The sequence below is a fragment of the Myotis daubentonii genome, chromosome 2, assembly GCF_963259705.1.
Source record: "Myotis daubentonii chromosome 2, mMyoDau2.1, whole genome shotgun sequence".
NCBI lineage: Eukaryota > Metazoa > Chordata > Mammalia > Chiroptera > Vespertilionidae > Myotis > Myotis daubentonii.
This window is the reverse complement of record NC_081841.1, coordinates 55041375-55113463: the sequence shown is the minus strand read 5'-3', so window position 1 is coordinate 55113463 and position 72089 is coordinate 55041375. Positions and strand designations below refer to the sequence as shown.

General features: G+C 40.5%; 1 protein-coding gene across 1 annotated transcript; it reads right to left on the bottom strand.

The window, feature by feature from the left end:
* Positions 1 to 50286: 50286 nt before the first annotated feature.
* Positions 50287 to 60950, bottom strand: NEUROD4 (neuronal differentiation 4). Its single transcript, XM_059683156.1, has 2 exons — positions 60633 to 60950; positions 50287 to 54360 (listed from the first exon to the last, which is right to left on the bottom strand). The coding sequence occupies exon 2, from the start codon at positions 54349 to 54351 to the stop codon at positions 53356 to 53358; it is 996 nt and encodes a 331-aa protein (XP_059539139.1). The 5' UTR covers positions 54352 to 54360; positions 60633 to 60950; the 3' UTR covers positions 50287 to 53355.
* Positions 60951 to 72089: the final 11139 nt, after the last annotated feature.

The following is a 72089-nucleotide window of genomic DNA, read 5'->3' as shown; positions in this document are numbered from 1 at the left end:
GCCCCCCAACTGCCCCCCTGCCAGCCTGGTCACCTCCAACTGAGCCCCCACCAGCCTGGTCACCCCGAACAGTCCCCCCTGCGGGCCTGGTCGCCCCACACAGCCTGTTGTTCAGTCTTATGGTCATCTCTCACTAATCCCCCCTGATCGCCCCAGGCAGCCTACTGTTCAGTCATTACTGTTACTGTGATGGCGTCTCAGACAATTTGCATATTCCTCTATTATTAGTATAGATAATAATAATAATTAATTGATCTCTGTATCCATTGCAGCCATTGTGTGACCATATGGTATTGCTGACCTGCTGGGGATGATGGAGCAGAAGGCAGAGAGGAACCTGTGTCCTTGATGAGGTCCTTGTGCCACTGAACTCACCCTGGAATCACGGTATCTCCAGCAGTCTTGCTATGTGAATTAATAGCCGCTTAAGGTTTAAGCAATGTTCAGTGAGTCTTTAGTTACTTGCTGCTGAATGCTTCTTGTTTGATTCAACACATAAGACTGGAAAGAAAGATGGGAACGAATGATTTGAGCATATAACCTAGTGAAAGTGAGACTGCTTGGAAATAACTGAAGTGCTAACAAAGTCAAAATTGGGATCAATCAGTAAGGTTGGCAAATGAGTATACTCTATTCTTAATAAATGAGAGTATCATTAAACTGGGGGAATTCATATAAGACCTGAAATACAAATATACATACACACACACACACACACACACATTTTAAGGCTCAAGCCTACTCAAAATGCTATCCTGTTTTCCTTTTGAAAAGTTGTAAAGAAGAATTTTAGCAGGAGTGCGATAGGCAGTTCTCAGCTGATGGACATGGAGTGTTGATTCTAGATGAGACAGGCTGCCTGTTTTACAGCCTCATCAGAGCAAGCCTGCAGCTGCCTCCTTTCTCTTCCCAACTGGCTGAGCCACAGCCAAAGTATTCTTAGTTAAAAAAAAAAAAAAGACACGGAGAGATCTACATGCTAAGAGGATCTTTTTAAAGCCCAGCCAGAAAGAAAGGCGAATTTGATTATTAGTTTAGAAATCTCCAGCCAGGAATTCCTTTACTTAGCAAAATGGGCTTTCAAAATCAGGATAAGGTTCCTATCCTTAAAGCAATAATGGGTTCATAAATTTGACTATACTTAAATTTTTAAAAATCTATATGATAAAATAGACCATACACAATATTTTTTAAATCCCACAAGCTGGGAGAAAACACGTGCAGTGCCAACAACCTGCAAAGGATTACTATCCAGAATCCATAATTATTTCAGATAAATGTATATGAAAAAAGGAACAACAAAACAGATAAGTGGGCTAACTAAAAAAAAAATTATTGAATTTATTGGGGTGACATTGGTTCACAAAACCATACAGGTTGCAAGTGTATTACTCAATAAGACATTATCTGCACTCTGCGTCATGCATCCATTGGCCCAAGCAAAGTCTCCTTCAACTCCCACTCATCCCCCTGTGCCCACCTCCTCCCACCCCACTCCTTTTTCTCTCTAGCTATCACTACACTGTTCTCTGTGTCTATGTGATATATATGTATCTATATTGCTTAAACCTGTCACCTTTTTACATCCAGTCCCTCAACCACCTCCCCACTGAGCTGTCAGTCTGTTCCATGTATCCATGCCTCTGTCATACAAAAACTTTTCATTGCAATCAATACCACTAATAACAAGATATTTAAATTCTTACTTTTTCACACCCATCAAGCTGGCAAATAAGGAAAAAGAAAAATGGATGTTCTTATACTCACAGTGTAACCTATTTGGTGAGCCATTTATAAATACCTAAGAATGTAGAAGATACATGTATTGCATGGCCCAGCAATTTTATTCTTAGGCACACACCCCAAATTAGCTCCTAGGTGTGTGCACAACAGACATAAACACATTTCCATTTTTTAATTTAAAAAACTGAAAAATATTTCTAATCAATATGATATTGTATATGGGATTTATTGATCTATATGTTATAGATTTTTAAATGAATAAACAGCATATATACATATAGTTTTATATATATATATACTAGAGGCCCAGTGCACAAAAATTTGTGCACTCGGGGGGGGGGGGGAGGGGGGTCCCTCAGCCCGGCCTGTGCCCTCTCGCAGTCTGGGACCCCTCAGGGGGTTGACCACCTGCTGGCTTAGGCCCGCTCCCAGGGGATTGGGCCTAAGATGGCAATCAGACATCTCTCTGGTAGCCTGGCAGCCCTCGGGGGATGTCCACTTGCCAGCGGGGAGCAGGCCTAAACTGCAGTCAGACATCCTTAGCGCTGCTGAGGAGGCGGGAGAGGCTCCCACCACCACCGCTGTACTGGAAACCATCAGCCTTGCTTGTGGCTGAGCAGAGCTCCTCCCATGTGAGAGCGCCCTGACCACCAGAGGGCAGCTCCTGCATTGAGCGTCTGTCCCCTGGTGGTCAGCATGTGTCATAGTGACCAGTCATTCCCAGTCCTTCTGCTGTTAGGGTCAGTTTGCATATTACCCTTTTACTATATAGGATAGAGGCCTGGCGCATGGGTGGGTGCCAGCTGGTTTGCCCTGAAGAGTGTCCCGGATCAGGGTGGGGGTCCCGCTTGGGTGCCTGGCCAGCCTGGGTGAGGGTATGATGGCTGTTTGCAGCTGGTCACACACCCTTCAGGGTGGGGGTCCCCACTGGGGTGCCTGGCCAGTCTGGGTGAGGGGCTGAGGGCCGTTTTCAGGCTGGGGGGTGACTGAAGTTCCCAACCTCTCCTTTTTTTCTTTTTTCTTTTTTTTATTCTGAGATTTATTTACCTTCTATGGCTGTCACTGGAGCTGAGAGCCGGCTTTAGCTCTGAGGCTCGGCTCCAGCTCTGAGGCCTCGGCTGCTGAAAGCAGGTATCTGGGCTTTGTTTAGCTTCTATAATTGAAACACTGTTGCAACTCCAGCTCTAAGGCCCGGCTGGCTGAAAGCAGGTTCCTGGGGATTGTTTAGCTTCTATAATTGCAACATAGTTGCTTAGAGTGCAGCTCAGAGCTGGGCGGCAGCAGGCGGGGAACCTTGGCTTCCTCCATCACTGGAGCAAGCAAGCCACCTGCTCGCTTCTGCTGCCTGGCTGCCGGCTGCCATCTTGTTTGGCAGTTAATTTGCATATCGCCCTGATTAGCCAATGGGAAGCGTGTCAGAGGTATGGTTAATTACCATGTTTGTCTATTATTAGATAGGATTAGAATGTCTACATCTTGCAATGATGAAAAGAAGGATATAATTATAAACTGTTAATCATACTAAATATATTATGTATTATCTATGGACCTAAATTTAAATAGTAGAAGTAAAATTTATTCATGAAAGAGAGGGTGAAATGGCAGAGATATAAGATTTTAGTGAAGTAAGTATCATTTTACTGTCAAAATTTTAAAACAGAGAGCTCTGAAGCTAATATGAAAAATGTTAAATCTGCTAAATTGAGGTAGTTCATAGATAGCTATATATGTTATACTAGCTTTAGTACTTTCCATAATGTTGAAGTATTTTAGTTGTTTTAAGAATTAAAATAGAGATAATGAGCGGTTGTCTTAGCAACAACTAGTGAGCATGGGCTTAACTTTGTCTTGACTTGATGGTCCATGAAATCTCCACTTTTTCCTACCACACTAGCTCCTCCTCCACATGGGATTCCAGTCAGGAAAAAAATGACATCAGTCAATCCCAAATTTTAGCTGCTGACCTAATCCCACACTCTAGATTCCCCTTTTCTTTTTGGCTATAGTTTGGAGGAGTAATTTCACCACATTTGGTTGAACAGTTAAGTGGCCAGCAGCCCTTCCAAACTCAAAACCTCCCCACACAAGTCAATAAATTGCTACTAACTGAAAGCAGCCAAATTTGCTCAGGATAGAGGGCTTTTTAAGACACAGTGACTTTATACAGAGCAAAACATCTGAAGTATTTTTTTCTCTAAATGGGGCCACTAGGCTCCAAGGACCAAGACCTACATTTGAAAGGGCAGCTACACTGCTCTGTCATCTCCAGAGCCCCACTTCAACTTTATTAGACTTTGAAGAAGAGAGAGATGAGATAAAATTGATATGAGTAAATATATTCCAAATAGATTTCTAAAGTGATTTGATCTATATGTTAGTACCTATATTTCTACAGCAATATTTGCTTTGTACCTGGGTAAGAGCCTAGCACATAAAGGACAGTCAGTACATGTGAACCCTGTTTTTATTGTTATACAGTAAGTACTGGTTAAGTGCTCACTCACAGCAAGGCGTTTTGCCAGGGAATCTCTCCACATAATGGAATGTATGTGAATGGTAGTGAACAATGTAGTTTCTAAAAAGTAGTCAGGAAAAAAAATTGGCTTATGGATGTGATATAGTTTGTAGCCAATATTTAAGAAATAACTAACTTTAAATTTATGAAGTAGGTTAAACTTTAATATTATTATTAAAGTTTTCTATAGAGAGATATGGTGTATGATCACATACAGAGTCACTCAGTAGAAACAAGCACAAGTATAGAGTATTATAGTCTAAAGTTCCCAAATGTTAATCAAGCATCTGTATTCCTTTAGGAGAGTATTAGGCTAAGCAAAATAAGCCAGTCAGAGAAAGACAGGTGTCATATGATCTCATTCACCTGTGGAATCTAAAGAACAAAATTAACTGATGAACAAAATAGATGCAGAGACATAGAAGCATGGAACAGATTCTGGAATCTCAGAGTGAAGGTGAGGGTGAGTGGGTGAGTGGGAAGAGATCAACCAAAGAACTTGAATGCATATATGCATACCCCATGGACACAGACAATAGGGTGGTGAAGGCCTAGAGTGGGGGGTGGGGGGTGGGGAGAGTTAGAAGTGGTCAATAGGGAACATGTGTAATACTCTCAACAATAAGCTTAACAAAAATAATTAATTAGTTAATAATTAAAATAAAGATATCGCAGAAACATGTTAAAAATTTTAATTTAAAAATATATATAGTATTAAAATAAATCAGAAAGTTTCAAACTAGTGTGTGCAGACCACCCAAAACACCACTAGGTGGCAGCACATCCTCATGATAGCACTGCCTATACTTGGGGTTTGTCAGTGGTCAGGAAGAAAACATGAGGGAGATGTTCTCATTAAATCGTCACTTTTAGATTTAGAAAGAACTTCGGGACCAATTTAGCCCATCTTTCCCTTTATCTCCCCAAAAGGAAGCCGGATTTATGAAAAATTAGGTCATTTACCCAAAGTCAACCAAGCAGTTAGTGACAGAACTGGGATCAGAACCTTGTCTTCTATTTCTCAGGGTACACCCCCTAACAGTATAAAAAAACTTCAGGGCATCCTTTCTCTGCCCCATGCCTCTAGAGTATAGATAATTATTATCTCTAGGAGGAAACAATATAGAAATCAACTATGTAAACTAAGTGGCAAACAAAGATTTTCAGGGGAGGACCTTCTCCTCTTTCTCAAATCCCAGCCCTCTCTGACCTGCCCTTCAGCAACTTCCCATTTTCTAACCTCCTCACAGCAAAAGGGGCAGAGATTCTTATATCAGTAGGCTTATTCAGTGTTTGGCTGAGCCTCGTTTATTTACTTTAACTATAAAGTGAATAGATGTCATTCATGTTAAAATAATATTAAGCTATAGAAATAGATAAACCTTCAAGTTGACTTCACAATCAGAGTCTCCTTCAGGCTGGGCTCAGGCAGGTGACAAAGGCCTGGTTGTCCTGGTCCTGAGGGCAGGCTTCCCAGAACGCAGGACTTGTAGTTCTAACCAGGGAGAGCCCTGCCCTGAGAAACCAGTGAGGCTATGAACCCTAACTCCTTCATGTGGCCCTGGAGGCTGTGGTGTGGTGAGCGAGGTGATGAGCTGGAAGGAACCCAGTGCACCTGGCCAACCCCTTTTGTCTCTCCTGCCATCTCTCACTTAGTTCGGCACACACACATAAGAACCACCTTGAATGAGGTAGCAAATATACGCACAAACAAGAATCCTGAATAACGTTTCTACTGTATCTGCTTTAGGGAAGCTCCCACACCAACCTGGTTTATTTTGTAACTCCAGTAAATCAGACATATATGCACCATATAAAAAAATATATATATAATAGCAAACTTTTGCCAAGTGCTTTTTAGAATCCTGCTATTTGACTCTTACAATAACACCTTGAGGGAAAATTTTTTATTGAACTCATTCTTCACACCAGCGGATTGAAGCTTAAAGAAGAGAAGTAACTTACTCAAGATCATAGGGTCAATAGTAAGAAGGGTAGGTTTCAAGCCCAAATTTGTTGACTCTTGGAGCCTGTTGTCCTCACCCAAGTTACTGCGCCATTTCTCATATAGAGAGGACCTGGATCTGTCCGGAACTGTCTGCATTGAGGGAAATGTTCTACATCTACTCTGTCCAGTACCGTAGCCACTGGCTGCATGCAACTCTTGAACATTTGAAATATGGCTTATGTGACTGAGGAATTAAATGTTTACTTTTATCTCATTTTAATTAATTTAAATTTAAGTATCTGCATGTGGCTAGTGGCTACTGTACTGGACAGCAAAGGTCTAGGTGTTTATTAGATTATGTGGACCCAGCAGAGTATATCAGCACAGCACAGTGAAAAGAGAAAGGGCATCAGAGTCAGGCTGTCTGTCTTCACATCCCTGCCTCTGCCCCTGAACCAGCTGTGTGAACGGAAGTAGCATTTTTGGCTTTAAATCTCTCTATAATTTAGTTGACTCATACAAAATGAGGATAATTATAATTATGCCAGACAGTCGTTATGAGTTTTAATTAGATATATAAAATATTTGGCACTAATAAGCACTAAACATGTTTCATTTGCCCCTTAAGGACCTAAAATGCTTGGGAAAGAAATTGCATAAGCTCCACTCAGCACTTCTTCCAATATTTGACAATTCATGTCAGAAAATTCCCCTGTGTCTCTCCCATTATATCATAATTCAGTTTCTTTCATTACATTCTGTCTTAGAATTGTTGTTGGGTTTTAAATTTTAGTGACAAATGTAAAGTCCCCCACAATTATCTCAGCGACCAGAACACCTTAATGTGCAATAATGTTTCTTTTCCCCCCTCATCCCCCTTGGGATTTAGAATGGTTTGTCTTTTAAAACTTACAAAACACCCTTGATGGAGGGGGTGGGTAGGGGTGGGGGATGACCTATCTCTACTTTTCTGAGGTCAAAAGATGATGGAATTCTCATTTTGGGCTCAGGCACATTCAAGAAATAAGTGTTCACCTATCTATAGATATAAAAGCATAATATGCAAATCAACCAATGGCAGAATGACCGGTTGCTATGATGTGCACTCACCACCAGGGGGCAGACGCTCAATGCAGGAGCTGCCCCCAGCCTGCAGGTATCGCCAGATTGGGGGCCTGACAGCCAACCTCTCGGTCCCTCCCCCTGGCTGGCAGGCTCTGATCACTCTATAGGGAACAGGGAATTGGGGGTGGGTGGCGGCAGACATGGGTGGCACCAGGCCAAGGCCTCCGCCTCCTTGGTCACCCCACACACAGAGGGCAACTGGTGGCAGGGGACAGGGCCGGCAAGCAGGTGGGAACAGCCAACCTCTCGGTCCCTCCCCCTGTCCCACAGGCTCCCATCACCCATGGGGAACAGGGAACTGGGATGGATGGCGACGGGTGTGGGGGGGGGAGGGGCAACAGGGCCAGCTGCCAGCAGCCGGGGAAGATGGCCCTGATCACAGGCCAGGCCTAGGGACCATACCCACACACGAATTTCATGCTCGGGGCCTCTAGTCATTTGATAAATGAGTACATATTAGGATGATTAAAAAAGAGTGTTTTCTGGTGGAAGGTTCCTGGAGGTTAAAGGGAAGAAGCCAGAGTCTAATTTCATTTGACCCTGACTTGCTCTGTGTCATTTCTCACTCTATGCCTCAGACTTCCCAGCTAAGAAGTTGCTAGAACCAACTTAAATCCCCCTCAGAATTATGTTAGGATTAAGTTTTTTAATTATATGAATCTTCCTATTCGTATAATTTACATTTTCATATTAATAATCTCTCCTGACCATCTACCATAGCAATATACATGATGTAAGTTGTAACTTTTGTAAAACACATTCATAAACTGGAAAGCACTCCACACTGATTATACTCATTATGTACAGCAGAAACATCATCTTCATCTTCCCAAGCTGAAAATGGCTACTCAACAAATGCAGTGACTTGCCTAAGCCACACTCAAGTCCAGTTTCCTGACCATACAATCAGGGACTTACCACTTTCTCTCAGAGGAAGATGCTAAAACCAATCCCTAGTGTGCTGAATAAAATGAATAGGTTTAGTTTTTTACAGAAGTGATATGCTTGGTGCCTCAGAAGAACTTGCCTACATGAAAAGTGATATAAAATGTTGGACTGGGTCTGGTGAGGGCGAGATGGACGACTGGCCTCTTGGTGCCACTCCCTGTGTCTCTGCCAACATCTGGAAGAGGAGGCGATTGAGGAACACAGCCCTTCCAAGCTGCTGGTCGCTCGCAGCCACTGGGTGGGCAGCCAGTCTAATCCTGCAGTAGCTGGTATAACAGGCTTGGAAGGTTGAGGATTTCCAGAGCTAATGGCCCCACAGGGAGGGCCCAGCCCCCGGCTGCACGTGAGTGAACAGACTCAACAGCATGGGATTAAGCCTGAGATTTAATCACTTGCCCAGAGGTAGACTTGGAAACAAAAAAATATCAGATCCCTTTCCCTTGCCACTTCAGGGCCTTGGACTCTCAGGCGTTCAAATCTCAGTGGCCCCTTAGCATCCTTCCCACCCTGGAAGTCAGCATTCTAGAACTCGTCTCAGAGCTCAGGTGTCAGGTTAGGGCCTTGGGCCTGGGCCTGAGAAGCGCGTTGACCCCTTCCCAGACCAGCCAGATCGGGAAAGAACCCTGCCTGGAGTTACAAAAGGAGGCTGATAAGAGGAGGCAGCGGTGCTTTTTATTTTGCGCTTGTTGCCTTAGCACAAATCCAAGAAAGCCTGCCTACAGAACAAACCCTGGTATTTATATCTCCCTAGGGTCTCCCCTTCTGCCCCTGAGGAAGGCCTGACACACGCCCTTCTCAGGTTCCCCTCGGTGACTCCTTCCTCAAACTGTTGCTGCTGCTGAGCCATCTGTCACCTCCCGCATCTGCAGGCCTCTCTGGAAAGTGAGCTCCCACAAGCTGTGACCAGGCCCAGGGACGGTGCTGCAGGCACAGCCAGCACTCTGTAGAGGGATAAAGAGGCTTGATTTGAACTTCGCCAAGTGAAGAACACTCTACACATTTGTTTATAATTCAAACAAACAAATGTTTATGGGACAGATTCTGAGTGAGACTTTTGAAAGGCTAGTCCCTGTCCTGCAGCAACCATGAATGTGCCCTTAGTGAAGGAGTTAGAATCTGTAACACTTTACCAACCAATCAATCAATACATGTTAAAGATCATTGACTCAAAACCCTTTAACTTTACATGTGACAAGAGATCCAAGGTTGGAAGATGAAAGGTATTGCAATTCACACTATAGTTACACTACATGTATATATTACATTAAAAATACATAGAAAATATATTACCTCTCCTCCAATTAGTATGAGTGATGGAGAGATGATGTTTTTCAGGTATAGAGATCTAAGGGGTGGGGGTGAGAGTGAGAATAAGGCGAGACCACCCATTGCTCTAATGAGGGTCTGGACTACAGTTGGAAAATTGAGAAAAGTGCTGGGGTCCAACCCCAGCAGGTCCAGGGGTCCCCAAAGGTGCGGACGGAGTCGGCGATGAAGGAAGGACACGGAGACAGTGTTCAGTTGATCAGCAGCCTAGCCAGGATCTCCAACCAAGTTCTGGTCTGGATCTCCAGAGAGGTTCTGCTTCGGATCTCCAGCGAGGTTCTGTAGCCATGTTCCCTCGCTAGGTTCTTCAGCCAGGTTCTGTCCAGGTTCTCCAGCCAGGTTCAGTCACCAGGTTCTAGTCAGGTTCTCTTGCCAATTTCTGTAGTCAGGTTCAGTCCAGGATCTTTTGCCATGTTCTCTCCAGCGAAGTTCTTCTGTCTGTAGGTTCTGTGTAGGTTCTGTCTGTAGGTTCTCTCTTCTAAGTTCTGTGTCTTGCTGTCTTGTTACATCTATATTTATACCAGTTGATTCAATCCTATCAATCTCTATTACAAAGGTTAGGGCGTTTCTTATCTCCATTCCAGGGAGTAAAGATTATGTAGCTTAAGCATGATTGTTCCTAGTTAAAGTGATTAATTACCCGCCTGGCACTTAGTTAAAGGGTTTTATTCCCTCCCTAACTTCAGGGGAAAATCCCTACCTGGGGAAACAACCTTTCTCAGAGAGGAGACCTTGGTTAAAACACATAGTGCCAAGAAGGTGAGCAAACATATTAAGAACAGTATGCCATATATGCCAGGTCCTTTGAAACAGCAAGGATGGACCGGCTCCCGGCATAAAAGTGCTTTTTAAAAAGTTAATATAAAAACCTGCAAGTGACACCAATTGAGGTAAGTCTGTCATGAAGACTTACAGGATGGAGCCAAATCCCATCTGGCTGATTTCAGGAAATAAGGCATGCCAGCACATGGTTAACTCATTGATGATAACCATTCTGGCAGGTGTGAGGTGATATTTCATTGTGGTTTTAATTTGCATTTCTCTAATGATTAGTGACATTCAGCACATTTTCATACGGCTATTGGCCATCTGTATGTCCTCTTTGGAAAAGTGTCTATTCAGGTTCTTTGCCCATTTTTTTAAATTGGATTGTTTGGTTTTTTGTGTGTTTTTTTGGTGTTGAGTTGTATAAGTTCCTTATAAACTTTGAATATTAACCTTTTATCAGATGTATCATTGGCAAGTATTTTCTCCCATTCAGTGGGTTGCCTTTTCATTTTGCTGATGTCTTCCTTTGCTATGCAAAAACTTCTTAGTTGGATGTAATCCCATTTGTTTATTTTTTTCTTTTGTTTCCCTTGCTGGAGGCAATATATCAGAAAAAAAAAATAAATGCCCATCAACAGATGAGTGGATTAGAAAACCATGGTACATCTACACAATGGAATAGTATGCTGCTATAAAAAAGAAGGAATTCTTACCATTTGCAGCAGCATGGATGGAACTGGAGAGCATTATGCTAAGTGAAATAAGCCAGGAAGTGAAAGAAAAACACCACATGATCTCACTCATTTATGGATAATAAAGAACATTATAACCTGATGAACAAAAAGATAGATACAGAGGCAGAGAAGCATGGAACAGACTGTCAAATTACAGTGGGAAGGCTGGGGAGTGTGAGGGGGTGCGGGCAGAGGTAAGAGATCAACCAAAGGACTTGTATTCATGCATATAAGCATAACCAGTGGACACAAGGCACATTGGGGGGTGGGGTGAGGGTATGTGCTGGGGGGTAGGAGAGGCCGGGGGAAGGTCAATGGGGGGGGGGAGGAGACATATGTACTACTATCTGTAATACTTTAAACAATAAAATAATATTTAAAAAAGTAATTTTTTAAAAAGAATAAAAAGAAATGCAATTTTAACAACAACAAAAAAATATTGCTATGAGAAATGTCTGAGATTTTACAGCTTATATTTTCTTCTAGGATTTTTACGGTTTCAAGTCTAAAGATAAAGTCTCTAATCCATTTTCAGTTTATTGTGTAGTTTCAATTTTTTTTTTTTTTGGCATGTATCAGTTCAATTTTCTCAACACCATTTATTGAATAAACTATCCTTACTCTAGTGTATGTTTTTATCTCACTTGTCAAATATTAATTGACCATAAAGGCATGGTTTTTTTCTGAGCTCTCTATTCTGTTCCATTGCTCTAAGTCTCTGTTTTTATTGCCAGTGCCACGCCATTTTAATTACTATGTCTTTGTAGTATAGTTTAATATGAGGTAACATGATTACTTCAAGTTTGTTCTTCTTTCTCAAGATTATTGTGGCTATTTGGGGTCTTTTGTGGTTCCATATAAATTTTTGGAATATTTGTTCGAGTTCTGTAAAATACACCATTGGTATCTTGATAGGAGATGCATTTAACCTACAGATTGCTTTGGGTAGTATGTACATTTAATAATGTTAATTCTTCTCATCCATGAACACATTATATACTTTCACTTATTTGTATCTTCTTCAATTTCTTTCTTCACTGTCTTATCATTTTCTCAGTACACATCTTTTACACCCTTTGTTAAATTTATTCCTAGATATTTTATTATTTTTAGAGCAATTTTGAATGGGATTCTTTTTTTAATTTCCCTTTCTGATAGTTCATAATTGATGTAAAAAAAATTCAACTGACTTCTGGATATTTATTTTGTATCCTGCTACTTTACTTAATTCATTTATCAGTTCTAGCAGTTTTTTGGTGGAATCGTTAGGATTTTTTTAAATATATTTTTATTGCTGGTAGAATTATAGATATCTCCCATTTTCCTCCCCTTCCCTCTCCTCTTCCCAGCCCCTACCCACCGACCCCCAGGTCTTCACTACCCTATTGCCCATGTCCATGGGCTGTGCATATAAGTACATACGTTCTTTGGTTTATCTCTCCTTGTCCCCCCAAACCCACATCGAGGTATGTCAGTCTGTTCCATGCCTCCATGCTTCAGGTCTTATTTTGTTGGTCAATTATTTTGTTCATTAGATTCTACAAATAAGTGAGATCATGTGATATTTATCTTTCTCAATTTGGCTTATTTCACTTAGCATAATATTTTCCAGGTCCATATATGCTGTCCCAAAGGGAAAGAGATCCCTTTTTTTAACAGCTGCATAGTATTCCATAGTGTAAATGTCTCACACCTTTTTTATCCACTCATCTACTGATGGACACTTGGGCTGTTCCCAAATATTAGCTATCATAAATAAGGCTGTTATGAACACAGGGATGCATATATTCTTTATGATTGGTGTTTTGGGGTTTTTAGGATATATTCCCAGAAGTGGGCTCACTGAGTCAAACAGAAATTTCATTTTTAATTTTTTGAGGAAACTCCATACTGTTTTCCATAGTGGCTGCACCAATCTGCATTCCCACAAGCAGTGAACTAGTGTTCCCTTTTCTCCACATCCTCGCCAGAACTTGTTGTTTGTTGATTTTTTTATGAGAGCCATTCTGACAGGTGTGAGGTGATATCTCATTGTGGTTTTAATTTGCATTTTTCTGATGATTAGTGACTTTGAGCATTTCTTTCATATGCCTCTTGGCCATTTGTATGTCTTCTTTGGAGATATGTCTATTCAGGTCTTCTGCCCATTTTTTATTGAGATTGTCTGCCTTTTGTTGAGTTGTATGAGGACTTTATATATTTTGGATATTAACCCCTTATCAGATGTATCATTCGCAAATATGTTCTCCCATACAGTAGGTTCCCTTTTCATTTTGATGGCGGTTTCTTCTGCTGTGCAAAAGCTTTTTATTTTGATATTAGGATTCTGTATGTATAGTATCATGTCATCTGCAAATAATGACAGTTTTATTATTTTCTTTCCAATTTGGATGCTTTTTATTTCTTCTTCTTCTCTGATTGCTGCAGCTAGGACTGCCAGTACTGTGTTGAGGAAGAGTGGTGAAAGCAGACATCTCTGTCTTGCTCCTTACCTTAAAGGAAATGCTTGTAGTTTTTGCCCATTTAGTATGATGTTGGCTGTGGGTGTGGTGGAAAGGGAACCCTCATGCACTGGTGGTGGGAATGCAGATTGGTCAGCCACTGTGGAAAGCAGTATGGAGTTATCTCAAAAAGAAAAAAATGGAACTGCCTTTTGACCCAGCAATTTCACTTCTGTGAATATATTCAAAGAAACCTGGAACATGAATTTGAAAGAATATATGCACCCCTGTGTTCACTGCAACATTATTTACAATACCAAAGTTATGAAAGCAGCCCAAGTGCTTATCAGTAAATGAGTAGATTAAAAAAAAAAAAAAAAAGCTGTGGTACATTTACATAGTGGAATACTACTCAGCCATAAAAAAGAGCGAAATTGTGCCCTTTGAGACAGCATGGATGGATCTGGAGAGCATATGCTAAGTGACATAAGCCAGTCAGGGAAAGACAAGTACCATGTGATTTCACTCATATGTGGAATCTAATGAACAAAACGAACTAACAACCAAAATAGAAACAGACTCACAGATACAGAGAACAGATTGAAAGCTGTCAGAGGGCTGGGGGAAGGACTGGGTGAAAAAGGTGAGAGAATTTAGCAAAAAAACACAAAGACTCACAGACAACAGTATGGTGATTACCAGAGGAAAAAGGGGATGGGGGAGTATATGAAGGGTAAATGGTTATGGAGATTTGACTTGGGGAGGTGAATACACAATCATTATACAGATGATGTATATACAATTGTACACCTATATAATTTTTTTAATCAATGTTACCCAAAAAAATTCAATTTAAAAAAAAAATAAAAGAATGAGGCATGTTTGCGATAGGTTTGTAAATGAGAGAAAAAGTGCAGCTGGGGAAGGTGGGTTGGCGGGTGATGCACAGAGCTAGGAAAGTCCAAAAGTGGAGTCTGCGCTAATGGGGGGTGGGGGGGGGATGTGATTGGCTTTGGCAAGTGCATAAAGTTCATTATCAGGAAGTATGTAGATAAATGATTAGAATGGTAGATTAAGACTGTTTTGTGGAAGCTTTGAATGTCAGACTCTTATCAATATTACTACTTAATGCAGTAAGAAATGGGGAACCCCTTATAATTTCTAAAAAGTGAAGAGCTCTAATAAGATGTTGTCTAAAAGTAAATACTAGACCAACTAAAAAATGGGACAAAGTTACTCTGTGTCTATGAATCAAGTTCCCCAAATCAAATCAAATAATGAAATCTAATAAAAACCTCAGCTGTCTGGGTCTGTGCATTCACTCACCCCCTAATCCAACTCCCAAGCCCCATTATCCATCCATATTGCCCCTTGGGGAGAACACCTGGGCCCTGGGCCTAGCTCAGTCTCAAATTTACACAAATGTCACAGATTGGCAGGGATGTCCCTGATTTCATATTATCAAAATTTTCCCTAATAAATACATTAATTTTGGATTAAAAAGGCAATAACCACACAGTGATTTATGTTTGTTTTCTTTGCAAACACTTGGGATGGGCGATAGAAAGCAAAAGCTATGGACAAGGTATATCTAGCACAGTTTTGAAAGAATAACAAAATGTCTAGGAGATAGATGTAGTTACAGATGAGAGAGAGAGAGAGAGAGAGAGAGAGAGAGAGAGAGAGAGAGAGAGAGAGAGAGAGAGAGAGACATGGTTAGTTAGAAAGTAATTCTAGTTTAGCTTGAAAGTAATATGGGAGGGCTGGAAGCAAATAGTCAGATGGAACCTAAAACCAGTTGTCAACCTGCAGAAGTTTTATCTGCACACACCACCATTCTGGCTCTTCAAACATCACTGGGTAACTAACCAATTTAAAGGAAAAACATTTCATCCAGCACTGTCCCGCAAGACAAAGATAATAAAAAATGACCTGCAAACTTATATGAGGTCTGTTTGCTCGCACCGTTGTTAGTGTCACAGTAAAACAAATGAGGTGTCTCTTTATCTGACTTTCATGCTAATATCCTCATTAATTAACATTCTGATGTTTAGGACAGTTGGAGATGAAGTTGCCACTCTCCGTTGTTAGAACCCTAGAAATCTGAAGTGGGCAAACAGAACTGCCTGTGACCTACACAAGCAATCCTGTTGCTACTACTCTGTTACCTTTTTCACCCTACACCACTCTCAGTCCCTCCGGGCCTCCCTTTTATTTTCCTGTCCCCTTCTCTGTCAGGCATATGTGAAGGGCTAGGAAGTACCCTCCCCAGTGCCAGTCCTCGCTGGAAGGAAATGAATACAAGAGAGCAGCACTATTCCTCCTGGGGCTGCACACGACTGATTTCCATAGGAAACAATCAACGGACTCAGTCAGATTGTTTGGGTGTGGAGGCTGGGTGAGGGGAAGGGGGAGGTAGCCCTGAAAGGGGCTGCCCACCCCTCTAATGAGAGTCAGGACTACAACTGAGATCATGACAGATGGGGTATGAATACCAGACTGGCACCTTTAGAAAGTTTCTCATGGGCCTGTGGAGACAGGAAAGGAATCCAGGGTCTGGGGACAGAGCATGGATGAGCCACACCTGCCTCCAACCTACTCCCTATCCATCAAGGAGGCTCTGAGTAACCTAAGTCTCCCTGAGCCCAGTTCAGAGAAAACATATCTCCCTAAAAGACTGAACTAAAACTCCTCCAGCACACACTGGCCTGTTAAGATCACCTTCAGCAAAACAGCCATTCCCTGAGCCAGGATACCAGCCACTGATATTGAATCTTTTCACTTCCGTTTGAAGAAACACCAATGACTCCCTTTTGCCAGGAGGATCAAGTCCAAGCACCTTAGACTGGCACTACACTACTTGGTCATGGTTGACCTGACCTCTTCCTTAACCAAGTCCCTCCATACACATCACCAATATTACACACTGATCCATTAGCAGCAGTTCTCAACCTGTGGGTCGCGACCTCTTTGGCAGTCGAACGACCCTTTCACAGGGGTCGCCTAAGACCATCCTGCATATCAGATATTTACATTACGATTCATAACAGAAGAAAAATTACAGTTATGAAGTAGCAATGAAAATAATTTTATGGTTGGGGGTCACAACATGAGGAACTGTTTTAAAGGGCCAGAAGTTTGAGAACCACTGCCTTAGAGTATCCCTTGTTCCCGGAACACCCCAGTTACTTTCAAGCTTGTCTTTTGCCTGGCCATTCCCATTGTTTGGGAGGCCTCTCTCTACTTTTACCCTTAAGGTATAGCTTAAATGTCTTTATAAAAATCTGTCTTCCTTTGATACAAACTTCCTTTCTCTCTGTCATTAGTACTGAATAAACACTTTCATATGAGCAAATATCACCTATTTTTTTATGTAATATCTGCCTCTCCATAAACATAAATCTCCTCGAAGGATAGAGCAGCATTTATGTTTTTTATTCCAAAACTAGATCCTGGTAACACTTTTTTTTAATTTAAATTTTTTTAACTTTTCAATTACAGTTGAAATTCAATATTATAGTAGTTTCAGGTATACAGCATTGTAATTAGACATTTATATAACTTATTAAGTATTCCCTCCATAAGAAGTTCCTGATGACACTCTTTAAAAGTGACTATGACTTACAATAGCTAAGATTTGGAAACAGCCCAAGTGCCCATCAGCAGATGAGTGGATTAGAAAACTGTGGTACATCTACACAATGGAATACTACACTGCTGTAAAAAGGAAGGAACTCCTACCATTTGCAACAGCATGGATGGACTTGGAGAGCATTATGCTAAGCACAATAAGTCAGTCAGAGAAAGATAAATATCACATGATCTCACTCATTTGCGGAATTAAATGAAAAACATAACTGATGAACAAAAATAGATCCAGAGACAGAGAAAGATCGAACTGACTGTGAAACCTCAGAGGGAAGGCAGGGGTGGGGGTGGGAGGTAAGAGATCAACCAAAGGACTTATATGCATGCATATAAGCATAACCAATGGATACAGACACCAGGGCGGGTGAGAGCATGAGCGAGAGGTGAGGGGAGGGGGGCAATGGGGGATATGAGCACATATGTAATACCTTAATCAATAAAGAAAAAAAAAGTGACTATGAACTTGATCATTCCATGTCTGGTTCTGATGCTTGCTTTATCCCTTCAAGTTGTGCACTGCAGTTTTTGGTGTGCCTTGCAATATTTTTCTTGATAGCCGGACATGATGTACTGGGTAAAAGGAACTCCTGTAAATAGGCCCTCAGTAATGTGGTGGTGAGGCATGAGGAGAGAGGGAGAGGCTACAGTCCTGAGATTAGGCCCCAGTCTTTCAGCGAACCTGCGCCTCTGGACTGTGGACTTCACAAGACTTTATCAGTTTTTCCTCCCCCTTTAGACAAGACACAACAGCTACAGCCAGGCTAGAGCAGGGCATTTCCTGTCCCCCAGGTCAGTTAAGCTCTTGGTGGACTAGTGTCTCCAGAGGGCAGGCCTTAAGGAGAATAGAGTTCTCTGAAGTATTTCAAATGTATTCCTTTTCTCTATCCACTGCCAGAAACACTAGGGGATTTTTCTCAAATGTTTGCTATGAGAATCTGGTTGAGCATCTACAGCGGTTCTCAACCTGTGGGTCGCGACCCCTTTGGTGGTCAAATGACCCTTTCACAGGGGTCGCTAAGACCATCCTTCATATCAGATATTTACATTACGATTCATAGCAGTAGCAACATTACAGTTATGAAGTAGCAACGAAAATAATTTTATGGTTGGGTCACACATGAGGAACTGTATTTAAAGGGCTAGAAGGTTGAGAACCACTGATAGAGTTAAATGTCACAGGTGTGTGGGGGTCCCCTTATGACTGAGTGCCCCTGAAGTTTTTAGGTCTCAGTTGTCCACACTGAGCCTCCAGCAGTTCATCAATTGCAGTCCCAGTTTTCCTCCTGGCCCTGCTTCCTAGAGTGGCGACTACTGGTAAACCTTGATGACTTGTATTTGCCTGTATGTCTCTTTAATCTTGGGGACAGTTTGCTTGTGTCCTTTTCTCTCTTGAAAATCTGTTCAGTATTTTAGCTGTTAGGTCAGAGTGTCAATTTCCAAACTCTTTACGTGCAGAACCAGACACTGGGATTCTGCCTATGAACTTGAATTTTGAATTTTGATAATAGATTACTTTGGAGCATAATTTGTGTTGTGTTCTCCTTTTCAATTTCTTTTACCTTCATGTCATGTCCACAGAGTACAAGCAGGTAAATTAATAAATTCGCTTACAAACTGCTATTTGTTTGATGCCTTCCATGTGCCAACCACTTTACATATATAACACTCTTTGTTTTCAAAACCATCCTATGAGCGTCACACCTCACAATTTACTGGTGAGAAAAACTAAAGTCCAGGTATGGGGCTGCCCATTGCCACACAAGTAGTAAATATTGTAAGTGTTTTGGGAACCCTGTCTAACTCTAAAATTTGGTCTAGGAACTCCTACATATCTCATTAGCTTGCAGACTTACTGAGAAACTTGTTCTGTGTTTTCTGCTATTGTACTTTTTCTTTGCCTCAGAGAAAACGGTAGGAGACATGAGTACTTCACGGAAGTGTCTGACCCCCTTAGATAAAGTATATGCACATTTGGGAAGAAAATTAATGGGGACAAAATGTTCCATTTCAGTTGAAACTTATTTTTGCAGATAGGTTATAAGTACTTCAACTTCATGAGATGTTAAAAATAGAAAAGGGAAAATTAAAATAAAATAATTGTACGAAGGGCGGTATAGTGAAAAGAATACTCTTATGGTAGTGAATAATTTGGGGTATGGCTTTGTCATTCAATGACAAAATTTAGGATCATGAACACCTGGCTAAATATCTCATAAACTTATCTTACTCATCAATAAAGTTGAAGGAATTAAACTGGGTGAGTTGCAGTCAATGTAGTATATGGTTGCATTAAGTTCTAGTTTGTTTTATTGCAGTGTTCTCCAATAGAGTGCAGTGACAGGCAGTGGAGCACAGAAGTGTCTGATCTATATATAGGAAGCACTAAAGAGATATCTTTGAATGGTGAAAGCATAGGTGGCAATATTAACAACTGCTTCAAATACATTGAGGGTGCTAGGATGTAGGACTTATTTTGCTGTTTCCTTTCAGAACTTAAGAGGAATAAAGAAACTAGTTCTAATTAAAATATTTGGGGTTAGACATCTAGGAGAAGAGGGTGAGGAAACTGAGCAGAATGAACAAAAGCCCAATTTCAGAGCTGCCAAATACTTGTAGAACCAATGTCCCTGTCTTCTCAGGATAGAATAGGCTTCACTGTGTGAAAAGAAAAAGAAACCCCCTCACTCGTACAGCTTTTGCAAAACAAAGATAAATAAAGGAGGTAGATCCTCATCTGAGCCCAATTTTCTGAAAAGCTGGCTGCATTAAATGTTAATCCCTCAGGCCTTGGGGGTTTCCACACTAAGTCTATGACCCCTAATCCCCTCTTAGAGGTCCCCTAGAGTAAGTGATACTGTGCTAACTGCCCGGATGGGACCCTGGTCACATCTGGTCCCAGGACCCTCTGCTCTGCATTGAAATAGAAGGATGGATAAACAATTTGGACTTTGTCTTATTCTCCCTCTGAAGGGTGCAACCTTATTACCCAAAGTGCTGAGCTCCTGACTCAATTAGTCTGCTAATGTGATTATATGCTAATCTGGGTTTTATTTTGCATCTGATTTTCATGTTATTTGCTTGATTTTAAAATAGGCAGAAGCCTTCCCATGTATGGTCCCCACTCCCTAATCGAGTACATGAATTCTTACTCCTGACACAATCCAGGTGCTCCTCAATTCATGTTCCATCAGTCCAATGCGACACCCTGTGTAAGGACACATGTCCAGCTGTCGGTTTTACATCTGAAATATTATTGGTTTAGTCTCTTACACAGATGTATACATTGAAAGAAGAAAGAAAAAAAATCACTTTATTCTTAGCGACTTAAAAATTCTTCAAAGAAATCTGATACACTAACAAATTATGAATAATTTACATATATACTTTTAAGTTTGCTTCTCTGTTTTTAATAATCTCTTACAATAACAGAACTAAACATGTCAAATACTTATATAGCACTTGCTTTATCACACATTATTTTCACAAAAGATCTTTGAGGAAGATAAAATTATTATATCTGTTTTAAAGATAAGGAAACTGAGGCACAGAGAAGTCTTATATGCCCAAGATCACATTACCAGTAAGAGGTAGAACTAGGATGAAGGATATTTTTATTACTTATTTAATGAAAGTTAAAAATTAAATATATATATAATATATATATATATATATATATAAAGAATATTACCACATTATCATATGGATGGATGAATATGAGACAGTTTTGTAACTAAGTTTATATAGAATTTCAGGGAAACCATATATTACTGTGGGTCTCCTCAGACATATACTTTAACTTGTAACATTTCAGGAAAGAATAATTATAGTCAGGACAAGGGGCAAGGGAAGAAGGGAAGAGCAAATGGCATGAAAATTCACTTTTTAAAAATCACGGCATTTCTTATTGGTTTGCTCAATCATCCCTTTGGAAAGGGAAATTAAGGAAAGAAGGGTAGCAAAAAAGTAAAAAAGGACAAAGATGATCTTTCTCAAATATGTAATTCTTCTCAGTAAGCCTGTATTTAATACTATTGTATACTAATTAAAGATGAGCATGGTGCAGAGGATATAAAGATTAGTTTTAAAAATTCATGATCAAAGAGTTTACATCATAGTAAAGGAGATAAGAAAAAAGAGTTTTAAAAGCATATAAATGTTTCTAATGCAAGGCAAAATGTGATCAATTCCATTGGGAGAGTTAGGAGTGTAATGGAGGCTTAGGGGAGAAGGACAGATCACATGTCTTCTGACTTGCATTCTTAGGCAATGCCAGTAAGCCGGACTTTGAAAGATGGGTACAATTTGGGACTACAGAGCTAAAGGGAGAATGAATGCCCCTCAAGCTCTGACAAAATTTGCAGTGGTTTCAACAGAATGAGATTTTTTTTTCTTGAAGTCCAAAGAATAGGCTACTCCAGGGCCTAAATCTGTGCCTTTTAGGGAGAAAAGGGAGAAGTATGAGAGGTGTGTACCCAAGAGTCTTTGACAGAGAAGAAAAAGTCAGAGTCATAAAGGCTCTGGGAATATCTGGGTTCTGTCTGAGAAATGGGGTAAGAAAATCATAGAAAAAGTTCTTTCCTTTAGTCCTGTTCTTAAAAAGGACAAAAATATAAAAAGTTAATACTTTTTCCCCTTTAAAAACATCATTGATGAGTACCGTTCTTTCTTCATTTTATTTAATAAGGTTTTGCCCAGCCCCTAACGGGCAGACCTTGGTAGCACAGATGGGGCTTTTCAGCTTAGCCTGAGTGTGTCTATTCTCTGGCTAGCACCAGACTCCAGCCAACACAAAACTCCCCTGTAATTGTAATTAAATCCACACTTTTATAGTTCATTACCTCTCTGACAGATTAGATTAGATTAGGCTGAAGCTGTGGCCGGCCCAGCCATTGGCCCAGGCTGGAACACAGGGAACAGAAAAGGGGGAGGGCTGTGCCAGAAAGAAGGCATCAGACAGAATGATCTGTCTTTCCTGCCAGCCATCAGCACGTTTCCCTCCACTACAATCTTCCCCAGCTTGTGCCCCTGCCCTTTAGGAACTGCAGGTTGAGACTCTTAGTAAAATCAGAGGTTGAAAGAGATCAATAGGACCTAAGGATTGCCTGACCCTAGCCATTTTGTTTTATAAACGAGGAAACTGAAGCTCAGATAGGGGAGGAAATTCCCCAAAGAAGTCAAACAACAGAGAACCTAGGTGTGGTGGCCATGGAAATTCACTACTGAGATCTTCTGCAAGAGAACATACTGCAGGGAGTATAGTCGGCTGACAGCCCTGGCTTTCATCTCTCTGGATGCCCACAGTGTCTGCAGGGAGGCCACATTACTCCCGTGGAGCTCCCCCATGACGTCTAAGCACAGCAGAGGTCCTACAGCGTGCAGGACTCTTTCTACAGACAGTTTTGGCTCAGGGACTCACCACTGACATAGATAAAACTTTCTTAGAACTATGTTACAGTCTGAATCTCTCCTGCACAATTCTACTTCCTTCCTACCTCCTTTCAAAGGTATCAGACCTGCATCATGGTCAGAGGGATTTTCCTTCCTACACATGTTCTCCTTCCTTGACCCTTCATAGGCATTTCCCACCACCAAAATCTCTTGCTTGTCTAATCATATCTCTGCATTGACTACTCAAAGGTTCCAAATTAACATACTTGGGCTGTTGCCTTGCAGTTGAGTGATACCCACTTCCCCACACAAACATAATTGTGCATTTATTCAGTGTCTGTACCATAAGAAGCCTCCTCTATAGACCTATTTTTAAATAACCTTGGTTTCTTTTATATGTTACTAGTGGCCCAGTGCATGAAATTTGTGCACTGGGGGGGGGGTTTCCCTCAGCCCAGCCTGTACCCTCTCCAAACTGGGACCCCTCAGGGGATGTCCGACCCCTATGGGATTGGGCCTAAACCGGCAGTCAGACAACCCTCTCACAATCAGGGACTGCTGGCTCCCAACCGCTCCCCTGCCTGCCTGCCTGATTGCCCCTAACAGCTTCTTCCTGCCAGCCTGATCGATGCCTAACTGCTCCCCTGTTGGCCCGATCACCCTCAACTGCCCTCCCCTGCCAGCTCGATTGCCCCCACCTGCCCTCCCCTGCAGGCCTGGTCACCCCCAACCGCCCTCCCTTGCTGGCCTTCTTGTGGCAGCCATCTTGTGATGACATGGGGTGGCCATCTTGTGACCACATGGGGGCAGCCATCTTGTGTGAGGGTGTGATGGTCAATTTGCATATCACCTCTTTATTATATAGGATTTCCAAAAGGAACATTTTCTAGAGAGTCATGATGGTCTTTATTTTGTTCTCATTCCCCAGGGTCTCATGTAGGATAACTTCGATAAGCCCCTCCTGGACACAGGTGAAAGGAGGCTGATATTAGACTCCTTCAGCCATGGAGCCTGAAGTTATGCAAGAACGTCATTTAGAACTCTTCTTGGGTTCTTTTCTGGGACTATTTCACCCCGTCTGTTTCATCCCATTAAACTCCATATTAATACACTGCCTTCCAAAGAGCACTGCCCTGATTGCAATTATTGGAGGAATTGGGCCAGAATTTAAAGAAAGGATTATTCCTGTATAAATTCTGATTAAAACGGGCTCCCTAAATATCAGCCGAAAAGATTAACAACTGTCCAATCTCCTACAGCCAGCAAGTCTTCGTAAATCACTCCCACTCTCTCCACTGTGAGTTCATCTGCCAGGGATTAAACAGAGAGGCTGCTCCCAAAACCTGCATTAAAATAACCACAAAATAAAGCCCTAGTTGCTGGCAGCTGTTGAGCTCAAAGTGAGGGACCTAGAAATCTCTCTCCAAGTCTAGAGAAATATAAGCATGGGGTTGGGTGGGAAGAAAACAAAAGGGGGTTTCCTAAATGAGTGCCTGGAGGATTCGTTGTATTTAGTGACTGGGTACAATCAGAAAGGTCAGGATAGCTTCATCTTTGCACTGTTTTAATGGAAAATATCCAGCATAGTGGAAAGACCTGTTAGAGTTCAAAGTCAAAATTGGCCACTTATTACTTACAATGTCTAATTTCCTCATCTGAAAAGAGAAATCATACTGACCATATTACTTGTCTCACATTGAAAATAAGATATGATTCATGTGTTAGGTTGTAGAAACCTAAAACCTAAACTGCTTGTGGGAAAGACCACTGAAATTCACTAATACCTGTTTTTCTGTTCTTATCTAGAATACAAGGTACAGCTTGGCATATGGCCCCTCAGCATCTCTTACAGCCATGGATGGCTGTGTGGCAAAGTTCAGGTCATATGATAACTTACAGATCACACTCTTTGTGAACCCACCCATACACCTGGTGCCCACCTATACTTCCTCCACCCATATCCCCTCCCCACCATATGCAGAAAATATTCCACCCATACTCCCTCCCTCTATCACTGTCCTTCCCCCTGGCTGGAATGTGACTGTGATGGCAGTAGCAAGAGCAACCATCTCAGAGATGAATAAAAGCTGCATGTTCAAGAGAAATAATCTCTGTCTTAAGCCACAATTATTTTGGACTTACTGATATAGTAACTAAACTGATATCCTAACTACTATACCATTCTATAAATATAAATGATCATTGTTATCACTAATATTATTCTGGTAGCTGCATATGAGCAGGAGTAACTCAAGGCCCTACAATCTCCATGGTCCTGAAGTAAAATTCCAAGTTTTAGGCTCTAAGCTCAACAGCTTCCACAAACCAAAGTCATTTTGATTCTAGTTTAATCCAAAGGACAATGTAATAGTATTATTTTGAAGCCCCTGCATCCTAAGTGCTGACACATTAGGTGGAGCTGCCAAATTTCTCTACCTCACTCTTCATCCTAAGGTCTCCAGGACTTCCTTTTCCACAGTGCTTGAGCTCTTTAATTCTCAAAACCCTTTTCTTTCTTCTCTCATTTTCTTATACATATATCTCTTCTCTCCTTCCTCTGTCCTCCACTTGCAGCAAGTTTCCCAACCTTTTCTTCCATTTTATTCTCCTCCAAACTTATATTTTTTTAAAATCTGTTAAATGAATAGTCTCAGTCTAAAACTCTAGGGAATATTTTTCAAATTTACTATCACTGGAATATTGCATATGCCAGAGTAGCCATGCCTACTGAATAAAAATATGCTGATTTAGCCCTTAAAGCTGCACCTTAGCAAGCTCTCTTATCCTTCCCCTCCACACAAGCACATTCCAAGTAATTCTGATGCACGCTAAAATTTAAGCAACACGGAGCTCTCTGAAAGCCATCATAAAGTGTTTCCCATTATCTAGAATTAAAAATGTTACTGAACAAACTTAGAGAAAAACATATCATAGTGTTGGGACAGGGGAGCGAGGGTATCAGAAAAGAGCATGGAATAGAGAAGTAGGTTCAATTATCAACAAATTTTTGAGCTCCTGAAGTCATATCCAATACCCCTTATATTAAAACACACACACACACACACACACACACACACAAAAAAAAAAAAAAAACATTTTTCCTCATGACTAACGTTAGTGGTTCCTTTTGAGAGTTAAACTTGTTCCTTTGCGGTAGCCCTTAGAGCTGACTGGGAGCAACAGGTTACCTTTGGGCCTTTCACAGAGTTAAAGTTACTTGCAGGCCACAGGATGGAATGGAGAGAATAGCAATGCCTTCTGGACCTCTCCTCAGAGACAGATGCTATTTCCTCTGGAAGTATAGCACGTTTGCTGGCAAAAGAAATCTCCCTTCAGGGCAGGCAAGAGAGGACAATAGAGCCACGTCATCACCCACCATCTGTCGTGAAAACAGACACCAGCTGACAGAGGCAAGCTCCCACCCCCACACCAACATCACCAACCTCACTGCCTGACTTCCTGAGATGGGGGCTGGGAGTGACAAGGTAGGGATTAGCTGGAGGGGCCTCTAGGGATCAAGTTTGGGGTCACCCTGCCCAGATTGCTGCAGTTCTCACATCAGGGCCTCCGGGTCATCATCTCAACATCAAATCTTCAGTTTTATCTGCGAGATAAAGGGCAAACCATGGCAGATAAGCAGAGATCAGTGCACTAGAGCCCAGAAAAGCAATCCCATTTCTGTGTGGTCAGACAGGCTGCTCTGCCTCTGGATGTCCAAGGTTCCAGAAGGACACAGAGACATGGAAAAAGCAACCTTGGGTAACTGGCAACAGAAACAATTTAACACTGTCAAAGCAACAATCAGACAAAGAGTGGAGGGTAATATAAATAGAAGTCCCAGAGTAAAGGTGGCTTCCTAGAGAGGGGACATTCAGCCCTGCTCCCTGGGGAAAAGGCTTGATTTGTCCGTGAATATTTTATGCATTATTGTGCAGTGAATAGAGTCAGGAGTCCTAAGTTCTGCCATGACTTAGGTGTAGCCAAGGACAAGCTCCTTCCCTATTAAAGAACTCGGTCTCCTCTGATATAAAATTATGGGGTTGAACAAGACATTCTCAAGGTACCTTCTCTGATTCATTAAGTGGCACAAGCAAAAGTTCTAGGAGCTCCCAGAATGCAGAAGATAGACTTGAGGGCTCTGAGATAGAAAATAGAATAATTTCAGCCCCTCCTCCCAGTACCTCAGTGCAATACCTTAATTTTCTTTTATCCTCACCCGAGGATATTTTTCCATTGCCTTTTTAGAGAGGGTGGAAGAGAGAGGGAAAGACCGAGAGAAACATCAGTGTGAGAGAAACACATTGATTGATTGCCTCCTACACGAGCCCAGATCAAGACCCCGGCCAGGAAGGAGCCTGCAACTGAGGTATGTGCCCTTGACAGGAATCGAACCTGGGACCCTTTGGTCTGCAGGCCAAAGCTCCATCCACTGAGCCAAACTAGCTAGGGCCAATACCTTAATTTACAAAGCATTCTCTAATCTGATGCAATTAGAACTTCACAATAGACCTGTGAAGGAGTTGGATCAGTTCTTGTTATTCTCATTGTCCTAAAGTATGCTTAGAGAAGTTAAGTGACATGTCCAGGGCTGCCAAGGGCTTAAAGCGGAGCTGCATTTAAAAGGCAGCAGATTGACACTCAAAACAGGGCAAGTTCCACTAACTCCTGGGTCATCTGAGGCCTTGACCATGGCCCTAACATTTTCCTCTGCTTACCTAAAGTTTAGACAAACTTCTCCCCACCTTTCTTTTCTTAGGCATTTTCTTTAAACACTTGTAAATTCCTTCTCTGCCTTTTGAGATGTAAATATTTTTAAAGGCCTCTTGCCTGGTTTTACAATTTAGGACTGTCTTTCTCAAGGACTTGGAAGACATCTCTTTAAAATGTAGCCACAGCCTGTGACCATTCCACCCTGAACTCACCGGATCTCATCTAAAATGTAGCCATGGAGGAAGATAGCGCTCCTATTCCCAGTTTCTGTAAAACGGTAGAAGCCTAATTTCAGTGGGAATCTTGCTTGCTCCAAATTGCAAAACTCCCTTCTTTCTTAGAGATATGATAAACTTATTTTTATTTTGAACAAAGATGGTTTTAAAAAAAGATGGTTTATGACTATCCCCTAATGTCTGCCAATAATTTTTCACTGGGTCACCCCACTGTTTAGAAACCCTCCCACCCTTTGTTTTAGCCAAGTTGAGTTGAAACTGAGATTTGGCCTCTCTCCTCTATCACAATAGCCTTGAATATAATCTTCCTTCAATTTGTCCAATGCAATTTTTGCTTTGCCAACCTCCTCAGAACGTTTACTACAACCCACTCCATTTCCCCTACTTTGAGTTTATAATTTGTTGTGCAAAGCAAACCTGTGATTGAAGTTTTTCACTTGTTTAACAAATATTTAATAAATACCTACTATAACTGACCATTGACCTAAGTCCTCACTTGGCTATTTTTTCATTAAATATAGTATTGCATAAAGTTATAGTGGATATATTCCAAGACAGATTCTTTAGAAGTTAGGTCAAGATTTTTCTCCAGTTAGCCTACATGGCAATGCCTGAGAGCCTGCTTAACCAATCATCTACTCACTGAATTCAGAAATTACACGTTACTTCTTTCCTGAGTCAGATTTTGTGCTACATCCAGAGAGATACAAAAATATGAAAAAAATTAATCATATCTGCCTTTACTTTAATCCAAAAAGAGATACTAAGTGCTCCATGGATTATAGCAACTTCTTCAATAGCATCTGGAAGAATTAATTTCATTCTAAATGTGGAGGGCTCTGTGTATGCAACAATGTTCCAAACCCAGTTCACTTAGGGTTAGGTGAGTCCATAGCATACACACAAAAAATAAAAACGTTAAACTCAGTCTTGGATAGACATCAAGTTGTTTGCCTCACAAAGAATTCAGTGGCTACACTCAGATTTGGAGATAAATTAAAGAAGTCCTGTGTATAAAATATGCACAGTGAGGAAGGGTAGAGGGTGCCCTCCTTTATCAATGACTTTGTAAATAAGACCCTTTCACAGAATTTATGGAAGCTGGAGCCCCTGGGAAACACAATGCTGATGTCCATGCTGCCACCTCCTAGTCAAAGCTATAGTCATGATGTTTGAGCCAACAGAGCCTATAGGCGATAGGGGGATGCAGCCTGCTATTCTCTTTTCCCTAATCTAATTTCCCCTCTCCATTGGATTTCCAGGTGACTGTGAGGAATTTTAATTTTAGGAGAATGTGGGAGAGTATCTCACTACTCAATTAGATTTTTATATACACAAAGGTTGTATTCATCTATTAAGCTTACTTTAAGAAAACAGAAAAGGAGACAAAATGAGGACAAATATTCCCAAATACAAATGTTTTGAAATACCAAATCTTATAAGAATAGAAAAATAAACAAACTAAATTAAACAAAACAAAAAAATAAACAGGGACCAGGTGGGTCTCTTGAAGAAGCAACACTGTATAATCCATAGTGAGAACACAAAGTTCTCCAAATTATCCTCAAAACTTATATTGATGCCCTAGGTTTTTGCCTCCTACATATAAGGTATAGAAAGAGCATGATACTTTATACATTAATACAGAAATTCCAGAGGACGTATCAGATTAGTGGGAAAATGTCTAAGAACCTAGATCTAAAGGTAATACCATGGGAAGCATGCAGGACTGATTATTTAGGGACCAGTAAGAAGGAATATGAGAATAACCATAAGATAGACTTCAAAATATAATTAATTTTACACAAGAAAGAACAAGCAAGATATACATATGTATATACACTCTAAGTTTCAAATTCGTTGAAGTTCCAGAGTATGTACATATCAGAGCATGTGGGTAGGTAAATTATTCATGGATATCTAGCTAACAGAGATTCAGTTAGCTCCACAGTTTTGGTGGACATCCTTGGAAGGGTCTGGCAATAATTTTGGAGCCATGTAAAGTTCAAAGAAATGGAGTCCCAGGAAAGAAATTTGACCACTAATGAACTGAGCAGAAAATCTATATTACTAGAAAATTGGGTGCAAACCAGAGGTATATGAAAACTGAGTAAAGGTAAGGAATTTAGTTATAAGTATTAAATTGAATTACCCAAAGCAAACAAACAAACAAAAAACTCAGCAATCAGATTGACTCAATGGACTCATGCAAAGGGTCTATTATTGTTCTTGACTGCTATCAGATCCAATTCCAGAATCTAGGGAATGGGGATCCTGTGAATGGGTATTAGGTAAACAAAGATGCTCATAGTAGAGAGGCAGAGAACCAGATAGGACTTTATATGAATTAGAAGTGAGAAGATTATGTTCTAAACCCAGCCATGAGTTGACTGTGTGATGGTTACCCCTTTCTTTGGTCTCTAAGGTAAGTTCCCTTCCAGTTATGATATAGGACTATTTGTAGCACCTTTGTCAAAAAACAGCCTTGGTCTGAGATGACTTGCATGGTCTTGTGCAAATCTCTCTTATCCTTATGCAGAAAGCCTTAAGAAGAATATTCATTATCTAATCTAAACTCAAGAAAAGATGAGAAATTCAGGGGCAGAGTGATAAAGTTTTACCAGCCAGTTGAACTCAATCAGAGAGGGCTACTCTACCTAACATAGAAGTCCCCAGTTTTACAGGCCCCACTGGAAAGGACTGATATCTTTGAAAGGTAATTACCCAGAGATGTCTCCCAGAGCAAACTTATTCTAATTTACATAAATGAAGAAACTAGGAAACAAAAACGCATTGAGCTAACACTATTATTAATTATCAGAATAAACTTGGAAAAATCATGTCCTCCTTCTAGTCTTCAGCTCCAACATCTGTAAAGTAGTAGAGTTCATAATTAGTTTCTAAGAGTACAATAGAATCAGGAGAAATTCTCCTTTATTTTACCACCACTGTGAATCTTAGCAATAAGTCACCAACTTCTTGTTACATGCATTGGTTTACTTAATCATCATAATAGCCCTTTGAGAGAGATACTGTTATTATACCTATTTTACAGATAGGAAAATGAAGTCCTGAAAATGTTAAATAAATTACTTTAGGTAAAAAAAAATAAATAAATAAAAGAGAGAATTAGAATTCAAATCCAGGAGCTCTAATACCAGATCCTATGGCCATACTCCAAAGTTGATCTCATAGAAATAAACACTCTTCTCCCTCCTATTTTCTGATTTTACTATGTTAGCTGCCTGGATGTAGTTAATTGACAGAAAACATTCACGAGTCTGAGACTGCTGACTCAGACACATGTAACGTAATGTGTGAGTCATGGCTTCAAATTAGTCACAAATCTGTCAGAGGACTTAGCTTAACTCCTTTCTCACTTTCTTCTATGAAATGTACATACACACAAGATTTTATCCTACTCCTGGTCATGAAATGCATACATATGCACACACACACATGTACACTAGTTATCTGCAATGAGCATTGAATTATAAGGAATTTTTATTTTTACATTATACATTTCTGTATTTGAATTGTTTACAATAAAGTATAATATCAACTCTAGAAGGCCACAGAGTTACAAAGGAAACTTTGAAACTTTAAAATGAACTCAAATCACTATAGTGCTAATGAAAAAACAAATAACAAACCCTGAATTGATATTTAAATAAATTCATGATTCAATCAAGATTATAGGCGTAGTATGTATCCGAACCAGTCTTTAATTCTAAGGGTAAAAATCTAAATTTTAATTATCCGGGTTTGGTAAAGATGTAGTAAGGTTAACCAGTATCAGAGAGAAGGCAGAATGCCACTCCTGACTGCTCTACCAAGGACTGTAGTCTGGAAACTACAGAAAACTAAAAATTTTGAAGGCAAAATCAAAACTCAAATAGGAAAAAAGACTATAAGACAGCATTGAGTTGTGGTAAATGAACTCAAGCCTCCAGGCTCAAATAAACTAGACCTCATGATGCCAAATAAAGTTAATCTGATTGGTGATCTGTTCTTTCAATGAACTTTGGTAATGAGATGTTACCACAGTCTTCTTAAGAAGAAAAATTCTGCAATCTATGGCTAGTGAACTTGACTATTCTACAGCAATGCTGAAAATTGGATGGCACAGCTTACAGCTCCCTTTTCCTCTCACCCTGTTTTATTCAATATGTTTCTCAGGTCAACTGCTGGGGAAACCAGTTGTGTTTGGATTAAAGCGTACAATAACCACTTTTTATTTTATTTGCCCATTTTATTTTACTTCAAAGAGAATAAAACAAAGCTAGGTATCTGAGGATATATGTTTCCTAATGGAAAAGACTATGTAATTTAAATAGCAATGGGTTTAATCAATGCAGTTTATTAAAATGTATGTGTAAAACTTCCCAAGTGAAAAATAATTCTGTAGATAAAATGAGCAATTGTCTATACTTTATAAACTTTGAGGTCATTACAAGTTCTGGCAGACAAGGTTGGTTGCCTACCCAATTGTCATTTCCCTTGTTCCCAATCAGGTGGGGCTGCCTCAGTGGGTACACAGTAAAAACAAACAAACAAAATAAATAAATAAATAAATAAATAAATAAATAAATAAATAACAAGAGAGAAACCAAGATGGTGGCATAGGTAAACACCTGAAATTGCTGCCTTGCACAACCACTTCAAAACTACAACTAAAAGACAAAACAGACATCATTCAGAACCTCAGGAAGGCTGGCTGAGTGGAAATTCTACAACTAGAAGGAAAGAGAAAATCACACTGAGACTCAGAGGAGGTGTGGAAGTAAAGTGCAGAGGTACGGAGGTGCATGCGGCAAGGGCTGGCAACGGAGGACACCAGTGTCTTTTTCAATGGGGAGAGAGACACACCCTCCCAACTGCTTTGAACTCCAGTTCCAGGCGAGTCTCTGGGGACCCAGACTCATACAGGGAGAAACTGGACTGTCTGGCAGCAGGCAGAACTCGAGGGCAGCTTTCTCTCAGAGGTGCTTGCAGCGATTACCGCAGGACACTGAGACCCAGGGGCCTCATAGGACAGGGCTGAGGATTAGTCATAGTTGTTTTCCCTGACCTGTTGATTCCCTGAGACCCTGCCCCACCCAAGCTGTGTGCAGACGCTCTTGCATATGAATGGGCTGGCCCTTTGAGATCTAAAATTACCTAACAAACTGCAGTTGGGTCAGAGAGACCCAGAACATCCAAAAGAAGGCCCAAGGCCCCACAGCTGCTTGCATTGCTTCACAGCTGGGCCTCATCTGGGCACCTCCAAACCCCAAACAAGGAAGAGGAATCTTCAGATCTCTCCGTAGCTTCTGCTGGGTAGCCTCAGGCAGAGGCTAAATTAGCACCTCCTTAGTGATCCAAGAACCTGTGTACTCAGTGGTCAGATTGGGACCATCCAGATTACAACTCCTCAGATCCATAAGGGACACACTCAGGGGGCAGACTTGGTGAGCACCAAAGCCCCACTGAAGCAAGTCTTGCCCCAGAAGGGTGTCTCCAACACAGAAGTTCTCCCACTGTAGACACAGCTGATTCTCACAGCCAATTGGCCTGGAGGTCAATTCCTCCCAGTGATACCTACAACAATCAAGGCTTAACTACAACAAGACTGTGCACAAAGCCCACAAAGGGGTGCACCAAGAGTGTCCACCTCAGGTAATTGGGGAGACTGAGCCACTGGGCCCTATAGGACACCTGGCAGACAAAGCCACACTATCAACACATGGAAGCAGCCAAAATGCGGAGACAAAGAAACAGGTCACAAATGACAGAAATGGAGGAAAGCAAACTACAGGATATAGAGTTCAAAACCACGGTTATAAGGTTTTTTCAAGAATTTTCTAGAAACCGCCAATAAATTTAGTTAGACCCTTGAGGTTATGAAAAAGGACCAACTAGAAATTAAGCATACACTGACCTTAGGGTATTATTCTAGAGTCAATGAAGTAGAATTGGGAAGATATATTCTTTGGTGAAAGACATAAATCCTGAATTAGGATCAGCCCACATTGTTAGAAAAGGATATGCATAGAGATAAGAAAGGAATGTGCTTTCGTAGAGAAGAGCAGAGAAACACTTTAGAAACTAAGACTATTGAGAAGGGGCCGTTTGATGAAGTCTTTTGGCATACTTTTGCCGGGGCCTATGAGAATACTCATTTATAAAGGATAATTTCAATTTTTAATTGGATATTTATTTTATTTACCTACCAATAAATCTTTAGGAAGTGGTTTTAAGAGGAATATATGTAAGAGTAGAGGAAAGTGTAGCCTATGACACATTTTCATGCTCTCTGGTATCAATCTGGAGAAACATCATCACTTCCTGAGCCATGAAATGAGAAATGCCCCATTGCAAAACTGGCATGAGCTGGGAAGAGGACATAATCCTGAGGAATAATTGCCAGGAGGGTGATTAGAGAGAAATATAAGGTAATCCCCTCTACCTTCCTTTTCTGTATGTCCTAGAAAAAGGAGACCTTTTAAAGGGAAGAAAACACTGACACTATAGTGATGATATTGGTTTGATCAGCTCACACACTAAACTCTGCCATCCAGGGCAGAAAAAGCTAGACGTATGCAAGAGAATTATGTGCCAGGTAGTACTTAGGGCTGATAGTTGGAGGTTTCACTGTTCATAGTCATTGCCTATCTTTCAGAGTTGTAATGAGGGCAAAACAAGTAGAGAGGATTATTGCATCATATAAATAGAAAGAGAAGTATTGCATCAGTGAAAAATGCCTTTGAGTGGAACTAAAAATTAACCCTATAATCAATTTATTTAAGGAGTTACAATTGAACACCTAGTAGGTGTCAAATACTATGAAGGTGGTTAGTAATACCAAACACACCTGTCAGTTGTTGCTGCATACTAATTAACATGAGTAATTAGAACCCTTCTCTTGCATCCTAGAAGTCAGAATGGAATGGTAATATTACTGATACAGGTGAGTGGGTTTGTTTGGAAGCAGAGGAGCAGCTGGAAACAGCACCACAATCTTTTCTTTGAACTGCAGACATTTTCTCTGATCTAACTATCTGTTCGTGCCTAGCAGAGCTTTTGTGATCTCATCTTCCCCTGACCTCATCCATACAGACACAGCGATCCCTCCTCCAGAAAGGGAGCTTAAGATTAAGACGTTGAAGTCAGTCAGCTAGGAAGTTATTTCTTGACCATGAACCAATCCTTTCCCTGTAATTGAAGCTCTTCTCTCCTTACTTTGTCTTCCTTGGAGACGCATAGTGAGTCACTCTCCTCCAATAAACCTTCAGATGTGGGAAGCTTGTCATAAGGCTCCTTCCCCTCAAGTAGACAGTTTTCTAGGTTTCCATAATCTTTGTTCACCATTCTCCTTTGAATTGTTTAAATAAGCTTTTAAAAAAAAAGTTTGATTCTGAAGAAAAATTATAAAGACAGTATAGAAAATGCTCATAAATCCCAACCCAGTTTCCCCTTATATTAACATCTTATATTGATATGGTGCATTAGTTACAATTAATGAATCAATATTGATACCTTATTACTAACTGAAGTCCATATTTGGTTGTCTTTAGTTTTTACCCATTGCCCTTTTTCTGTTCCAGAATCCCATCCTGACTCCACATTACAGTTAGTCGCCATGTCTCTGTACATTCCTCTTGGCTTGAACAGTTTCTCGTGCTTCCCTATTTTTATCACCTTTACAATTTTGAAGAGCACTGGCCATGTATTTTGTAGAATGTCTCTCAATTGGGATTTATTTTATGTTTATCTCATGATTACATTGTGGTTGTAATTTTTTTTTTGGTAGGAAGTCCACAGTGATAAAGTGCCACTTTCACTACACCACCTCAAGGGGAGGTCGATAGAATGACTTTTTCACCCTTTCCACAATGTACTCTTTGAAAGGAAGCCACTATTCACAGTCCACAGTTAAAGAGTGAGGAGTATGCTTCATCTCCTTGAGGGCAGAGTAGCTACATAAATTATTTAAAAATAGTCTGCTTAGGATATTTGTCTGTATACACGTCTGTATGTATTATTCAATCATGTGTTTATATCAGTATGGAATCCTGGATTTTTATTTTATACCTGGCACTGCTCCCCCTTTTTATCCTTTTCCTTAAAATCAAGAACAATGAACTTATCTCATGCTCTGCATGAATACCCTCAGCAAAGATGGAGTGGATGGGAAAAGGTAAAGGCCAATGGAAGAGACCACGAGTTGGCTAAATCAGCTTACTTCCACACCATCCTTTAGCAAGAGTGCATGTATTTGCCTTTCTTTTCAACTTTCTTTTAGCATAGTTTAAATATCACTAGTTAGAATTTATTTTCAGTGAAAATCACCTAATAGAATGCCTTCATTTTCTAAATGAAGCGGGAAATGACTTTCCCAAGTCAGGTGAAGTAGTACAGCTGGAACTTGTGATCTTCATTCTAGTCCTTGTGGCAAGAGGATGCTCATGGGCTTCTTGCTTCACAGAAACAGCTTAAAAAGATAAAATTCAACCCAGATCATACTGGTGGACTCCGGCAGACTTGTGCTCCAAATTAGTTTTACTACCACTTTGAATTTCTCTGGAAATATTCATGGATCTTATTGGACTAGTTTTTTTTCATATTGGAGAACAGAGATTCATTCCCCCTCCTCTATTTTTCAAATATGAAAACTGGGGTATCAGAAAATGACCTGGACACAAACCAATCTCACCAATTGTTGATAATAGATTTTTTAAATTGAAAAATCATGTCAGCACAATTATATATATATATATATATATATATATATATATATATATATATATATATATTAGAGGCCTGATGCATGAAATTTGTGCATGGGGGGTCCCCTTAACCCAGCCTGCACCCTCTCCAATCTGGGATCCCTTGGGGGATGTCCAACTCTCGGTTTAGCCCAATCCTGGGGATCAGGCCTAAACCGGCAGTCGGACATCCCTCTCGCAACCCTAGACAGCTGCCTCCTAATCGCTCAACTGCCTGCCTGACAGCCTGGTCACCCTCAACTTCCCCTCCCCTACTGGCCTGGTTGCTCCCAACTGCCCCCCCACCAGCCTAGTCACCCATAACTGCCCTCCCTGCCAGCCTAATCACCCCCAGCTGCCCCCTCTGCTGTCCTGGTTGCCTCTTTTGCCCCCCTTGCCAGCCTGGTTGCCCCAACTGCCCCTCTCGGCTGGCCTGGTCACCTCTAACTGCTCCCCCCTGACAGCCTGGTTGCCCCCAACTGGCCCCCCTGCCAGCCTGGTCTCCCCTCCCAGCCCCCACCCCCCCCCTGGCCTGGTTGCCCCACACAACCTGCTGTTCAGTCATTTAGTCGTCCCTCACTAACCCCCTGCCGGCCTGGTCATAGGCAGCCATTTGTGAGGGTGTGAGGGTCAATTTGCATATTACCTCTTTATTATATAGGACAAGTCTGACTCGTTTAAGAAAGCCCCAATGTATAATCACTTTAAAAAAAAAAAAGAGGGAAATAAGGAGGGTTTGCTTTTGAAGAGAAAATTTTAAATTTTTCTTCCTATATAGTAGTCATTTAAACAAAAAATTACTGGATTTATTAAAAATATAACTTGGCTTACAAAATGATGTTTATTTACAATAAACTGGTGTAGGAATGGGAAGTATCTGAGAGGAGGGTTTACTTCAAGACCACAGCAGAGGGGAGCCATTGGGACAGGGGAACGGCTCCTAGCTGCCAATAGGAATATATGTTCTCCTAAAGAATCATCCGCTTCCAGCTACTTCCTACCTTTACAAAAACTATAATTTTTTCCCCAGGGATTCAATACGTTGTCTATTTCTCAGCTTTGAGTACAATTCAAAACTGAAAATAGATTCTGAACATTTGATTATGTAAGCCCCAAGTGAGGCAGCAGCCTTCCCCAGAGAACAAATTATTGAGGAATTACCCTATTAGTTGCATGGCCACCTCCTTGAGCCAACATCAACATGCAGGTGGGACTGAGATCCCACAGTCCTCTCTGCTGGGAATTGGAAAAGAACCACCATACTTAATTTCTTATCTTCTTCATTTTCAGCAGAAAAAAAGTAAAATGTTCACTCCACCTCCTTTTCCCACATCTCCCATACCCCAATGATTTGGCCAGGGCACTGTGGTAGCAAAGAGGCCAAGGAGCAAAATGACTAAGTCTCCAACTAAGACTGAAAGTTTAGAGTCCAATCCTGGCTGGTGATGTTAATCACACACATTAGTGCCTTGAGGAGGCATGGAGTGAATAGCTTCTAAATCAGACCCATTTCAGGAATTAAATCCAATTTACTGAGAATCACCTTTGCTAAGTAAGAAAGCCTATGAACTTCAGAGCACAGGCTATGAAGGGTAAGATAAAGATAGAGGTGCAAAAACTTTCCACTGGATGGAAAAACTTTCTTTAAGTATGAGGATCACATTACTTGGCATTGGCATTGGTTTCATTGAAGGTGAGGGTACCACATGGTTGTGAAAACTTAAAATAAGAAAGTGAAGGAATAAAAAACTGATCTTGCCGTACATTCCTCTATCTTCTTAGGTCTCTGCTTAATCCAATCCCCCATAAATAGGGATTTCCTTTTCCTTTCTCAGAATTCAGTAAGAAGAGAAACAGTTTTTTCCCTCTTACATCTGAGAAAATGTCTCTATTCTCCCATTCAGTCCAGGTCCCTGACATCTGTGTTACCATCATAGTTTAACATTTCTCCATTAATAAAATTTCATTAAATATTTAATGAACTTTAGTGGAAAGAACATGTCATGTAAAACCACAAAACTCAGTCTTGGCTCCGCCACCCTTGGCTGTATGACTCTGGGCAAATAATCAGTGCAGGGTCTCAGTTTCCTAATCTGTACAGTGGGGATGATAATACCCCTGCAATGGCTTATCGTGAGGACCATACTAAATCAGATTATGAGGGTAGCTTCCTCAACTGCAACTGGAACATAATTGGATAATACCCCACATACCACAGCCCACAATGAGGGAACATGCTATGGCAGAGGTATATCAAGGTACTAAGGGACCCCAGAGGGAAAGGAAGGTGCTGTAATTGAGAGAGGTTATCTTGTAGAGGTAGTGCTGATAACACCTTTGATTGGATCAACATTTAAAGGTCTCAGATGATGTGGTAGTGAGGGTTTTGCAGAGGGAAGTAATCAAAAAATTTCAGAGTTGAAATATGATGTTTGGGGTACTTTCAGCTATTAGCACATAGGAGATCTGACTGAGAAGAGATATACACAGTAATGCGAAGAAACCTGAACTTTTTCGAGAGAAAAGATCAAACTTTTTCTCTGGTTAGGCCTATACCCAGCCTTGCTGATCATTCAGACTCTAACAGTCCCTGAGAAAAGGAGTTGAAGTCTGTGGGAGGGGCCAGGAGACTCACAGAAGAGGGTGCATGTATCAATATCAGTCCTGGCTGGTGAGCATTCCAGCACCTGCCAGGGATGCCCTGGGGACACCAGGTCTGCCCTGCTGGGACCCAGCTGCCACCGAGGCCCTCCTGACATCTAACAATGGGTGGTTGAGAGGTCAGGAGGGAATAGGGCAGGCTTGACAATGAGATTCCAATGCTATAGAAAGAGAAACAATTGGGACAGAGGGGGAGAGAAGCCAAGTGTTTTGGAACTGTGCAGGACAGGGGAAGGGGGAGGCAAATGTGAGGATGAAATTAGAATGACTGGAATTTTATGGGAGTGTCAGGGAATGAGGAGGAAAGAGTCTGTCCTTGATTATTCTGTTCAGAACAGAAAAGGTCGGGTTGGCCAGGGAACAGGCTCCCTTGTTCCTGACCTTGGGGTTGGTCTGTCGACAACACTGATCAGCTCTGCCACATGAGCCTGATCTTGTCTCTAGCTCAGTCATTTATTCTTCTTTCCATTCAATGAATATTTATTAAACTCTTGCCATATATCAAGCTCTTTGCAAGGTAGCAGGGACAAAAACCTGTAATTTATCTCCCTACTATTGATGACCTAACAATCTTCAGGGGGGACAGATTTAGGACACAGTAGCACAGCAGAATGAATTAAATGCGCCGGTAGAGGTGGGAGTAAAATGCTGTGCGGGCGAGAGCAAAGGGGCTGTTAGAACCTCTCCCAGCTGGGAGATGTGTGTGTTGGGAGCAGCATCAAAAAAAAGCTTCCCAGGGCAAGTGACATTTGAGCTACATCTTGATATCTAAGTAGGAGTTTAGCAACAAAAGATCAAGGGAAGGCAGGGGAGCTGAAAGGTCATTCTGGAGAGAGAGGAAAAGTTAATTAGGAATCAGCTAGGAAAATACCTGTCAAATAAGGCTTTGGACTATCCGGAAGCTTAGGCTGATGCTGCCAAAGGTAACTCATTCTGGTGATTGCAAGGCTCCAAATAAAAATTCTCGTTCAAGAACTACCTAGAGTGCTGTTACTTCCCTTGTGTTTGCAGAAAAGAGCATCTCCTGGTCTCTGCTCTGCCTCCCATACTTCCCTGTGTGCCAAAAGGCACTATAAGATCCTGGTAGAGGGTTTCTTCACTGATATATTTACTAGTAAAAGGGGGGAAATGTTTCTTTGTCTCCACTTATATCTGCTGACATCCTACGTGCTAGTAGCTGAAAGCACCCCAAACACCAATCTGAACTATTATGCAGCAAAAATGACGGGGACCAGACATTTAGAAAAAACCAGTTAAAACCTTAAGTACTTGCAAAAAGTGAACCCCCAGAGTAAGACAAGGGATGGGGAAGCTGTCATGTGGGTGAAGAGCAACTTGGTGGGGATAAAACTAATTATGAGGAGAGAAAAGCGGGTCTACTGGAATGAGAAGGGCTGGAAGAGGTGGCTTCTGTAACGGCATCCCTTTCCCTCTGATGCCTACACCTGGTCCTTTCCTCAGATGCTATCTAGAGTCCAAAGGTGGAGATCACTTCCTTCTCAAATGAAGAGTCTAAGATATTGATACTGACGGCCTAGAGTCCTCTGTTGTGATGGTTCTGAGGAACGTCTGACTCGGTAGGAAAGAGTGGGGCTTGTTTAATGACATCTCTGTGGGCAGAAGGCATGGAGGAGATAATGGCCATCACCCCATGTATTTTCCATCCCTGTGTGCGAACCCATAATGTTTAGATGGGAAAAAGGATTAACAACTGAGATCCATAGAGATCTGCCTCTTTAGCGAGAGAGTATAAAGCTATGCTATCCACTGTAGCACCTAACTATATGAGGCTATTTAAATTTAAATTAATTATTAAATAATGTCAAAAATTCAATTTATTGGTTGCACTGGCCACATTTCAAGTGCTCGATATAGAACATTTCCATTATTGCAGACAGTTCTCGGAGATGGTATTGGTAGAGAATGATGGATAAAAAGACAGGTTCAGGTGCCAAACTGCCCACAGGTCTGTCACTTGCTTGTGAGGTGACTCAGTAGAACTGCTTTACCCCTCCGTGCCTCAGATTTCGATGTGATACCATTGTGTTAATTCATATATTTCATGTATGTAAACAATGAAGAACATTGCCTGGCATCTGGTTAGCATTCAATTAGTGTGAGCTATTATGATTAGTATTGCCCATGTTTATGCAGCAATCCAAGAGCAGAAATGTCTAGAAAGGGCTTGACCCTCCCCGCTCCAATCTAGCTCTCTCTATTACCCATCAGCCTGCTGTCCATTCTGAGCATCATTGGACATTCAGAACATTCTCTCCTTGCCACCCCACACATCTCCCCCTGGGCTCAGGCCCCTTCTTTCTGTGCAGTGGAATTTCCCATCCCGGGAACCCAGGGCATTGTCCCCTGCTCGTCTCTCCCTCCCTTTTACTTTGCCTGATGCCCACTTTCCCTGGGAATCCAGGCTTCTGAGGACAGCTGCAGCTGCTAGCCCTGCTTGCAGCTGCTGCTCAAAAGCAGGGCAGCATGGTTCAGCGGTGCTCCCTCTCAGGACTGATTTTTTTATTTATCCTTGAAAATCTTGTTGGGCTGTGCCAACTGTGGGCACAGTGTCAGCTGTCCCCTGTCTGTCCCTGATGCTTTTGCTTAGGGTCCCTTTGTACTCGGGCTCCAGCTGAGTCGCACACTCCAGACAACAACCCTGTAATTCCTTCTGATCGTTTTAGTCATCATCTAACACTATTTGTACCCTCGTGAGTCCCCTGCTCTCATTTCTCTGCCTAGCTCAGTGTGATGGGCTGCATTCACCTGCACAGGAGGGAATGATGCGGATGAAGCTGATGACAAAACCACCAATTATTGCACATTAATAATGTGCCAGGCCCTGTAATACATGTTTTATGTCAACCCTATTTAATATTACAAAAATCCTGCATGATGTTATTGTTGTCATTTTGTAGATAAAGATTTTGAAGTTCTAATGAGTTTATGAAACTTGCCCAAGGTCAATGTTAGTATGTGGCAAACATAACATTCACACAGAATTTGTCAGACTCACAAGCTCAAAAGAAATCATGAGACTTCAATCGGTCTGTGAACTAGAAAAAGTTATCCATCCACATCATCAGTAAACAATTTTTTGTCTGCTGTACCTTGTCATCTAAGAAAATATATCCAGTGACCAAATAGAAACGTTCATATTGAAGCCTAAGGCTTCTGGTGAATGGGAAAACTTGGGGGCCTATATTCTTTGTTCTTCTGTGTGGCTCCGAAAATAGACAACCAGGGATTATACTCAAGGAGGTTCTGTGAGGAGCATGGTGATGCCCAACGTTTTGTGCAGCATGAATCAAGTCACACGGCTCCTACCTGAGACACAACAGAGGCGGCACCTGTCCATCTCCTGATGTGGCCCTCACCTCCCCCCACTGCCATGGAGCCCCCAAGTCTTCTGGGATAATAACTAAAATGACTTGGGATGACTCAGATGACTCACTGAAGAAGTTGTACCCTCGCTCCTTTTATCTTGCCTTTATTCTGTTTTTCTTTTAGACTTGCTCTCATGGCTTCCTGCTCTCTTCCTCCCTCTCTCTCAGCCTCGCCCAGCCTCTATGTTGGCTTAATTTTTGTTTCTCTGGTGTTGCTTCTAAAGCCCTACTTCTTTAACAATTTTTATTTGTCTTTGTATTTTATTCCATATTACTGGCCACTCTGGCTTTGTCCAAATAAAAAATTTTATAGTCAAGTTTTTATTATATTCAATAGCATTGTGAACACTGGGTAGACAAAACTGATAAAATGTTCACAGTTTTTGTTTTCATTCACACATATATTGGTGCCCAGAAAATCACTCTGTCAAATAATAATTATTATTATCACTTTCTTCTTATGAGTTGAGTAGTCATGGACATTATCTGAACATCCTTGTGATCACCTATAAAATAGAAAAAAACTAGTACTTTTCTCCCAAAGTTTTATGAGTCTCATGGACAACACAATTACCAGTATATATTTAAGGACCCTCAAAAAATTGGTTTTATCTCCTTCTCACTGTAAAAATAAGACCACACTGGAAGCTGCTAATATAACAAGTGCATACAATAGCCTCCCTTTCAGGAACTGATAAACTAGTAAAGGAGACACAGGTGGATATTGTACCTTTATTTCAAGGATCAATTACCATGGTTCCCTGAATTGCAAAGGAAGGAGGCAATATTTAAATAAATATAAAGAAGGAGGCAATAATATATATAAAATAAATATAAATTAATTAACTTAAAGAAAGGGGTAATAAATTATAATATTATTATTGTACTAGGTCAAATTTTATGAAGGAGGAATTTCCACTAGACTTTGGAAGGTAAATACAATTTTGGTAAGTGAAGATGGAGAGAGAGGACTCCAGGGAAAGGCATTGCCGGGAGCAAAGGTGAGGGAGCAGTAACACTGGGAGGCCACACAAATGTATAGATGGGTTGGCAAAGAAGAGTGAGGGCAGTGGGGTTTGCCAGTTTCTGATGAAGGTGAGGGAGGATTAGTGGTGAATATATACCTGGAAATGTAGATCAAGACCAGTCATAGTGGACAGGGGTTAAATGTTAGGCTGGGAAGTTTGGACTTCATTCTGTAGTGATTGGAGAACCAATGCAGGTTTTTGACCACAGAGATGATAAGATCATGGCTTTGCTTTAAGATGATCAGTCTGGATGGGTTTTCAGAAGGAAGGAGACATTGGGTGCAAAAAGATTGGAATTTACAAAGAACACTATTGCCTGAGTCCGGACAGAGAGATACTGAGGGCCTGACCCAGGGCAGTGGCAATGAAGGTGAGATTGCCAGAGTGAAGAGTATGAAATAAGGAGGGGAGGGGCCACAGATTGAGTTCATGCATGTGCTGTTTTGATCTCTGTATCGCTGACTCTATGCCACTCGCTACATGTACCTTCCTGCAGCTCTGACTCACACAGATTCTGTTTCTCTTGATACCTGCCTCAGACTTTCTCTTCCTTGTGAAAACTTTGGTCAATGTTCCTTCTTAGATTATTTGCCAGCAGCTAGGAGAAGGTGTAGGACCTTTCTTCCAGAGCTTTTGTTCTAGTGAGAAAACAGTTTGCCAGGGAGCTGCTTGGAGAAAACAAGACTACAGAACCTTCTTTCAAGCCTGACCCATTAAGCAAACTTCTCTCATGCTTATCTCCTTTGCTCCTCCAGTACTAAATAGTGCCGGATCCCCCTGGTTCTCCATCTGTCTGCATGTGTCCTAGATCTCCCTGGGCAGGGATTAGGTAATTGTGCCATTCCCGTCAGCATGCCCAGGGGTCTGGCAGGGGGGAAGCTGCCGGCTGGCAGCAGTGGGCTGAGCAGGAGCCAGGGGAGCATCCACCCCAGGAGCCCCTGAACAGCTTGCGGCTGTGCCTGGCCCTCTGTGGGGAGGCCACGTGCCTGCCTGCCCTGGATCTGCCTCAGTTCAGAGGCCAGCTCTCAGAGGAGGAGAGAACACAGGCTCAGACCAAGGAAGAGCACTTACCATTACCAGGCTACCCATTAGGGTCCAGCCCAGTGGGAAACATGAGGCCCTGCCCCACATTCTTCCTGCCTCTCTGCCTCTACCTCCTCTCTCCAGAGCTTAACCTTCCAGCTCAGTTATTAACATTGAATGAATCAAGGAAGAAACTCAGGCTGTAGATTTGCCAAAAATTAAATGATCCAAAAAGTGTTTCCACTTGACTTTAGAGTACATTCAAAAATATAAATACATGTGTGTGTGATGCATGAATATGTTCATGTGTACCAACAGGTTCAAAATATATATACATTTAAATATATGCATGTATGTATACAGAGTGAGTGGCCAGATTATTATGACCACCTGACGTTTGTAGGCAAATTAGCTATAATTTCGCACTGAAGTTGCTAGAGAGCCAGACCATTATAAATAGGGAAGCAGGTTGTTTACCACGACAGTAGAAGTGATTTTTTTCTTAAGATATGGGTAAACAATGTGATTTAACAGCCTTTGAACATGGTTTTCCCCCCTGCCAGACCCATGGGCATGCTGACGAGAATGGCACAATTACCTAATCCCTGCCCAGGGAAATCTAGGACACATGCAGACATTATATATATATAGGTACTGAGTGGCCAGATTATTATGAGCACCCCATCAGTACTTCTTTGGGCCACCTTTTGCCTTCAATACTGCAGCGATTCTTCTTGGCATTGACTCCACTAGATGTTGAAAGGTCATGTGAGGAATCTGACACCATGCCTGATGAATAGCACTGTCCAGTTCTGTGAGATTTGATGGTTGTGGAACCAGCTGCCTGATGGCTCTTTTAACTTCGTCCCACAAATGCTCAATTGGATTGAGATCTGGTGATTGTGGGGGTCACCTAAGCAAGGTAAAATCTCCCCATGTTCTTGAAACCACTCCTGCACAATACGAGCACCGTGCGATGGCGCATTGTCTTGTTGGAAGAAGCCATCTCCATTGGAATATGCCATCAACATGATAGGATGAACCTGTTCAGCAAGGATACTTAGGTATGTTGTGCTATTCAGACGTTGTTCCACACAAATTAAAGGGCCCAAATCATGCCAGGAAAACATGCCCCAAACCATAACACTGCCCTCACCAGCTTGAAGGGTTATATTCATGCATGTGGGGTGCATGCTTTTATGCTGTTTCCTCCAAATTCTCACTCTGCCATCTGCATGATGCAACTGGAAACGTGATTCATCGGACCACATGACTTTTTTCCAATGCTCGATTGTCCAATCCTTGCGTTCCTGTGTGAATTGGAGACGTTTTATCTTGGTAACTGCAGATAGCAAAGGTGTTCGAACAGGCCTTTGGCTTCCATATCCCATATGATGCAGTGTACGGCTAATTAGCCTACAAACGTCAGGTGGTCATAATAATCTGTCCACTCATAATAATATATATCCCACATTTAAAGGCTGTTAAATCGCGTTGTTTACCCATATCTTCAGAAAAAAAAACACTTCTATTGTCGTGGTAAACAACCTGCTTCCCTATTTATAATGGTCTGGCCTTCTAGCAACTTCAGTGCGAAATTATAGCTAATTTGCCTACAAACGTCAGGTGGTTATAATAATCTGGCCACTCAGTGTGTGTGTGTGTGTGTGTGTGTGTGTGTGTGTGTGTGTGTCTTGGTATATGTTTGTTTAAATATAGATACATCATAGGTGTACACACACACACACACACACACCCCAAAAATTAGGAACATTGCTAGCATGGAGAAACAAGCTTCATATGAAATATTTTTCATCAGTAATCGACAACATGGCTAATTAATATGAATAACTGATAATGAACATGCTGTATTTGCAACAAGTAAATAATGTAGTCAATGGTTCCCTATTCTTTCTCACTTGGGCAGGGTGGAGGATGATTGCATATTTCTAGGAATATCACAATTTCTCAATTTGGTCTTGGATGAGTTTATTTTAGCTCAGTGTAGATTATGGGTCCTTCAGTTGCCAAACATGTTGCAGTCATTGTCTCTAGAATAAATTCATTGCCTAGAAAACTGCCTTCCATGTTGAAAACAAATTGAAAGCACCTACTTCCTCAAGATAGCTTAACTAGTAACTATAAAACCCTGCAAGATGCCCCACGACCACCTTGATTTGAATGACTTATTAGTCCTTTCTTTTAACATATTAGCTTTTACTCAATCATTATTCACTCTTTTTTCCCCCTGAAATATTTGTGTCATTCAAAGAAAATGGACATTGGCTGCTCATGGAACTATAGAAATATTAAAATGAGAAAAATTTCAGATGTCTAATGGCACAGTCAGCTCATTTTTTTACTTTATTTTTATTGTTGACACTATGACATAGGTTCCCACCTCCACCCTCCTTTGCCCACCTTCACTCAGTCCCCTCTCCACCTCCCTCTGTTGTTGTCTATGTGTTATGCATATATGTTCTTTGACTAATCCCTTGACCTTCTTTCATCTAGTCCTCCCTTCCCCCACCTCTCTGACAGCTGTCCAGCTGTTCCATGTATCCAAGCTTGTGTTTCTATTTTGTTGGTCAGTTAATTTTGTTCATTAGATTCCACATGGAAGTGAGATCATATGGTATTTGTCTTTCTATGACTGACTGGCTTATTTCACTTAGCATAATAATCTCCAAATCCATCCATGCTGTTGCAAAAGGTAAGATTTCCTTCTTTTTTATGGCCATGTAGTATTCCACACAAGCATCTCATTTTAGAGATGAGAAAACAGACAGTCAGAGACATTACATGACTTCACATGTTCTCATACTTATTTATACACATTTACATAGGTGTCTACAATATCTGAAACCTCCTTCAATAGCTTATTTCGAATATTGATTCAATATTGAAAATTTGACTTTGCTACTTATACCTGGTGTGTATATCCAATAAACAGAAATTTCCTCTTCCTTTCCTTTATTTTTAGCTATTGTTTTCTAAAATTTTCTTCAGTTCACATTTAGTGTATTAATCTACTTACTTACACACATACAAGGTATTGACCAAACACTTTTACTTGCATGTATATTATGACAGCCATGATAGGATTCCTTTGATTTTTATAATCAACTATCTCCCTGGTTACTATGCATCTGCACCTAATTTTGGCCACAATTTTTTTGCTTTAATTAATATTTGTAGTAATTAATTTTAGCAAAGCAAAAATTTATTGGGCAGTTAATTAATTTAACTGAGGTTATTTAACCAGTAACTTATCTAGAATTGTCAGAATAATCTATTAACATCATCTAGAAAATGTATTTTATTTAACCACAAATAAAGTAGGACTTTACTTATCTAAAACAAATAAAATAGCATTATAGTAAGATAATCTCTGACAACTTCTAGCTAATTGCTTGACCTAGCTAATCTCGAGTATCAGTTTCCTCCTCTGTCAAATGATATCTATACTTGAAATATTTGTCTCATATTTCTATCAATATTGAATGATAACTGTATAAAAATGCTTTATTCACTTATAATCTGCCTGACTATAAACCTACAAAGCATGGTTATATATTCATTTCTACATTCCCAGCTCTTGGCTCAGGGCCTGGCCCATGGGAAATGCTCAATAATTATTTGTAAAATGGAATTGAAATGAACTCTACAGTATCATACATTTGAGAGATAATAATATTCTTTTTCTACATAGTCTTAGGCCAGATGACAGCAAAAAGCTACCGCAGGGCTCCTTTCAACTCTCTAACAATTTCTAAAAAAATAAAAATACAGTGTTTCCTATTTCCCAAATTCAGGAAATTTGAGGAGTTCTGTTTAAGGTGTTGCTGCAATGCGTTAGAAAACAGCATATTCTGCTGTTTGGTGTGCTGGTCAAAAGATTCTGATTTTGATGTTGGCTCAGTCAATGATTTACTAAATAAATTCAAAGGATCTATTCTGCTCTCTTGTTCTCCATTTCCTCATCTGTTCCCATCTACTCCCAATAATAACAATAATAATGGTAAATTTCCCCAGTGCCAAAATCTGAGATAACTCTTTCCTGGCATTATCATCCCTTTTTTTTAAAAAAAAAAAATATTTTTATTAATTTCAGAGAGGAAGGCAGAGGGAGAGAGAAACAGCAATGATAAGAGAGAATCACTGATTGGCTACTTCCTGCATGCCCAGAATCAAACCTGGAGCCCTCTAGTCCACAGGCCAATACTCTATCCACTGAGCCAAACCGCCTAGGGCTATCATCCCTTTTAATTCTCCTGTCAACTCCATGGATTTGGTGGAATTTTTATGCCCTTTTTATAGAGAATGAAACTGAAACATAGAGATATGCTAGGACTACTCAGCCGGTTAGCTTCCAACCCACGTCTGTCTGATTCAATCCTCTTAACTAAAAAACCCCAGGGACTCCCTCAGCCTGCTGCAGTCACCATCAACACTCCCCCAGACATATATTGGAGGCAAAGAAAAAAGTTAACATGAATGTAATCAAAGAATAACAAATAGTAACATGAATGGCAATAATTACCACCTTTAGATGTATTATCGCCATTAATTAATTATAATAATCTTATGAGGAAACCATTGCTATTATTGCCACTTTAAATTTGGGGGAACTGAGGCTTTTCAGGGTTAATCAATTTAGCAAAGGTTATTTAACCATGAAGTTACATAACTAAAATATCATTTAGTTGATATCCTAAAGCCAATGATTGTAATTAAAGCACCAAGTTATAATCCAAAGTTTTATAAATAGGAAAAATAATCTTGACGATAGGATGCTCTTGTATTAGTAAAAAATTTTATTTTTATAACTATAGTTCCCTGTTAAGACCTTTTTTTCAAAACTCTAAAGATATGTGAGATGACAGCAGTGAAAGGGAGCCAAGCCCCTTCTGAAAGATGGCCACTTGCAAGCAGCAAAATACTGGTCTGTGACCTGGCCTATATCCACATAGTCTACCTGGGCAGCACACAATAGAAAGTTGAGACTTTGCCAAAAGAGTCAGTCATCTCTCAGATTCGTGTGGGCAGCCTGGGTCATGAAGGCAACAGGGTGTCATATGTAAAGGACAATTTGAAGGGTGTCAAAAAGTATTTCCACTTCCACCAGCTCTGACCTTTTGCAGATATGACATCCTATGTACCTACCAAGAAAACAACCACTGAGAATCATTTCAAACCTTTTAAATAAACCAAATTGTTTAAATTCTGCCTCCATCATTTACTAACAAGGTGAGCTTGAACAGGTTGCTCTACACCTTAACTTCCCAATTTGTAAAATGAGAATAATAACAGTCTCCTTTATAGGGATGATTTTAGGATTGAATGAATTAATACATGTAAATCACATGTGACAGTTCATAGCATCCAATAAATGCTAGTTGTGATTGTTTTATCTGTCCATTTATCTTTATCCCTCTAGAATATCCTTTGCAAACTAAAGATTCTCTTAATAAGTGTCAAATGACATGTGCACATGATTATTCATTCAGTATTATGAACAACTGGAAAAATCTAAATAATATAACTTAATTTCATAAATTATGGTATTTTAACATGGAATGCTAACCAGCTACAATAAAGAGTTATGAAACATATTAAGACATGAAAATATGGCCAAAATATGGGTTGAAATAAATAAAAATATGCAGAAATGTTATATTATACTACCATTAATTGAAGGAAAAAGGAGAGGGTGATGTAACTTAATATTTATACCTAATATTTGTACCTAATATTTTTATATATGCATAAAAATTCTCTGGCAACTAATAAGATAAAAAAAAAAGTGGCTTCTAGTTGGAAAGTGGGTACTGGGCAGATGAAGGATAAGGATGGGAGAATGGTTCATTCTGTATTTTTTGTTTCTTAAATATTTTAAACCAAATATCTCTCTTGATTAAATAATTGTTTTATTAAACTTTATTTTATATCAACAGCATTGTTATTTCTTTATCATCAGCATTTTATGCATGTAAAAAGGTACCTTGAAAAGTTTTAGCTGAAGAAAACTGAAAGAAAAATATCAAGAGAAGAGGTGTTAAGAAGCAGTTGTCAAAAAACATACTTCATCCTTTTTTAAAAGTTAGTAAGCTCACCTAAATTTTGGATGATATTCTCTCCTTCTGTGGTCCACCTCTCTGGTTTGATGGCTTGGATTGCCCATAGCCCTAGATTTCTGTAAAGGGGAAGATGTGTTTTTCTCAACTGCAAATTGTATAGTTGATTGCTTGAGTGGCAGAAATTGGTCCTTCTAAACTTCTAGACCTTTCAAATCTTCTGGCAAAATCAGTTAAAATATGGGATGTGCATATTGCCTTGATGGGCCAGCCTGTGCTCTGCTGGCTGCTCACAGAACTCAGAATCCAAAAAATAGAAGACGGCGAAGAAAAACTTTGATGACTGAAAACACAACACAATGTCTAATAAGACTCACAAGCTTTATTTCTGCTAGAAAAAAAAAGAAAGGGAAAACATTTTTTTTTTTTTTTACAAAAATTTTAAACAATTACTTGGCTTTATCTGATTGAGACCACTCTGGGTTGGAGAGTAGACTCTTCACAACCATACTACATTCCCAAATTCTCATTCAATTATAAAGTCCCTCTGAACAATTCCAGGGACATCTGGTTCATTAGAACCATACACCCCAAAGCACAAACAACTGACTCACCAAAAATAACTGGCTCATGTTAGAATGAAGGAAATACAGTGGGGCCTTGACTTACGAGTTTAATTCATTCCGAGACTGAGCTCGTTAAGGAGCTCGTTAACTCAAATTACTCTGTCAACTCAAAACAAAAAATCTGCTGAGAGACAGCTGGTATCTCAAAAAACTCGTTAGTCGGGACACTCGTAATTCAAGGCCCCACTGTAATCTAAAAATATCAACTTGCATAGCCATTCAAATTATTGCTGCTTTTTATTTTAAAAATGTCACTGCAGGTAATTCTGCACTAACTTCCTCCTTTTTCTCTCATCCCAAACTCAGAAATTCCCAGCAAAGTTGTGAGCTATTTTCCAAATGAAGCCTTAAGGAGATTTTGCAAGCACGTGTATGGAACCTAAGGAGTTTGCATGAAAGGAAGGAGAAATAAATTAAATAAATAATATCTAATAAATAACTCAGACAACATTCATTATCTACAAACTTAAATGCCATAAAATTCCAGCTTCAAGGATAGATCCCCCACTACCTCTTTCGAAGATAAGTGCCAATACAGACTCAAAACACATAGGGTGGCTTTGGATGCCAACCACAGTGGATTTACCAACCAAGCATGTAAAATCCAGCAGGGTTGATGTTGTAAGCAAAATGGAAAGAAAATAACTTAGACTGCAAGGAGATAATAAATAAGAGGGTAAGAAAGACAAGACACACAGGTAGTTTGGCAGGTTTTAGGGGATGGCTAAGCTGTAGAAAATGACATACTAGTCTGCCTTACCACTTTCATTCTTTGGCCCTAATTGTGTACCATGCACCCTAAGCATATCCTCTCTGGCAGAAAAAGAATGTGATCTGCTTTTGGTTTATTTTAAATAATTTCCCCTGAAGATTGAACAGGACAGTAACATTTATCAGATCACATTTCTCTAAAAAAAGATACATTTGACAAAATAATGCTGATATAAAGGAAAAAGGAGTTATACGAAGAAAAATAAACATCCTGTGAATTGGGATAAACTGTAATGCAGACATAGATTGGTGAAAGCATTCCCTGACCTTGAATTTAATGTCTGCATCTTTAAGTCTGATTACTCTAAATGTTATCTACAATATGTAATAATATATATTTTAGAAGTGAGGAAGAGGTAACAATTAGTGGGGAGGAGACACAGAATTATATATATGTTGGGAAAATTCAAGTTTGGTGAATAAATTGATTGGTGCTTGTGCTTCTAGAAAATATGATATTGGTGTGGACAGAGGTCAGTGATTTTAAACATGTTTCCTTTAAAAAAACAAACAAACAAACAAACAAAACTCATTGTGCCAAAAAAAAAAAATCTAGTGGTTTCCCTATGGGCAGTTGTGGGCTAGAGAGAGTCTGAGAACTATTATATAGCTATAGTTAGTATAGCCAATAGCCAATTTATTGCTCTTGAATGTGACCTTTGTTGTTCGCTTATTCCAATAACAGGGCCTGAGCTTCATCAGAATTTCCAGAGCCCTCTGGTTACGGATGCCATTAAATGGTCTAGATGACTTTTCTAAGTCCCATTTGTCATAGGAATCTGAGGTTTCAATGATTCGATTGCCCTATCTCTACTACCAATGAAAGTGCTTTTGAAATGTTATCAAGAATCAAGGAAGTTATGTTCAGCTTTCGACCCAACAAGAATATGCTTTGTTATTCACGGTGACAACCAACTTAGAATTTTAGCCTCTGGAGGCTATTGCTAGATGCAAAGAAGCCCAATCATTAAGTCCCCGAGAGTCATGCACCTGGTGCTCCTTTGGCAACTCCATTTGGTCATTGACAGACAGGTAGTGTCCGTCCTACCATTCCTCTGTCCTTTCAGTTTCAAGAAGTTTATAAAAGTAGTCACCAGAGTTAAAGAATTTCAGAACTGCAAAGGACTTTAGAAGTCATCTAGATTTAGAATAATTTTCTGATTTTACCAGTAAGTAAAAAGAGTCCAGAAATGGAAAATTAATTGGCATAGATCATTCAATAAGTTATTGGCCCCACCAGAATAGGACCTAGGGCTTCTGTTCTATTTCCACATGATTGTAAACAATCAAATAATTTTCTTGAGGACCCTAAATAAAGAAATCAATACATTTTGAGAAGTTGATGAGAATAGAGAGCGACAGATGTAGGAGGGCCTAAATGGACTGGCGCTAATGTATTTGATATATATCTAAAGGGTTCCTTTAAGGTCATTGAATCTTTAGCTCAACTGTTTGAATTATAGATAGCATCTCCACATCACCCTCTGAAATTCTGATCTTACTGCTCTACTCAGTGAAGATTGTATTGAGTTGAGCCCCAATGCCATGGTGGGGGTAGGAGTCATAGGACACATCTATGGGAATATCATAGCGAAGGGTACCAGCCTGAAAGGGAGTTGCGTGCATATGCCCTGAGCTGAGATTTGCAGAGGGATAATGTGGCATGAAGCTGTAGGATTTATCCAGATCAGGAGAGCCATCTTGCTTCAAGGAGAAGTTCCCACTGATACTCAGGGGTGGAGTGAGTGGGCCTTCATAAGGTGGTGTACTGCAGTCAGGTGGATGACTCCCAAAGGATGATTCTCCCAAACTCTTGAACACTGGAGGTTTGAGATTAATAAGATGTGTTTCCATATGGCCATAAGGAGGGCTGGGGAGCCCGGGAGACTGGTAGTTGAAGTTGTGGACAGAAATGGCAGAGTCACAAACAGGAGATTTCTCTTCATGCTTCTCCAGGAGAACAGACTGAGGACCCAATTGGAGGCATCCAGCCACCAGATTGCTTGTGGGCTGAGAGAGCCCTTTACAGAGCATCTCCACAAAACCCTTCCCTTCAGGTGTTTGGCCAGTTTCCAGAACCTCAGACAAAGCCCAAATATAGTTCCTAGCCAGTCTAAGAGTTTCTATCTTGGAGAGCTTTTGGGTCTTAGAGTAACATGGCATGACTCTCCTCAGGTTGTCCAAGGCGTCATTCAGGCCATGCATCCGGGTCCGTTCTCTAGCATTGGCCTTGACTCTTCGAGCCTTGAACCTCTCCAGGCGAGCTTTTGTCATCTTCTTTTTCTTGGGACCTCTTCTCTTAGGCTTCTCCCCATCCTCTTCCTCCTCTTCTTCTTCCTCAATACTGCCATGCTCTTCAGCTAAGCTTCCAAGCATCCCATAAGCAGCTGGTCTTCTCTCCTCCTCCTTCATCTCATTCTGAGAACCCAGACCTTTGTCTATCCAAGATGGTGTGTTGACCAACTCTATCATCTCCTTGGGTTTCACATAAGTTTTTGCCATTTCTAGATTCTGGAAGAGAAAACAGGAAAGTTTAGTGCCTCTGAATATTCGATTTGATTTAAAATTAAACATGTTTTTATACCTTGGGTATAAAGTACACTATTTGTATTGGGATTCAACTTACAATTATCTAGTCCCATGTCCTTGATTCTAAATAACTAATATAAGACTCAAATAAATGCCCAGGACACTCATTTCCCTGTGGCATGATATAAGAAAATAAACTATAGAAAAAGGAAATTGACTTGATTATTCATTATAGTGTCAATGTCTAAGTCTTTTTATTATCAGGATTTTTATCTCGTGGATATTTTATGCAAAAATAACTGGTAAACCAATCAAAGAATATTTTTTTCTTCCCAGAATTCAACTCATAAAGGGAAATAGATACAGTAGGCATGTAAATTATTGTCCAGATAGATAAACTTCTGTAAGTGAAAAAGGATGCTAAAGTAATTATAAGTATTTAATGTGTACATAATAATTATAATTATTGCAAAATTGTAAAAGCATATCAAACAATAAAGTAAGCAAACTGTTTCGTATTTACACCATAAGATAAATGAAAAACTATAGTAAGATTATTCAGACTACTTTGTATGAATATATAATATTCACATATCCTCTATTTAGAGATATAACACATACCTCTAACATGTAACATCCCAATATCTCCTCTGACTCTGCCAGCTGTTCTTTCAAACATCTCCTAGGAGAGAGCCATGCCACAACTGGCTAGTATGCCACATGACCATGTAATAGTTCTCTCACCATCACCAGAAGAGCATTTTGTTTTTCAGCAAGCATGTTATGGTCCATTTAGTATTAGTGGTATTAGAAGTGTTAGTGACATGGTCTAGAAGGATCAGGAAAATTTGCCAATATGCTAAAATGAGAACTCTTCTCATTGCACATGCATCTCACGCCATCAAAAAAAGATATTCAGCAGCTAGAATTACAAACCAGAGGTCTACCAAACCTATTTAAGATTATTTTAATGCAACCACTATAATAATACTTCATTAGAAATGAAAAATCTAGAACAAATGCTAAACTTAACAGAACATAGTTACTGACAATGTGAGGAGTATATCAGACAAACGCAGAAATAGCCTGACTGCTTTAATTCACTTAACAGACACGTCTTAATCAGAATTTTTTATGAGAAATTTACAAATTGAAAACATTTGTAAACCAGAAAAGACTGGTGGTTTAGTAAATAATTTACATTCAATTCTGGAAAAGCTCTGAATTATTTTGAGATTTGTTGAGCAATTTCTGGGTGTATAATTTACCAAATAGAAGTATCTGATAAGCTCCATTGGGTCACCCCAGTTTACCAGCCAGTCTTTGAAATATTAAACTCTGAATCACCTCCATATATCAGAAAGAGGAGAGCATAATAAATGTTTTTTATCTTTGAAGCTTGAGCCTCAAATCAATGAATGCAGGGATTAGTACATAGCTTTTAAAAATATAAATATATGATTTGATTTGTTTCTGGTAATCTGAGCTTGTTTTCCTTGTAACCTCATTTACCTCCTATAAATAATTAATGTCACTGCATAGCAAAAACAGCCTAGGTTTCATGTTAATCAGCACGGAAATCATGTCAGCTTGACTTACTCACTTAATAAGGCTTTCTGAGTAAGCAGCTTTATTGAAAACACACATTGGAACCTATTGGTCAACTGGCTGCCCAGGCCAAGGAAGAAAATCCCACTTTTAATATGGATAATAGAGCTTGTGTGCTGAGCTGCACTTCTAACTCAGGCAGCGACCCAGAGAGAGGATGAAGGATCTAATTAACTTTCTGTTAAAGAAACACAGACCTTTCAATGGCAGGTGCACTCTGAGGTCAGTGAGGCTGGAGTGGGCTTGGGAAACCTAATGTTCCACATGTAATTATAATTACATTTGCATAGTCTTTCAGCAAACCTTTGAGAGAAATAGGGATTATTATGCTCATTTTATAGTCAACGTCACTGTGGTCAGGTAGATTCAGTGATAGCAATGCAAAGACATAGAGCTGGTAGAGTTGGACATAGAACCAGTTCTGATTCCAAAACCTAGGTTTTATGTTTTTGTTTCTCTCTTTTTCCACCACAACTACAGGAAGAAAGAAAGCTACTTTGACTTCAGAAGTGGATCAGTAGAGCTAAGTCACCAGGAAATAGCCATCAACCAACCAGAGGCTAATTTAGGTGTTCTCTACAGTGCCTTTCAGCTCCCATATTCCAGGATTCCTTCCTCTTCCAAAATTTTTCCTTGCTACTTTCAACCATTTATTCCCCCTCCTTCTCTTACTCTTGGCTTCCTTTTTCTCTTCCTTTTCTTTCTCTCATGACTTCTTCATCATTGCCATTACCACTGAGACACACATGGAGAAATGAGAAGGAAGGAAGAGAAGAAAGATGCAAGAGAGGAGAGTCTATTGAATTGCCCCTGAAACCGAACCCCATGCTCGCCTCTGTGTTTGACCTTTGTTATCATCCTCACCTCCCTGCCTCCGGACTCTAGCCAAATTCTGCCAATCCTCATCTCCATCAAGTAGTGGAGCCAGGAGAACATAGGAGACTACCTTTTTCCTTTAACCATAATTTGATGGTTTCTGTAAGAGTCAAAGAGCTCCTCTCAAGTCAGATTGTCAGTAGGTATAACAGAAAAGAACCAACTGACTTTGGCTAAACAATTAAAAGGGCAACCAAGTTTCATCTTTGTTCTCTTACTAACCACGGGACAGATATAGATGACTCCAGTTTAACTTTATCTTTTCCCAAAAGTACTGGCCCATTTGCTCTAAGAGAACCCCCTGTGTACATAGTGCAGTTTCAAAAGCATGGAAGCTGGAAAAGCACAGACTCTAGTCCCAGCTCTTCTAATTCCTGGTTATTGATCTCAGACACATTGTATAAGCTCTGATCTTCTATTCCCTCTTTGATAAAATAGGGATAAGATATATTTTGCATGATTCTTGATAAAAAGTAAAAATATGAAAAGAATTTTGTAAACTTTAAATGCTATAAAAATATTATCATTATATTTATCTGTGCTTATTCTTGGGCTTTCTGATCTAATCCATTCACATATATCTGCTTATTCAAAAATAAAAATGGTTTCTCAGAGATGAATAGGAAAATCAGATTGTATTAACTACTGTGCTTCTTCTGATTGGCTCAAAAGATTATCTGACAACAGCCCAATACCCTACCCTTTTACCCAATGTGACTAGACAGTACAGTTTCTGGAGTCAGATGACCTGAGCTCAAATTTCAGCTTAATTACTTAGTAGATATGTGACTCATAACTTCTTTATGCTTCAGTCTCCTCTTTAAAATGAGAATAATAATAGTCCTACCTTATGGGGTTATTGTGAGCATAAAGTGAGCTATTATATGTAAAGACTTTGAATAGTGCCAAACATCATAAATGCCATGTGTTAGCTATCATTTTTCCTAAAGTTCACCGTGAGTTTTTCTGGCCACATAGACAAAAATTGGCATAATTATGATCTGTGCTTAATTTGATTATATGGCAACAAAATTTCACTTCACCTCAACTCCCACTTCAAAATAGTCCCTGATATTCAAACTCCTAGTGAAATTAAGTACCAGAGCTCCTATTCTGTTTCAAGGGGTTCTATCAGCTGCCTCTGCTGGATTGGCTACAACTCTCCCACCACATTCAAGGAAGTAAGCTTTTTTTCATTCTGTTTATAATTGGGAGGCAGCAGTTGGCCGGACATTCCTACTCAGTCACGTGAATTTTCAAGTTCATGAAGTTTCTGGTGGAATACAGACACCCATTAGCACTGGTACATTTTTCATTTTGCCTTTGATTAAACTCTAACGGGGATATGACTTTCCTGCCAGAATCAATGACAGGACTCTGAGGAGAAAAGTGGTGTCTCTCAAATAAAAGTGAAAGCCAAGAGTCCTCAAAGATTACATTTTTTTCCTTTGACCTTTTCCACCTAAATACCTTTAATGCATCAAAAGATAAGTAGGGGCGGGCGGGGAGGCGCACAAATATCTAGTTTTAGGTTTAAGAGTTGAAAATGTGTGTGATGCAGTTCTGAGTTTTAATCAAGAAAAACAATTAGGTTTTTTTCCAGAACTGGTACCTAATTTTACTGTGATGGTTAGTTTGTTAATGAACCAAGTCAGAGATGTATTAAAAGAAGCATGAGCACTGAACGGGTGGCTCAGTTGGCTGGAGCATCATCCCGTACACCAAAAGGTTGCAAGTTTGATTCCTGGACAGCGCCCATACCTGGGTTACCCTTTCAATCCCTGGTCAGGTCTCTCTCTCTCTCTCTCTCTCTCTCTCTCTCTCTCTCTCTCTCTCTCTCTCCCTCTCCAAATCAATAAAAACATATCCTCAGGTGAGGATTTTAAAAAGAAGCATGAAATAGAATAATATTTTAATCTGTCATATCTCATTTAAAAACTTTGATGAAAAGTAAGGAGATAATGAAAGCACAAGTACTTTGTAAAGTTATTGTGCAAATGTAAGGGTTGGCAATTGTTTTACAGGAGTTACATGGAAAAACCTATAGCACTATTTCACAAGTATTGTGATACACCACTTTACATTTTCATAATTCCTAGAAAATAAATTAGCTTTCAAAATATGCATGAAAGAGATTCCAGTATGACAAAAAATCAGTGAATACTAGCTCTGGAGGCAGAATACAGCCTTCCTGACCCCCAAGCACATTCTGATCCTAAAAAGTCCATTTTAACCTTTGATCTTGAAATTTAGATTTCCTTACATATTTACACAATATAACAAAAATTTCCCTTTTCTTTGGGATTCATGAAATTTTAGGTTTAGCCAATTTTCTCATACTCAAAATTTTCTCCTACTGTTTTTCATTTTTTAACCAGTTCTAACAAAATGTTTGCTTAGCCAACGATTGTAACTACCCAATACTTTCATTACTGGGGCCTGAGGTCATAAATTACTACTGTGTGGAGCTGTCCTGGAGTTTGCCCTACACTTTTACTAACTTTTATTTGCTGTGGAGAAGTTTCAATGGGTGAATAAGTGGGTACGGAGTGCTTGCTTGTGTGTCTATGGTGATTAGACAATGTCTTTCCTCTTAAAGGCTCATTGTACTCTCCACCTCCTGATCCGATGACTACATCCTAAATACAACAGGAATGGGAATATTCAGCCCAATTTCTAAGGAATATAAGGACCAGACAAAGTGCCTTGCTCAGTGTTTGCGCTGAAAAGGCAGAATGGAGACCAGGGTGCTCACAAGTTGCAGCGCCTGAAAACAGCTAGTGGGCTGTCCTGTGCTCTACCTGTACAATCTTTCATACTCTTGATAAAAACCTGGATACACACACACACATGCATGCATATGCACGTACACACACACACACACACACACACACACACACACACTTCTTATCCAGCATAGCCATGTCATACTTCAGTTTTCATAGCCTTAGATCCTAATGGTGAACTTTGCAAACAGGAGTTAGTCAATCCTTCAGTTTCCCCTCCATGTTCTTCCGCATTTCATTTCTGATCCCTCTGTCAAAAAATGAGGGAGGCAAATTACATTTATTAGAACTTTTCTGAGGACATATTTGGAGTGAGCAAATGATATGTGAGGGAGATAGAGGCTTGGAGAAGACAGAAATAGACGTGGACAATCTTTCCCTTCTGATTCCCCATCTGAAAGAGCTGAGGGAAAGGAAGTTTCCCTGCCTCTATTCCAATTAAGGATTTTTAGCAGACCAAATGGAGGCTACGGTGAGAATACTCTCATGGCTTTCCACATCTTTTCTCATCCCATATTCTATTTTCTTCCCCCCTCTTCCCCCCCCCCCGACTCCTTTCAGAGATCTAAAATGCTGTGAGCAGGGGGGCAGATTGGGGCAGTTCTTTAAACCTACTTGCTGAGCCACCTGGAAAAAGCAAGTAAACATTTTGGACATCTTTTTCTACATTTATAAAACGGGAGGGGGATGACAGGAGTGGGGGTGGATGATTTGCAATCTCTGCTGTAAAAAAAAAAATATTGAGAGTATCTGAGTTTCACTTTGGGTGACAGGTACTATGGGAATTAGTGAAATTGCTAAAATTGTAATATCTGTTCCTAAGTGTTCTGACTCTCTCTCTGTTTCTCTGTTCAAGTTTCCTAAATTCCACTCTCTCTTCACTTAGTCCAGAAGAGACTTACCTTACCTCAGCTGCTCTTCTAGGCCTGCAAAACATCCCACAGAAACTTCAGGAGTCCCCTCCCACCCCAGCTGCTGGCTCACCTTTGGCAGTCGCAGTGCCTGGCCTGAACTCTGTGAATCTGTGCCCTGGAGGAGACTCAGAGAAGCCACGTTTCCCTGACCGTCCAGGTCACAGGAGAAGGAGGTGCTTTTATCGATCCATGTTAAACCCGGACACTGCCTCTTGGGAGTGCCACCAGGTCTGATCTCTCTGGCTGCTAATTGTTTTACTCCTTCCTTGGAGCTCTTGGGGCTGAAGTTCCCGCTGCAGCAGGCTTAGTCGGTCTTCAGTACCTCCTCTCCCTGGTCAGTTCCCGGACTGGAGCTTTCAGGACCACAGCCCCTGGGCAGCTCCTGCGCTCTGGCTGCAGTCTCCCAGTGACAAGAGTTTTGATTGCTTTCCCAGACCCGGGAGGGATCGTGCCCGCGGTCTAACTCCTCCCCTTGCCCAGCCGAAAGACACACCTACTGTCAAGGGCTCCTCTGGCTAGGTCCGGCGGAGCTGTTTGTGTGTTCGTTTGTTTAAATTGGCTTAGAGGTTGGTAGAAGAGGAATATGGGAGGAGAGTTGCTGAAGTTGAGGTAAAAAAAAAAAAAAAAAGAGGACTGGAAATCTTTGTGGTCAAAACGGTAAGAAATGGGAAGGGCGCAATGTGGGCAGAATGGGGAAAGGGAATTGGAGAGAAACTTGGAGAGAGAGAGCTAAGAAGGGTGAATAAAAACTCTGCCCCACGTCTGAAGAGTGCAGAAGTGAGAAAGATGCATGCCCAGAACACAGCATCATGGGCTTACACGTGTGGATCCATGTCTTTGGATATAAAACTTTAGAATTCTAAAAGTAGAAGAAAGAAGTAACTCCCTCTCCCTTCATTTCAACATGTCAAACTCCTCCCATTTAAAACCCATTTATTTTATTCAGTGAATATAGACAAAGCCATATCTATATTCATTGTGTTCATCTTTCAACTTTTCTGTTTGTTTAAAATTAATAAAAACAAAAGGCAACCGAATGAAATCTTTCATTTTAAGAATGCTTAGCTGCTTGAATTACAAACTGGCATCCACTATTGCTTTTCAAAAATATATCATTAAGAATTCAGGTAGAAAAAGCCCTCCTAAGTGATAATGAAGTTGAAATAAAAGAGGAGTCACATCATCCCTAAAATTCCTGCCATATTATGAAGTAAGGTTGTGTTGCTAGGAGAGAAAAAAGAAAATTACATCTGGAAAGGTTTAAAGAAAGTACATGGATATGCTTATGACAGAGAACTTGTTTTAGAGATTGCCAAATCAAACTACTAGCTTATGTAAAACTTGACCAAGATCAAACAAATCATTATGAGTTCATTTTTAGAAGTAAAGGATTTTTTTCTCTTCAAGTGATTCCAAGAAGAAAGGAAAGCGTTCTTGGATTATGCAATTGGCTGAATGATCTTTAGTAATTTACTCCCAGCATCAGTTTTCACATCTGTAAAATTACCTGATCACTTAAGTTTTTCCAGAAGTTGTGAGATAGAATTCTGAGTCCAAAACTCAAACTCTTTTTGAAATTGGCTTGAAAGGAATTCCCCAGGCTTTTTGGGAAGTCACTTGTTCAACCAGTGTAACTGGCATATGTGCCTAATAGAGATGAAAAGTTGCAAATATGCTTTTTGTGTAAGAAAAGGTACGGAAGGTTAAAACAAACAAAAAGTAGCTTTACTGCTGATAAAGCTAAAAGAAATACCTTAGTTTTGAAATACTTAATTTTCTTAAAAATTCTGATATAGGTGTCATGCGAATCTTTTCCTTCACAGAAGACAAAGTAAAAATTAACACTTTTTCAGTTTTCATGGGAAGATACTCATCTTCAGCAAATCTTTAAGTTCTTACAAAAAAAATATTTCCTATCCAGGAAATATACTCTCATCAAAAGAAACTTTATGTTCAGAGTAATTAAGAGACACAAGCTAGAAATGGTGGATTTCTGAAAAACAAATTAGAATTCACTCTTCAGCCAGAGGAAATTTACTTGTGGAGTAATCGATATTTGGGATAGAGCTGCATTGAGCACATATAGGATGGATTGATCCCCTGCTCTGTGTCTTCAAAGCCACCTCCATTGATATTTGGCAGTTAATGATGCTGGTGCTGTTGGTCTCCTGCCTGTGAAATGTTCAGAGGGCCGGAAGGAGTAGTGGATTAGCAGAAAGGTGAACATATTGGGACAAAGATAAGGGTAAGGACAGAACATTCTGTGGGGCTCCTTGCCTTCTCTGACAGATGTAAGGGACTGGACACAATAGGATTAGCTCTCAAAACATGTCCAACTGTGTGTATGTGTGTGTGCCTGCGCGTGCAGCCTTGGGAGGGAGCTGAGGAGGGCACTGAATTTTCTTGACAAGCTGCCTTTCGGAGAGGGAGGGATGGAACCTATTTCATCAGAGTCTCCGTCATGACAGCCCCTAGTTGGCTATTCAACTCGAAGAGCAGGAAGAGGCCGGAGGCATGTGTGCAGTCAGCAGAGGAAAGGGGGCGGAGACTGAATGTAGGGCATTTGCATTCATTCTCCTCCCCCCACATGGTTCCTGGGCCAGAGGGCCAATCTCCATCCAGCCTCTCCTTCTTTCTGTGTGGCTTTTTGTAAAGCTCTGAGCTAACCTGTTAGAACCATCTGCTGGGTGGGGAAAATGTAACCAGCGTTCAGTTGCCGGCCCTGAGCCCGGGAGCCATTGAAGCAGCGAGAAGGGAGGCAACAGGCAGATTTATGGGCAGCAATCTGTTCCCCACCCCCCAGGCCCTCTGCCTGGAGACAGCTTGATAATCCATCAACCCCACTAATGAATTAATTAGTATTCCCAGTAATCCCGACCCCCAAAGGAAACAGGCCTGTGGGCCCCTAAGGGGGCTAGAACTGCCTTCTTGGAGCAGACACTGGAGACCTGGGACTGATGCCTGCCATTAGGCCCCAGGGTGCTAAGCTGCAAGCCACAGACCCTGTTGTTAACGATCCCCAGATGTCCCTCACCTTCCCTCGGGAGACAGCTAGCTTTTGCTGAATTAAAACCAATACCACCAACAAATGGAGTCCAGAGCCATAAATCAGGAGCCATGGAAAGGAGGGCTGTGAACTTTCAGAAAGTGAGGATTTGAACTGCCCATATTCAGGGTAACCGTGAGCAGATCCTAAAGCTGCTCTCCAAGGGTTAGCATCTCCGTGCTCCAGGAGGGAAATGATGCAGGGTCAAAATGACTGTGAAACTGGTTGAGACAAAGTGATTTGTGACATGAATCTGTTCTGAATAAAAACTGGAGTAAAACAGAGTTGTCAGCTGAGTTTCTGAACAGCCTGTAAAATTCAATAACCCTCCCTTACAACTACAGGCTCCATTCTTTTACAAAGATATAGGTGTCATAGGAATCTTTTCCTTCACAGAAGACTAAGCTTTCTCACATCAGCAGTCAATGATCAGGTTAGATTATGATCTCTCCAGTTCTTTCTGGCTCTAACATTCAGTTATGATGACATAGTCAAATGTTACAATCCCCTTTTGAGACTTAACCCTAGCCCGTTTAAAAGTATGCAGTCTGAGTCCCCAGGTTTGAATAATGAAACGAACCAGGTTAGTGACAAAAGTGGGTCTAGAAATCAGGTAGTAGACTTGAGTGTCTTCTTTCCACTCAGATTTCTGGTCTCTTTTGGGAAGGACACTTGACTCAACCTTCTTCCGCCTCATTTATTCAACACATGGGCATTTGGGTAGTCACAGGGCATACAGAGTGACTCATTCCAGCTACCAAATAACTACCTGCTTTTGTGAAAAACCTGTTGGGAAGCTTCTGCACCTTTGAAAGCTCTGTGCCATCTGCCTCCAACATCATTCTCTGCACTCAGTATCCCCAATTTCTAAGAGCAAAGTCCTCTAAGATTCAATTAAATCCTAACATTGCTATTTATTACTAACCATGCAGCTTCAGACCAGTTATTTTTCTCTTTGAGCCTCAGTTTCTTCATCTGCAAGTTGAAGGCAATAAACTTGCTCTGAGGAATATATCAAACTTGCTCTGAGTAATATATATATATATATATATATATATATATATATATATATATATATATATATATATCATTAAATATGAGGTAAGGTATGTAAAATACCTAGTATAGATTCTGGCTTTCAGCAAATGCTCAATAAATGGTGGTTACTATTGGTATTTTGTCTTAAACTTTTAAATCTTTTACCCTTTAGAAATCAAGAAAAAAAATAATATCAGGATTTTTTTATAGCAGTTCTATCTGCATTTCTCAATACAAGTATTTCTTTTTTATAGTAATGATCACATTATATTCATTTATCCAGCACATGTGTATTAGGCATATGTGCAGCCCTAGGCACTGCAAGATTCTGGGAATACCAAGCTCATTGAGATTTCTCATTCCTAATCAATGTTCAGTATAGTGGCAAAGGCAGAAAAGCAAACCATATAAATGTATAACTCAAAAACTCCACTTCTCTGTGTTTTTCTAGCATAGCTACATGTGCTCAAGGAGCCATGTATGAAGCAGAGATGTTCATTGCAGTATTGTTTTTAATACTGAAAAAGTACATTATATTATATCTTAAGTAACCAGTGGCTTAGCTAAACAATAGAATACTATTTAATTTTAAGTGAGTTGGTCTATATATATTAATAAGAAATGTACTTTAGCCCTGGCCCGGTGGCTCAGTTGGTTGGTGTGTCGTCCCATACACCAAAAGGTTTCGGGTTCAATTCCCAGTCAAGACACATACCTAGGTTTCAGATTGATCCCTAGTCAGAGTGTGTGCAGTAAGCAACTGATCAATGTTTCTCACATCTCTCTCTCTCTCTCTCTCTCTCTCTCTCTCAAATCAATAAAAACCTATCCTTGGGTGAAGGTGAAATAATAATAATAATAATAACAATAAATAAATAAATAAATATGTACCCTGTATTAACATATTATGGGGAGAAATGCAAAACAATTTTATAGATATATGTTCAATATGATACATTTAATTGTTAAAATATAGGTATTAAATAATAGTTATATTATTCACAAACACAAACTAATAACAATGAGTCTTTTTATCAGGATATCTCACTCCTGAGATTAAGTAGATTGAGATTTGGATAGTTATCAAAGGAGATTGTATGCTTTCCATAGAAGAAAAATTGTTTTCTTTTATATATGAATAATATATTCATATATAACTTATAAAAATAAAATTGATATTAAAATATGCTCTTTTAAAACTCCCATTCCCCACTCATAGCCAAATATTCTCAGGAAGTATCTGATAGCCCCCAACTTCAAACACTGGGACTGATGGTATAACTATTCCATGAAAGATCACTGCACCAGCTCCCACTAGCTCTGTCCTCACACTCTCAGTCCCAGAAGCATTTACTGGGTCTGAGGAGCAAACTTTAGGTTGAATTTAAGAAGCTTCAATTTATGGTGACAGAAGATTTGACTTTGGGTGATGGATACATGGTGCAATATACAGATCTTGTAACATAGAAACCCACACCTGAAACCTATATGATCATGTTGACCAATGTGACCCCAATAAATTTAATTTTTAAAAAAGCTTTGGTCATGTGATTCATGGGCCCTGTGAAATATCTGGTGGAAGGCAATAGAGACTTCTTAAGAATTCAGCATTAATACCACTGGAAGAAATTTAGGATAAAGAGATGAATAAAATCAAGTCTTCTGAGAGGACCAAGCAGAGCCCTGTGTTTGGCACTGTGAGGTCACAGCCGAAGCTCAATTCTCCAAGCGGACACTATATTATGTGGAGGCAGTCTCTCCTGGCATCCATGGCAGTTCTCAGTGGTCTGCTCCATTAGGCCAGTGCTCCAATCAAATGTCTCATAAATATTCATCAATAGAGTGAGGTGAAAATCAATGAGAAGAAACTAATTACTATATGTAATAATTATGGCTAATCTTTATAGAACACTTACCATAAGTTAGATGATATTTTAACTGCTTTGCATGTATAATTTATTTCATCATTACAGTAGCCTTATAAGGTATGTGGTTGTTATTATTATTATTACTAGAGGCCCAGTGCATGAAAATTCATGCACTTGGGGGGTCCCTCAGCCTGGCCTGCGCCCTCTCACAGTTCAGGACCCCTTGGGGGATGTCCACCTGCTGGCTCAGGCCCACTTCCTGGGGAATTGGGCCTAAGCTGGCAGTCAGACATCCCTCTGGCAGCCTGGGAGCCCTCAGGAGATGTCTGACTAACAGCCTAATGGGGAGCAGACCTAAGCTGTTAGTCAGACATCCTTAGCGCTGCCACAGAGGCGGGAGAAGCTTCTGCCACCACCACTGAGCTGGCCAGCCCTGAGCCAGCTTCTTGTTGAGCAGCAGTCCCACTGTGGAAGCACATTGACCACCAGGGGGCAGCTCCTGAGTTGAGCATCTTCCCCCTGATGGTCAGTGCATGTCATAGCAACCAGTCATTCCCCGTCATTAGGGTTAATTTGCATATTACCCTTTTATTATATAGGATTATCTGTTTTACAGGAAAATTGATCAAATGCAGAGTTTAAATCACTTGCCCAAGGCCACACAGAAAATGATGGTGTAGCCCAGCTGGCATGGCTCAGTGGTTGCACATCGACTTATGAATCAGGAGGTCATGGTTCAATTCCGGGTCAGGGCACATGCCTGAGTTGCAGGCTCGATCCCCAGTGTGGGGCTTGTAGAAGGCAGCCAATCAATGTTTCTCTCTCGTCATTGATGTTTCTATTTTTCTCTCCCTCTCCCTTCCTCTCTGAAATCAATTTTTAAAATATATTTTAAAATACTATTAAAAAGGAAAAGAAAGTGATGGTATACTAAGTGATGGTGCTGGAATTTGGATACAAATAGTCTCCCTCCACTACTCAATATTCCTAAAGCAAGTACTGATAAATGACAGTTAACTCTACAATTCAATTCTATTCCTCAGATGCTTTAGGAGAGATACTGAAAGTAAAATGACTAACAGTCATTTCTGGTGTCTCAGCCTGAAGCAGCAGACAGCATGACATCCTCATTTGGTTCCCCATTGTCCGGGATATCGTCAAAAGAATCATGTTTTGCTCACAATACACTTGCCTGAGACGTGATTTCAGGGGCGACTTTTACCACTACAACTGATAGTGCAATACAAGGAGATGGTAGCTTCTTGGTCCCCAGAAACTCCTACAGTAGGAGAGATACTCCACACTCACCTGGCCCTCCCTGAGCCCTACCCTGGATCTCATGCTCTAAGACAGTACTTCATGAATTCAGAACAGAAAGAATCACCCTTCTTCTGAAAATAAAACATAAAACCTTTTAGTATTTGAGTCAAGCAGAGTGTTGAAATGACTTCTTTGTGGGAGCTAGCTGTTCTCCAGCCAGAGAGTCACCTTTCAGGTAGGGTTTTCCCTTTCTGCCACTAATTGGAACAAAATACCAATAGAATTCAAGAATCATCCATATAACCCAGTTCCCAAACTCCGGTTTTCTACTTCTACAACAAATAATTTTTCAACCACAAGGGTCTGGTTGCACTTCTCAGACAATTTTCTCTTCTCCCTGCTCCCCCATCCTCTCAGCTAGAGCTACTTTATTTCTAGCTCCTGGTATGAGCTGAGAAGGCAGAGAATTGAAGCTACTCTGGCCCTTTGGGATTCAAGGGTGGGTATTTTAAGATACCCTAAATTATAGTGGGGGGGGGGGGAAGGATGAGACAGAAAAGGAAACCTATGTTGGCAAAGTGTCTACTGTATACCACACAGTGGTTACATCAATAGTCCCCATAAATCATCTCCTTTAGAAGCACAGCCAGCATTTTCTGAATTTTTATATTGAATTGAGAGCTTTACCTACATCACTTCATTTCATTGTCGCAACTACTCTTTGGGATGGGTGCTATTATTATCACTTTTTTTAACAGATGAAAAGAATGAGGTCCATGAATTCATGCATGCAATAAATATTTGACTGCTTTATATGTGTGCTAGGCCCTGGGGATATGCCAGCCAGCAAAACAGAAAGAACAGTAACTTGCCCAAGATCACACAGCCAGGAAATTAATGCGATACTTTGAAAGCCTGATTTTTTGTCATATCCCTGTTATTTATTTGGATTATTATTCTATTCTTTCATTCTTCAGCACTTGGAGGATAAATTTTAATAAAAATGAAACAAATTAATATCCCACATCCCACCCCTTCCCTCCCCCCTAACAAATGAGTGTGTATGCAGAGACAATACACAACTATAGGTTACATGCCAATTTATTCATATTCAGGGTGACCATAAGTTCTGATTTACACATGCTGTAGATCAATTAATGACTGCTAATTTTTTTGAGAGCCCCTTTCACTTGTAAAAATATCCCAACCTAATGTACATTGTATGGCCACCCCACTCACACTCTACAGTGAAGTTCCAAACTTGCCCATTCCTGGACTTTGGAACATTAGCTCTCCCACTTTCACATGAGTTTACTCCACTATTAAAGGAGAAAGACTACCATGCCTCCCCCAGACTGAAAAGGATCATGATGAAGGGAGTTAGAGGGATATAGAGATATTGTAGGTGGGGGCTTTATAAATAAAAGATGATTAAATGAGAATTGGGGAAAGTACGGTGAAGGAAGAGAGGTTGAAAAGCAAAGACAAACACAGAATCTCTCTCTACCCCATCCGGAGACCCCACGAAAAAAATATCCCCAGGCTCAGCCTCCTCACATTCAGCCCCCACCCCTCACTTTCCCCAGCTGAATCCAGGAGGGAGAAGCTCAAATCCAGCTTTAAGGGTGGGAGCTGTTTATTCCCCCGGGCTAGAAGGGATTTAATGTCTTTAAAGGCTAAATTAAGGCTCTGAATATTTTCTGTGTGTACCAGCTGAGGCCCTGCTAAAACCACTGCTCTATCCTCTAGGACCCTCTACAGTAATTTGTGGGGAGAGTTGCCACCTATTGTTAAGAGTTCTGGTAAAGTCTTTCCCTAGATTACACACACACACACACACACACACACACACACACACACACACACACGGTATTAAGAATTTAGTCTTGTCTAGATTTGAGAATTATTTAAAGACCCATCAAGGGCTTTGGGATATTATGACTCTGATACTCTCAGTCCGTATCATTCCCCTTACTCCCTCACTGTTCCAGAAAAATGGGAATATGCCAGCCACCCAAGGAGTGGCTTCCATTCCTTTTTCTCTCCCTAACTTCCTGTGGTCTCTCTTCCTCAGGCCATAAGGGGGTCTCCATCTCACTCTCTCAGCCCCCTTCCTTCTTCCCCTCCCATTTTCCTCTTCTTTAGTGCACAAGTTCCTCAATTTGATTTACTTCTTTACATTGTGTAGCTTTGCAACTGTTGGTCCTTAGAGAGCCCTCAAAGGGAGCACTCCATCTGTCAGCCTTTCACCATCTCTCTCTGGCCTCCAGCCATTGCCCCTCCCTTTCCCCTTCCCCGGGAGGGGGCGGGGGGCAGTTGCTGAGGAAGCTGTGGGAGATCTAGGCAAACTCCTCTTATCCCTCTTCTTCCCACCTCAGCCCTCTCTTGAGGGTTTTCTTTTCCCTGCTTTCCCCACTCTCACTCAACTTGATTCTGGCCACCCCCTAGGAACAGCGTTTGAAGTCACAGAAGTCAGTGCGAGTGTTCAGTCCAGTGGAGGCGCTGCATGACCTCTCTCCTACTGGGAGGCCCGATGCTAATAGCATATAATTAAGACTTGCTGATCTAACTGTATATTGGGTCATCGGTAAATTCAGGATTAGCCTCACAGAGGACAGGGAGCAATGGTGAAGAAAAGAGCGACTGCAGATAATCCAAAATTATATCCCATTCAACAGATATCTATTTGTTCAAATCCTATGAGTAGCTGCAGACACAAACGTGGATGAAGTAGGAAGCACCCCAGGGATTCCAGGGACTCACAGTCTAATAGAGACCATTCACATACACGAATGGCTTCAGTCAGGAAAACCGTGATGAGTGCAAAATGTGCTCGAAGACTCCAGGAGGAGGTGTCTCCCGCTCCGGGAATGGTTCCGGTAGGAGGTGAATTTTGAGCTGTGCCTTGAGACAAATGTAGTTTTTCGTGTATTCCCATTAACTCAGCACCAAATTGAAACTAGGCATTTACGTGCATTTTTTTCTAAAGCTCCACAGTAATCCATTTTATATACTGAACTCACAGGGGGCTATGTGTTTAAGGTGAAAACTCAGGGTGTTTTGTTTCTCTGTTTTGTTTGTGAGTGCTAAGGACAATCAGCCGGTTTACTTGTCATTTTTGTCTGGCTGGAGTGGGTAATTCGGTAACTTGTTTTCTGGGAGATGTGTTGCATGACAGTCTAGCTTTTAAGATTCCAACCACGTAGAGCCATAGAGAATAGCAAGTCCATATTTGAAGAGTGCTCTAGAAATCTGCCTTGTTTTAAACGTCCCTTGGGCAGAAAGTGTGAATTATTTTGTGCATGGAAATAAAACAGAAAAGATAAAATACCCATAGGGAGAGTGACTTGAATGAGGTTACAGCCAAGATGGTTTGACTTATGTGACTGGAGATTGTCTGGAAACAACCAAAACAAAACCAAAAAGCACTTGTCGCCACTACTTTGTAACCTCAGTCCTTTTATAACATAATTTCACCTCAAATGGGCTATCATAAGGAAACCATGTCAATTCATTCCTGTGTTATTTATATGTTAAGATAGTAAATAACTGAAATGGACTCAGTAGAATAATTAATTCAATTTAAGTGAACTCCTGAGATAAAACTTTGCAGCTTTGACATTTACAGCAGATTTTCTAAGACATAAAAAAAATGGCATAAAGTAAATTTTTAAAAAAACATAATATACAAAATTTTGTATATAATGTGATCTCAATTACCTACAATCTATACTAAGAACTGAAGTTTTTCTACTCCCATACAGCTTACTGTCCACATTAACCTGGCTTCCCTACTCAGGAAGCTTTTGCCCAGAAGAAACGTTTTAAGTAACTTTACTGTTTATTTCAGGAATTTTGCTAAAACACACATACATTTAAATGTACATTGAATAATAGGGTCAAATGACTGTTTACCATCCAATACTCATCTCATAACCCTTGCCTAGCTTTCTTTCCCAGTTCTACACTACTGTACCATTATTTTTTAAATAAGTTTTTATTGATTTCAGAGAGAGAATGGGGGAGGGAGAGAGAGATAGAAACACTGATGAGAGAGAAATATGGGTCGGCTGCCTCCTGCACTCCCCCTACTGGGGATGGAGCCCAAAACCCAGGCAGGTGCACTGACTGGGAATCCAACCTGTGACCTCCTGGTGCATGGAATGATGCTCAACCCACTGAGCCACACAGGCTAGGCTGTACCAGCATTTTTATCCATTCGTCTTCACTCCTCACATTGAAAAATCCTTCTTATACTGTACTTCCATTTTATAAATATCCTGACCCCCATTCCTTACAAACACTCTTACAACTG

Coding starts and splice junctions, on each gene's coding strand:
- NEUROD4 (XM_059683156.1), bottom strand. CDS start 54,351: ATGGCAAAAACTTATGTGAAACCCAAGGAGATGATAGAGTTGGTCAAC.